The 58,063-nt window shown below is 46.6% G+C and overlaps 1 protein-coding gene across 3 annotated transcripts; it reads right to left on the reverse strand.

The window, feature by feature from the left end:
- Nucleotides 1-24,306: 24,306 nt before the first annotated feature.
- On the reverse strand, nt 24,307-51,430 carry mief1 (mitochondrial elongation factor 1). 3 transcript variants are annotated; one of them, XM_038783548.1, is made up of 7 exons: nt 51,268-51,430; nt 42,037-42,120; nt 40,862-41,181; nt 33,531-33,690; nt 31,894-32,077; nt 28,776-29,023; nt 24,307-25,514 (listed from the first exon to the last, which is right to left on the reverse strand). In XM_038783548.1, exons 4-7 carry the CDS (start codon nt 33,672-33,674, stop codon nt 24,708-24,710), a joined length of 1,383 nt encoding a protein of 460 aa, XP_038639476.1. In that variant the 5' UTR covers nt 33,675-33,690; nt 40,862-41,181; nt 42,037-42,120; nt 51,268-51,430; the 3' UTR covers nt 24,307-24,707. The 3 variants fall into 3 exon arrangements, with proteins under 3 accessions (XP_038639476.1, XP_038639477.1, XP_038639478.1); XM_038783549.1 differs by having other exon boundaries at nt 51,272-51,406; XM_038783550.1 differs by lacking the exons at nt 42,037-42,120; nt 51,268-51,430 and adding an exon at nt 41,897-42,026.
- Nucleotides 51,431-58,063: the final 6,633 nt, after the last annotated feature.

Genomic DNA, 58,063 nt, shown 5'->3' on the forward strand with positions numbered 1-58,063 from the left:
ACTGCACAAAAAGAAAGGTGTGATTGTACTAGAGATATATATTTTTAAATTTAGAGTGCACAATTAAATTTTTTCCCCAATTAAGGGGCAACTTAGCGTGGCCAATCCACCTACCCTGCATATCTTTGGGTTGTGGGGGCGAAACCCACGCAAACACGGAGAGAATGCGCAAACTCCACACGGACAGTGACCCAGACCCGGGATCGAATCTAGGACCTTGGCGCCGTGAGGCAGCAATGCTAACCACTGCACCACCGTGCTGCCCTGATTGTACTAGAGACATACAGAAGAGATTACCGAGGGCGATGTCTGAACTGGAGAATTTTCATTATGAGGAAAGATTGCACAGGCTGGGGTTGCTTGCCTTGGAACAGAGGACATTTGATTGAATTGCATAAAACATTTTGGGGGCTTGATAGATTGGATCGGAAGGATCCAGTCTAACCTTTGGTTGTGGGGTACAAATCCAGGGAGCAGAAGAGGTTGAGAGGGAATTTCTTTCACCGAGCTGGTGATAAGTATCTGGAATGCACTGCCTTAATTAAATGCCTTCTTTCAGGGGGTTGAGGGTCAAACCCCTCTGCAGAGCCCCTTAACTCATATCGGTGGCAAGGTCAATAACAGCGCCTGGGCTTTCTCAGGAAACTAAGGAAATTCGGCACAGTCACATTGTCTCTCACCGATTTTTACAGATGCATCACAGAAAGCATCCTATCTGGCTGCATCACAGCCTGGTATGGCACCTGCTTGGCCCAAGACTGTAAGAAACTACAAAGAGTCGTGAACACAGCCTAGTTACGCGAACCCGTCTCCCATCATTGATTGTCTGCACCTCCCGCTGCCTTGGGAAAAGCGAGCAGCATAATCAAAGACCCCTCCCATCTGGGTTATTCTCTCTTCCAACCTCTTCCATCAGGCAGGAGATACAAAAGACTGACAACGTGCACTAACAGGTTCAAAAACAGCTTCTTGTCCGCTGTTACCGGACTCCTGAATGACCCTCTTATGGACTGAACCGATCTCTCCACACATCTTCTCTACTAAGTAGTACTACACTCCGTATGCTTCACCCGATGCCTGTAAATTTACATTGTGTATCGATCGTGTGTCCTATGTTTTTTATGTATGGAACGATCTGCCTGGACTGTACACAGAACAATTCTTTTCACTGTACCTCCGGACACGTGACGATAAATCTAAATCCGAATCCAATTTGTTGCCCACCCCTAACTGCCCTTGAACTGTGTAGCTTGCTTGGCCATTTCAGATGGCTCTGGATTCTGGAGTCACATGTAGGCCAGACCAGTCAAGGGCGGCAGATTTCCTTTCCTGAAGGACACCAGTGACCTGATGGGTTTTTACAACAATCAATAAATGGTCAATCCCCAATCTATTAATTGGCTTTAAAATTCCAACATCCACCATGGTGGCATTTGAACCCATGTCCCCAGAGTCTGAGGCTCTGGGTTACTAGCCCAGTGACAGTACCCACTGTGGTGATATGCATCACTGTAAATACATAAGGGGTTAATGTAGGTACACTGCAACTAGGTAAACACTAGAGGGAGCACCAGAGACATCATGACACACAGACATTCAACCAAAAGTCAGTAAGATAGGACACGGCCAATGGGCAGTCAAGAAACACCCAGAGGTGACACTACCACAAGGGGGCTACCCATATAAAAGGACAGGGCACACATGCTCTTTCTCTTTCCACAGGCGACACTCAGAGAGACAGGGGCAGATCAGGAAGCATCACACCCACCACATGGATTAGAGCAGACTGGTTAGTTAGATTGCAAGAGAGATCAGCAAGAGAGTTGAACTCAAGTAGGAGAATTGGTAACTGTTCAATAAATGTATTAAACCAAGTCTGAACCTTCCTTTGTCAGAGTATACATCAAGGAAGCAGCTGATGCGACATGAAGAAGCATAACACAACACCCACTATGGCACCATCACTGGAACTGGGGGGACGAGTAGAAGTCCTCATAACATTCAACCTACAAGGCTACAGATCAATTCTGGAAAGTGGGATTGGGCAGAATGGCTACGTGTTTGCTGGCTTGGACAGTTGGAGTGACGATCCCTGCCCTAAATCTCTACGATCCTGTCCCGTTGCTCTGAGTTTATTCTTACAGCAAAGAAAAGAGTAAAATAAAGATGTGATCATCTGATCTGGCACAAGGCTTGTAGCCGCCTAGATGCGAGATCAAAGGGCAAAAGAGTTCTGATTTAAAAAAAAGTAAATTTAGATTACCCAATTATTTTTTCCAATTAAGGGGGCAATTTAGCGCGGCCAATCCACCTAACCTGCACATTTTTGGGTTGTGGGAGCGAAACCCATGCAGACACGGGGAGAATGTACAAACTCCACACAGACAGTGACCCAGAGCCGGGATCGAACCTGGGACCTCAGCGCCGTGAGGCATTTGTGCTAACCACTAGGCCACCGTGCTCCTGATTTTTTTTTAAAGGCTGTCGTGATCTTTGCCAATGTACACACAACAAATTATTTTCGCAGATTTAGCACTAGTTTCAGTCAGGGAGAAAGAAAAATTGCATTAAAAGGATCAAGGGAAAGTCAAATCCAATTTCTAGGCTTGGGTTGAAGGCTGCGATTGTTATTAAAATACATCAGAGAACTGTCGTTTTCATTCTGTCAGAGCTGGTGAAGCAGAAGGCCCAAGACAAAGGAACAAAAGAACACTAAAGATAATTGTTTTAAAAAAGAAAGAAATCCTGTCAGCTGAATGAGTGCCTGTCGTGTTGCTGCCCTTTGCTCTTTCAACCCATTCTAGTAGTCTGGGCAAGGGAGGGAGAAATTAGCTTGGGGCCATGGGCTGTTAAGTCTGGGTGTAAAGTTTTTTGGATGGTTGATTATGTGAGTGTTAATTGTGTGCCCATTGTTATTAACCATATGCAGGCAGAGGCAATTGATTAGGTTGTTCCTTGAGCGGGGCGGGAAGAGGACCTCCTTGTAAGCCTGCTCCTGGGCCTGCCTCAAAGTGGCCATCAATAATAATAATCTTTATTAGTGTCACAAGTAGGCTTACATTAACACTGCAGGGAAGTTACTGTGAAAAGCTCCTAGTCGCCACACTCCGGCGCCTGTTCGGGTACACTGAGGGAGAATTCAGAATGTCCAATTCACCTTCCGGACGCGTGGGAGGAAGCGGGAGCACCCGGAGGAAACCCACTCAGAAACGGGGAGAACGTGCAGACTCCGCACGGGCAGTGACCCAAGCCGGGAATCGAACCTGGGACCCTGGCGCTGTGAAGCAACAGTGCTAACCACTGTACTACCGTTCCGCCCATACCGTGTCTAGAGACATGGGGTGGGATTTTCCACTGTGTATTTCCGAGCAGGATCTTCTGGTCCTTCTAATGACTACGGGGATTTGCATGCTCCACACCCCTCCATCGCCGTGGAGCTGTGGGGCAGTGTCATCTTAACTGCCCTCTGAAATGGCCTGGCAAACCACTCAGTTCAAAGGTGATAAATGCCAGAGATTCGAACGCCGCGTTACATCCACGGCAACGCTTTATCTATGTGCTAGGGGTATGCCTCTCCTTAGGAAAGGTTTCTGAAAGCATTTAGCCTGATGCTGGGCAGAGGTAACTGATAACGGGCTTGGGATGGGACCAGGAATGTAAGATCATGAGCGTAAAAGCACAGAATTGAGCCATGCAAGAAGCATGATGTGATAACGGGAGACAACACCCTTCTCAGTGTTGAAGGCTGATGATATGTCAACCAAAGGGGTGTATTGAAGATACAGATAAAGGGTGGGCTGACTCCTCTTTTTATTATAAAATATCTTTATTGTTGTCACAAGTAGGCTTACATTAACACTGCAATGAAGTTACTGTAAAAATCCCCTAGTCGCCACACTCCAGCGCCTGTTCGGGTACACTGAGGGAGAATTCAGAATGTCCAGTTCACCTAACAAGCACGTCTTTCATGACTTGTGGGAGGAAACCGGAGCACCCGGAGGAAACCCACGCAGACACGAGGAGAATGTGCAGACTCTGCACAGACAGTGACCCAAGCGGGAATTGAACCCGGGTCCCTGGCACTGTGAAGCAATAGTGCTAACCATTGTGCTACCATGCCACCCAGCTGGCTCCTCTTAATTTGACTAGAAGACACTTGACTCCTCATTGGTCACCCCACTCTTTGGAGAGACGAGTTGAGTAAAAATATGGATCAAATCACCACTATATCTACCCTCAAATGTGGCATAAAAAAGACACAAGTTCATGGAATCCCTACAGTACGGTACGGGCCGCACGGTAGCATGGTGGTTAGCACAATTGCTTCACAACTACAGGGTCCCAGTTCGATTCCCGGCTTGGTTCACTGTGTGGAGTCTGCACGTTCTCCCCGTGTGTGCGTGGGTTTCCTCCGGGTGCTCCGGTTTCCTCCCACAGTCCAAAGATGTGCAGGTTAGATGGATTGGCCATGCTAAATTACCCTTAGTGTTCAAAATTGCCCTAAGTGTTGGGTGGGGTTACTGGGTTATGGGGATAGGGTGGAGATGTGGGCTTGGGTAGTGTGCTCTTTCAAAGAGCCGGTGCAGACTCGATGGGCCGAATGGCCCCCTTCTGCACTGTAAATTCTATGAAAAAAAAAGTACTGAAGGAGCTCATTCGGCCCATCAAGTCTGCACTGACACTCAGATTGAGCACCCTACCTAGGCCCACTCCCCCACCTTATCCATGTAACCCCACCCAACATTTAGACACGAAGGGGCAATTTAGCACGGCCAATCCACCTAACCCACACATCATTGGGCTGTGTCCACACAGACAGTCACCTGAGGTCGGAATTGAACCCGGGTCCCTGGCACTGTGATGCAGCAGTGCTAACCACTGTGCCACCGTTCTGCCCATAATGGCATTACACTGGACAGAGCAAGAGCTGACCCTTAAAGGAAGCAACCTAAGAGTTTCAATAGCCAAAAGAGGAAACCTCAGAAGGATAGAATGAGGAGCCAATGAATAGAGAGAGAGGGATCCCAGACAAAGTGGAATCTTCCTTACTCAAACCAGAACGGTACAGGTGATTTAATTCTCACTTTGTACAATAGCTCACTGCAAAGGTACACATCCATGCTGACCGTGTGCAAAACTTAATTCAAAAAAGAAAGGCTTGCATTTCGAAAGTGATTTTCACAACAAGCAGGTGTCTCAATGTATTTAGACGGCAGGGAAGCGAAACTGGATGCAAGAAGCAGAGGAATAGTAAGTGAAATTAGATGGTAGACAAAGTGAAGACTTGAAATGGGATCAGAATGCGGAATAATGTTAAATAGAGAGGGTTAAGGGTACTCATTTGAATGCACACAACCTTCACAAAGAAGGCTTTGTGGGCTCGAATAGAGGTAAAAGATCAAATTGCCATTACATCGATGTGGTTAAAGGGTGATCAAGACTGGGAACTGAATATTCAAGGCTTTTCGCCAGTTAGGAAGGACAGGCCCAAAAAGGGAAAAGGATATGGTTTGCGCTGTTAATCATAGCATCATAGAATCACTACTGTGCAGAAGGAGGCCATTCAGCCCATTGGGTCTGCACCGACCCTCTGAAAGAACACCCCACCTTGGCCCACAACCCACCCTATCCCTGTAACCCAATAACCCCACCTAACCTTTCTAAGGGGTAACTTTACCGTAGCCAATCCACCTAACCTGCACATCTTTGGACTGTGGGAGGAAACCGGAGCACCCGGAAGAAACCCACGCAGACACGGGGAGAACGTACAAACTCCACACAGTCAGGGAGAAGATCAGTACATCAGTGAGAGGGGATCTTCGATCTTAGATCAGGATGTAGAATCAGTTTGGGTGGAGCTGAGAGACAGCAAGGGGCAGCAAACATTGGTGAGAGTTATTTATAAGCCCCCAAACTGAAGTGGGTATTTTGGCCACGGTATAAATCAGGAATTTAGAACTGTATGTAACATGGGAAATACAGTAATCATGGGCGTCTCCAATTCACCCAATAGATCGTGTAAACCTAATTAACATTAATGCTTTGGAGGATGGATTCCTGGAGTGTGTACGGGATTCTGGAGCAGTACATTGAAGAACCAACTAGGGATCGGGCTGTTTTAGAGTTGATATTGTGAAATGGGAAAGGGCTAACTACTTGCTATAAAGGGGCCTTCAGGAAATAGTGACCATGATAGGATAGAATTTTACACTAAGCTTGAACAATAAAGTAAATTAGCGCGGGCAAGAAAAATGTAATGTGTATATACAACTGTTTATAAATATGAGAAATGGCAATAAAAAGATTTCAAGAATGTGATATAATTCATTCTGAAACTATGGTCTTAAATCTGAACGAGGGAACTAATGAAGGTGTGAGTGGCAATGGAAACAGAAAATGCTGGATAAACTCACAGGCAGCACCTGTGGAGCGAGAAACAGTTTTTAAAAATAAATTTTGAGTATTCAATTCCAATTAAAGGGCAATTTAGCATGGCCAGTCCACCTACCCTGCACATCTTTTGGTTTGTGGGGGTAAAACCCACCCACACACGGGGAGAATGTGTCGACTCCACACGGACAGTGACCCAGAGTCGGGATCAAACCTGGGATCTCGGCACCATGAGACAACCGTGCTAACCACTTGCGCCATCCAGCTGCCCCTAGCGAGAAACAGAGTTAACGTTTTGGATCTAGATTTTCCTTCTACAGGGCTGGTACAGAATAGTATGTGGAGCAGGTTGGCTATGGTGAAATTAGGAAAATGCGCTAAAATGTGACAGTAGACAGACAAAGGCTAATATTTAAAGAAGTTTGATTTGGAGTCATAGAGGTTTACAGCATGAAAGCAGGCCCTTCGGCCCAACAGTTTTTACCACTAAGTTAGTGCCAATTGCCCCCATTTGGCCCATAATCCTCTATACCCATCTTACACATATAACTGTCTAAATGCTTTTTAAAAGACAAAATCTACTACTGCCTCTGGCAGCTCATTCCAGACACTCACCACCCTCCGTGTGAAAAAAGTGCCGCCCTGGACCCTTTTGTAACTCTCCCCTCTCACTTTAAACCTATGCCCTCTAATTTTAGACTCCCCTACCTTTGGGAAAAGATGCTTACTATCTATGGTCTACTCTACAACAAATATACATTCCTCTTAGACACATAGACGAAACAGGAAAGGTCAATCAGTGCCTATCAAAAGAAGTGAATTGAAGATTGCATTAGATCAAAGGGAGTGGATTATAAAGTTGCCTGGTGAGCCCCAGAATTGGGGGCAATTTAGAATCCAGCAAAGGAGGACCGAGAAATTGATAAAAGGAAGGGAAAATAGAATACGGATGCAAGCCAGCAAGGAACATAAAGGCGGATTGTAAAAGTTTCTTTAGGTTTGTTAATAGGAAAAGATTAGCAAGGAGGAATGTGGGTCCATTGCAAGTGGAGAGAGGGGAATTTATAATGCAGCCTAGGGAAATTGCGGAGAAACTAAACAATGACTTTGTGTCTGTCTTCGCAGAAGACGGCAGCACGATAGCATGGTGGTTAGCATAAATGCTTCACAGCTCCAGGGTCCCAGGTTCGATTCCCGGCTGGGTCACTGTCTGTGCTGAGTCTGCATGTCCTCCCCGTGTGTGCGTGGGTTTCCTCCGGGTGCTCCGGTTTCCTCCCACAGTCCAAAGATGTGGGGGGTAGGTGGATTGGCCATGCTAAATTGCCCGTAGTGTCCTAAAAAGTAAGGTTAAGGGGGGGTTGTTGGGTTACGGGTATAGGGTGGATACGTGGGTTTGAGTAGGGTGCTCGGCACAACATCGAGGGCCGAAGGGCCTGTTCTGTGCTGTACTGTTCTATGTATGTTCTATGTAAGAAGTTACAAAAAAATCTCCCAGAAATACGAAGCTACCCAGGGGCTTTGTGAAAGTAAGGGACTGGGCTGGTTTGGTGTTACATCTGAGAGAAACCTCAGACCGTGTCGCAACTCTCTCGGTGTTGCACAGAACTGTCGGCCTGAAGAGAATCTCATTGAGACACACACACAGTTCTTACAGGACTTGGCAAGGCCGATGCAGGGAGGATGTTTCCCCTGGCTTGGAGGGGGGCAAAAACTAGGGAACACAGGCAGGCCGTTTAAGACCAAGATGAGGAGGAATTTCTTCATTCAGAGGGTGGTCAATCTTTGGAATTCTTTGCCCCAGAGGGCTCAGGAGGATCAGTCATTGCGTATGCTCAAGATTTCCAACTATTTAAGATATCAAAGGATGTGGGGATAGTGCGGGAGAATGGCTTGGAGGTGAAAGGTCAGTCATGATCTAGTCGAACGACAGAGTAGCCTCGAGGGGCTGAATGGCCAACCCTTGCTCCTCTTTCCTCAGGGTTCAGTCTCTGGAGTTGGGATTTGAACCCACGACCTCGGGCTCTGATGAGTGGAATGTCAGCCATGTTATGTGTTTACTCATTTGGCCTGATGATCCTCTATGTGAACTGTCTCTCCTGCCCCATTAGTGACTGTTTCCAACTATTGCTCATTTAGAAAAACATGGTTTCTTTTTGTTTCTCTTCCGCCAGCACTGACATTTCTTGGGTATGCGGGTGGTAAGGAGCCAGAAGCTGAACATGAGGGCGCTGGAGGAGAAGTTCGGGCTGGCGAGGGGGGAATGACTTTCGGAACTTGCAGGTGCAGGATTTCATACGCAGACAGGTCCCGTCCTTTCCACGCCTTCCACCAAGGGGGATCCAGGACAGAGTAATTTCCAGGGGTGAGGTAGGAGAGGGGAGAGTCTCAGATATTTATAAGGAGCTTATGGGAGTGGAGGACATAGGGACCGAGGAACTGAAACTTAAGTGGGAGGAGGAGCTTGGTGGGGAGTTGGAGGGAGGCGTATGGGCAGACGCTCTGAGGAGGGTAAACGGAACCGCAACATGTGCCAGGCTCGGTCTGATTCAGTTCAAGGTGGTTCACCGGGCCCACATGACGGTGGCCCGGATGAGCAAATTCTTTGGGCTGGAGGACAAGTGTGCTAGATGTGGGGGAGGACCAGCGAACTATGTCCACATGTTCTGGGCGTGTCCAAAACTCTGGGGATACTGGCAGGGATTTGCGGACGTCATTTCCCGGGTACTGAGAACAAGGGTGGCGATGAGTCCAGAGGTGGCGATTTTTGGGGTGTCGGAAGACCCGGGAGTACAGGAGGGGATAGAGGACGACGTTGTGGCGACGGATACTGTTGGCCTGGAGGGACTCAATGACTCCAAAGACCGAAGTATGGCTGTCGGACATGGCAAGCTTTCTCGGCTTGGAAAAAAAATCAAGTTCGCCTTCCGAGGATCACTATCGGGGATCGCCCGGGGGTCGCAACCATTCATCGACTTCTTCGCAGGGAACTAATCGTCAGCAGGGGGTGGGGAGGGTAGAATAGTGTAGAGTAGGGGGGAAGAATAGGTGGGTCTATCTGTAAGAGTGGTACTGTTATTTGCACTATGTTTTCTGTAATTGGTGCACACTAATGCATATTGTTACTGTTTACAATGCCAAAAATACCTCAATAAAATTGTCTGCTCGGGCAGCACGGTGGCCTAGTGGTTAGCACAACCGCCTCACGGCGCTGAGGTCCCAGGTTCGATCCCGGCTCTGGGTCACTGTCCGTGTGGAGTTTGCACATTCTCCCCGTGTCTGCGTGGGTTTCGCCCCCACAACCCAAAGGTGTGCAGAGTAGGTGGATTGGCCATGCTAAATTGCCCCTTAATTGGAAAAAATAATTGGGTAATCTAAATTTATGAGAAAAAAACCTCAGTTCACTCTACGTACCATCACTCTTTGCCAAGGCTTTTTAATGCACCTCAGCAAGCTAATTTTAACCATGAGTCTTTGTAGTTTCATCATAATTTCCATTCCTATTCCTGTCAGCCCTGCAGAGCCACAACACAGGAAGTATTTTATTAATAGACTTCATCTGGAGAGTTGCTCACACATTATGCTGTGTTTCTATTGCCACCTGTTGGTTTATTCACCACAACACCAGGTTAAAGTCCAACAGGTTTATTTGGAATCACAAGCTTTTGGAGCGGAGCTCCTTCATCAGGCGAATTAGGAGAGAATTATTTTAAAATGATGCATCAATCTAATGCGATATTACTCACAAATATTTTCCTTTTAAATTTAAGATTTTTAATAATAATAATCTCTATTGTCACAAGTAGGCTTACATTAACACTGCAATAAAGTTACTGTGAAAATCCCCTAGTCGCCACATTCCGGCGCCTGTTTGGGTACACAGAGGGAGAATTCAGAATGTCCAATTCGCCTAACCTTTGGACTGTTATTTCACAGCGCCAAGGTCCCAGGTTCAATTCCCGGCTTGGGTCACTGTCTGTGCGGAGTGTGCACGTAGCACCCGGAGGAAACCCACACAGACACGGGGAGAACGTGCCCACTCCGCATAGACAGTGACCCAAGCCGGGAATCGAACCTGGGACCTTGGCGCTGTGAAATAACAGTGCTAACCACTGTGTTACTGTGCCGCCCAATTTGATTTTCTATTTGAACCCCTCATTCTTTGTCTTCCATTCTTTCTCTCTCTGCTGGCTTCTCAGTCGGTCACTGCCTTGATTTTACAATTCTCATCTTCATTTTTCAAATCCCTCCGTGGCCTCTTTCTGCTCACTCTCCATAAGCTCTTTCAGCCCTATAATCCCAAAAGAATATTATGGCATTGCTCCAATTCTGGGCTTGTTCACACCCTCGATATTCATTGCTTCATCATTCGAGGCTGTGTTTCAACTGACTAGGCCACAAGCTCTGGAAGTCCCCCTCTAAATCTCTTTGCTTCTCGATCCTCTCATAAGACTCTCCTCCTAACCTACCCTAACCCATTAGAACCATAGAATTGCTAAGGTGCAGAAGGAGGCCATTCAGCCCATCGAATCTGGACCGACCCTCTGAAAGAGCACCGGCAGGCCCACTCCCCCCCCCCCCGCCCTATCCCTGTAACCTCACCTAGCGTGCACACCTTTGGACACTAAGGGGCAATTTGGCATGGCCAAGCCACCTAACCTGCATATCTTTGGACTGTGGGAATAAACCCACACAGACATGGGTAGAATCCACAGTCACTCAAGGCCAGAATTGAACCCGGGTCCCTGCGCAGTCAGGCAGCAGTGCTAACCACTGTGTCACTGGCCAGGTTTTCCTGATATCTCCTAATGTGTCTTGGTGTCAAGATGTACACTCTTGTGATGCACTTTGGGATGACCTACCATGTTAAAGATCCTATAGAAGCACAGTCCTTGACCTTCTAGGTGGTTAGAGGTTGCAGGTTGGAAGGTGTTATCAAAGGGGCCTTGGTGAGTTACTGCAGGCAATTTGTAGATGGTACACATGGCCACTGCATCAATGGTGGAGAGAGTGAGTGTGAATATTATTGGGCTATAATTTCTCAAACTCCGTTCCCCTGACTTGGGTCCCAGTCTTTCTTTGATCCTTGCATCTTGTTGCAGGTTCCTGAACAATCCCTCCCTCCATGCATTGTCCCAGTCATTAGATAACGGTAAAATGGCCATAGTCCCAGAGGCTGCTTTCCCTTTTTTTTTTGGGTGGAGGGGAGGGAGGGGGGGGGGGGGGGAGGGGGGGGGGGCGGGGGGGGAAAGAGAGCTGACTGGTGGTGATTTAACCTGAGGATCACCACACCTCAGGCAAGGGGCAAGGTTGAGAAGGTGGAGCCTCCCAGGCATTACTCCTCTCCTAAAAGAGGCAATTGGGAAAAATGCTGCCTGTCAGCTGTCTCTCCTCCTGTAATCACTGACACTCCAAGGACCCTTTCTCGAACAATAGGAGAACCATGGCAGTTTCCAGCACGAAAGGAGGCCACTTGGCCCATTGCGTCTAATGGTCTCTTCCCAATCTATCAAAGCATTCCATGTGGCAACGATGGTGACCATGGCAACTGTCATCGAATTTTTGTAAAAGCCCACCTGGTTCACCAATGTCGTTTAGGGAAGGAAATCTTACCCGGTCTGGCCTACATGTGACTCCAGACCCACAGCAATGTGGTTGCCTCTTAACTGCCCCTCTGAAATGGTCTAGCAAATGGCGGGGTTTCTCAAGCTAGAGGTGAAATTTGCCCTAAGGGGATCAGTGCAGGGGTTTTTCAGGAGGTGGCAGCCATTCCTGGACTTCCAAGCAGAACGAGAGAAACAGGCCAGCAGCAGCAGCAGCAACCCGGGGGGAGGGGGATGTTTTGTTGTTTTATACTAAAGGGACGGGCATAGTTGTTCTGTACCATTGTCGGGCATTAATTCACTTCCTCTTCTGCGTATACGCGGGGGATGGGGGGGGGGTTTCTGTCCTGTCTATTGAAGGGACGGGCAGATGTTTTGGGGGAATGATGGGTGTCAGTTTATCTCTTCCGCTGTGTGCGCGCTGGGGGGGAGGGAGCGGGGGGGGGGGGGGGGAGACTATTTCTGTTCTTTGTAAAAAAAAATCTGTCTTTTTGTTGTTGATATTATGCAAAAATGTGAATTAAAATTATTTTTTTAAAAAATGAAATGGTCTAGCAAGCCACTCAGTTCAAGGGCAATTAGGGCTGGGCAATAAATGCAGGCCTTGCCAACAATGCCCACATCCCATGAAAGATTTTTTTAAAATGTTGGACAGTGTACCTACGTAGGTACTGGTCAAAGACCGTATTTTATTCATATGTACTACCTTCAGTGAAATGTGTTGTAGGAAGTTACTATTCAGGCTCACTGAAGAGGAATGGCTATTTAGGATTTCATCAGTCTTGTAGTAACTCCAGCTTGTATCAAGTTTCAAGTGGGGCTTCTTAATTATGTTGCTCCTCTTTGTTCCCCCATCTTGATAGAGTGATCTTGGCTCCCCATTGTTCCTCCTTTATGTTTAATGTGAAGTCCAGGAACTTGATTCTCCACCACTGAGACAATGTCACCACGCCGGCATCAAAACGGTGGAGTTTTACTCCTGAAATTCCTGCAAAAAAGTGAAACAAATTCATAGCCCTGCAGGGGCTCAGCAGGGACCCGGAGTGAATCTCGCAGCTTTTGCTGCAGATACGGGCCTCCGCGCGTCCGGGTCAGAGAACACGGAATCGCACGGCGGGGGCCTCCAATGGCTGCGCTGTGCTCCATGGCGGACTCGGACCGCGGAGGTAGACCCACAAAGGAGACCCCCCGATCGGCCGCAATCCCGATCTTCAAACCCCGCACATTAATTCCCCGTCCGCTTATGAGGTGCATATAAGGCCCCCCCTGGCCTCCGATCTGCCCGCCCCTGACCAACCTCAAAGCACCAGGGCCCCAGGTTTGATTCCCGCTTGGGCCACTGTCTGTGCGGAGTCTGCACGTTACCCCCCATGTCTGCGTGGGTTTCCTCCGGGTGCTCCGGTTTCCTCCCACAAGTCCCGAAAGGTGCTGTTAGGTGAATAGAACATTCTGAATTCCACCTCTGTGTATCCGAACAGACGCCAGAGTGTGGCGACTAGGGGCTTTTCACAGTAACTTCATTGCAGTGTTAATATAAGCCTACTTGTGACAATAATAAAAATTATTACGAATATTAGTGGGGTATTCCTGTGTGGTTCTATTATCGAGTGTGTTATTAATGTTTTAGGTGTTATGAGGGTTCAGTAGAAGGGCGGCACGGTGGCACATTGGTTAGCACTACTGCCTCATGGCACCGAAGACCCGGTTCGATCTCGGCCCCAGGTCACTGCCGCGTGGAGTTTGCACATTCCCCCCGTGTCTGCGTGTGTCTCACCCCCACAACCCAAAAAGATGTGCAGGGTAGGTGGATTAGCCACATTAAATTGTCCCTTAATTGGGAAAAAGAGAATTGGGCACTCAAAATTTATATTTTATTTTTTTTAAATGAGGGTTAAGTAGCACAGTAGTTGCGTTTACTTGACTAGTAATACAGAAATCTGGACTAATGATCCTGGGACATGGGTTCAAATCTTCAGATTCAATTAAATGAACCAAGAATCTGTAAGCATCTGCAAAGTTGACCATGAAGCCATCAGACTGTTGTAAAAATCCATCTGGTTCACTCATATCTAGTTATAGAGAAGGACCTATAGAATCCATAGAAATCTTACAGTGCAGAAGGAGGCCATTTGGCCCATCAAGTCTTCACTGACCCTGCAAAAGAGCACTCCACCTTGGCCCACTCCCCTGAGCCATCCTTGTAACCCCGTGCGTTGATCATGACTAAACCACCTAACCTTTACATCTTTGGACTGTGGGAGGAAACCAAAGTACCCGGAGGAAACCCACGCAGACAAGGGGAGATGGCACAGACTCCGCACTGTCACCCACAACCGGAATCGAACCTGGGTCCCTGGCCGCCCCTGCCAAGTCTGGTCTATATATGACTCCAGACCTACCTATTACTCATCTGCTCTCTAAAATAGCGTAGCAAGCCATTCAAAGAAGTGGCTCACCAGCGCCTTATCAAGGGACAGACAATAAATCCTTGCCAGTGAAACCCACATCCTGTGAATGAATAATAAAGCATTATCAGGCATTTCAGAGAAATAAGTGGGTGATCTGTAACAAGATGCAATATACAAAACCAACATTTATAAAAAGCTCAAATGTGCAGCACTCAAGGACAAAAGTTGCACCTTTATTCAAAGAAGCAATTTACAATGGTTTAAAATAAATGAAATGAAAATGAAAATCGCTTATTGTCAAAATTAACTCCTCATAAAACCACTAGTTTCGGTAGCTCGCGAACAGGGCTGTTGTGAACATGGATTTCAATAGCCCAAAATGTGACGCCGCGACAATGTTCTGAAGGATGCCAGCAACGTTTCTCCATCAAAACCATATCAGAAAAAAAAAATGGTATATTGTTTCTAATTGCACACACAAATGTAACTTTAATTAGATATGTCCAGGCATGGGTCACTGTCCGTGTGGAGTTTGCACATTCTCCCAGTGTCTGCGTGGGTTTCACCCCCACAAACCAAAGATGGGCAAGTTAGGTGGATTGGCCATGCTAAATTGCCCCTTAATTGGAAAAAAACAATTGGGTACTCTAAATTTAAAAAAAAAGATAAGTCCAGGCACAAAAGCGCACAGAATTTCAGTGTCCATTGGCATCTACCAATTTTGCGAGTTAAGGAAGTGTCCTCTGGTTTCTAAGATTCAGCATTAGAATTTTCTCAGAGAATTAAGCAAACAAATGTCAAAAGACAGAAAATGATCTCTGACTAGAATCAAGTTCGAGAAAGGTACTTTGTTGTAACGGAGACTTTAAACAGTTGGGTAACTTTCCAGTTCCCAGTAAAACTGTGATTAATATAAAGATTTGACAAACAAATTTATGATCGGTTAATTACATGTTAAACTTGTTTTCAGTCTGTCATCACTTTCCACCTGTCTCATTCCTGTCTGCTACATGGAACTACATTCCATTATATTTTAGTGTACAGCATCTGTTCCAGTCTGTGTAAATCACTTGTATGCTATTGCTGACCATAACTAGGGCACCTATAGAAAAAGACTTGCATTAATGTTGCACCTTTCGGCGCAGTGGTTAGCACTGCTGCCTCACAGCGCCGAGGTCCCAGGTTCAATCCCGGCTCTGGGCCACTGTCCGTGGAGTTTGCACATTCTCCCCGTTTGCATGGGTTTCTCCCCCACAACCCAAAAAGATGTAAAAGCTTTGACTCGAAACGTTAGCTCTTTTCTCTCCCTACAGATGCTGCCAGACTTGCTGAGATTTTCCAGCATTTTCTCTTTCGTTTCAGATTCCAGCATCTGCAGTAATTTGTTTTATATAGGATATTGAGGGAGCTCTGCTGGTCTTCTGTGAATGAGTGCCATGGGATCTGTTACATCCACATGAAGGGCACATCTTATTCCCTGTTTCTCCTCTCACCTCCACCCTTTCCATGACTCTGTATTTGCTTTTTAAAAATAAATTTAGAGTACCTAATTCATTTTTTCCAATTAAGGGGCAATTTAGCGTGGCCAATCCACCTAGCCTGCACATCTTTGGGTTGTGGGGGCGAAACCCACGCAAACACGGGGAGAATGTGCAAACTCCACACGGACAGTGACCCAGAGCCGGGATCAAACCTGAGACCTCGGCGCCGTGAGGCAACAGGGCTAACCCACTGCGCCACCGTGCTGCCCTCTCAACCAGAACATTAACCTGTCTTTCAGAGGCTGTGTAATTTATTGCATATGTCCCATGTCAAAACTGCCTTAGAAAATTAATTGCCCTTCAGAAGCTGAATGAATTTTAAATACATATAGAAAATAGAATTTTAAATAGATGCACAAAAATGTGTGCGTCATGTGCAAAATATTGTTAAGTATTTGTGTTATACAAACATAATATTCAATGGCAGGTACAGTTGGTCATTTTCCAAACCTTTTTTTAAAATTATAAATTTAGTGTACCCAATTCATTATTTCCAATAAGGGGCAATTTAACGTGTTCAATCCATCTACCTTGAACATCTTTGGGTTGTGGGGGCGAAACCCATGCAAACATGGGGAGAATGAGCAAACTCCACACGGACAGTGACTCAGAGCCGGGATCGAACCTGGGACCTCGGCGCCGTGAGACTGCAGTGCTAACCACTGTGCCACCGTGCTGCCTCCTTTCCAAACTTTACAGCTGCAACATAAATAAGTACAAATGCAAAACGAGTACCAAATCAGTGTTTGTAATCGGCGTTCTAAAGAGACTGTTTAAACAGAGAAGGAAAATCATTGGCTGAGTATCATTAATAAATACCAGCTCAACGTTGCCTTCACGTTTTCCTTCCCTCAGTTTTCCTTGGCCAGAGCTATCTGCACAGCTGTATGAGTTTTGTTTTTTGAACACACAAGTCTTTGGTTACAGAGATTAGTGTAAACTATCCTGGCAAAGAAATTATTAATTTTGACTAAGGGACAAAAATCTTTCTATGGTGTATATGTTACTCAACAAGACTTTTTTTTTTAAATTAAAATTTAGAGTACACAATTATTTTTTTCCAATTAAGGGGCAATTTAGCATGTCCAATCCACCTACCTGCACATTTTTGGGTTGTGGGGGCGAAACCCACGCAAACACGGGGAGAATGTGCAAACTCCACACAGACAGTGACCCAGAGCCGGGATCGAACCTGGCGCCGTGAGGCAGCAGGGCTATCCACTGTGCCACCATGCTGCCCTACTCAACAAGACTTATGAACAGAACGAAAAAAGCAGATTTTACATTAGCAATGTGCATATAATTGCAAATAATTATCATTGTGCAGAAGATTCTGATGCAAGGTTAATGTCATCTGAAGCAGTCCATGTCCAAATGCAGCAAGACCTGAACAATAACATTCATGCCACACAATTGCCAGGCAATGGCTATCTCCAATAAGAAAGATTCAAACCATTGCCCAATGATATTCAATGGCATTACCATCACTGGATTTCCCACTATCAACATCCTGGGGGTTACCATTTACTAGAAAGTGAATTGGACTAGTCATATAAATACTGTGGCTACAAGGGCAGGGCAGAGGCTGGGAACCTGTGGTGTGTAACTCACCTCCTGATTCCCCAAAGCCTGTCCACCACCTACAAGGCTGAAGTCAGGAGTGTGATGGAATATTCTCCACTTGCCATCCCTTCCACAAACATTCACTCCTTCTGCCACTGACTTGGCATCTACAAGATGTACTGCAGGAACTCACCAAGGCTCCTTAGGCAGCGCCTCCCAAACCCACGACCACTACCATCTCGAAGGACGAGCAGCAGATAACTGGGACGCCACCATTTGGAAGCACCCCTCCAAGTCACTCAATGATTGGAAATATGTTGGCTGTTCCTTCACTGTGGCTGGGTCAAAATCCTGGAACTCCCTCTCTAATAGCAGAGTGGGTGTATCTACACCACACGGACTGGGCGGTTCATAAAGGCAGCTCCCCACCATCTTCTCAAGGGACAACGAGAGATGGGCAATAAATACTGGCCTTATTGAGCCAAGCCCACATCCCTTAAAAATGTATAAAATGAAATGAAAATCACTTATTGTCATAAGTAAGCTTCAAATGAAGTTACTATGAAAAGCCCCTAGTCGCCACATTCTGGCGCCTGTTCGGGGAGGCTGGTATGGGAATTGAACCGCGCTGCTGGCCTGCCTTGGTCTGCTTTAAAATCCAGCTCTTTAGCCCTGTGCTAAATCAGCCCCTGGTAACATAACTAGAGACAAGCAATCCTCTTTAAGGTATCGATAGAGATGACAGATACCCTCACAAGAGGATTTTGTTGTACTACTTGGCAGCATCTTGCATATTTTAAACAAGATTTTAAAAAATATTTTCCAAGAACGTGTTTCCAACAATATTACAGTTTCATAATCTTGTGGTATGTTGTCATTCTTAATATGTACAACTGGGTAATAAGCACCAGTGGCATATTTGGCCACATCTGAAGGACAAATGACATTGAGCAGCTCTCAAGGACGAGAACCCTAGTGACCCTTCTCCCGCTCCTCAGGTACCCTCTCAGGCATTGTGGCACCCAGCGGAGTGCTCCCACTGGTGCCAATACTGTTCAGCTTAAGCTTGTACTGGTACTAACTTTATGATCAAGCATTAAAGGTTCAACTGACAAACATATAAAAGTTTCCTAAAAACAAAAGGCACATACCTGTTTTCCTACCCCCCCCCCCCCCCCCCCCCCCCCACCACTGCGGGCCAATTCCGCTCGAGCGTGGGCTGGTAAGCTTTTTCTTTCTTTAAAGAAAAAATAAATTTAGAGTACCCAATTCAATTTTTCCATTTAAGGGGCAATTTTGCATGTCCAATCCACCTACCCTGCATATTTTTGGGTTGTGGGGGTGAAACCCACACAAACACGGGGAGAATGTGCAAACTCCACAAGGACAGTGAGCCAGAGCCGGGATCGAACCTGGGACCTCGGTGTCGTGAGGCCGCAGTGCTAACCCACTGCGCCACCGTGCTGCCCCCTGGCAAGCTTTTTCAACCCCCCCCCCCAATGCTGATTAGTCTACAGATGTGCGATATGTGGCTTAATGGAGGCTCCCCATTTGGTTTCACACAGCATCTGTTCGGGAGCCTTTGGCAGTAGAGGTCCCGAGATCGGGGAGGAACAGGGAGGGGAGACAAGTTCAACCACACCACTTCAGTATGTCACACATCCATTGAGGTTTCTTAGATAATTCGAAATTTAAAATAGCGTTGGAAAAGAGATGCTCTTTACTGAGTGATAAAGTATAATTACACTGAATTTACAAACAGGTTACTCATCCCAACTGACTCCACCTGAGCCTCCTGCATCTCACCGTATCAGTATATCCTTCAATTCCTTGATACCATAAGACATAGGAGCAGAATTAGGCCACTCAGCTTATTGAATCATGGCTGATAATCTGCCATTCAATCATGGCTGATATTTTCTCATCCCCATTCTCCTGCCTTCTCCCCATAACCCCTGATTAATCATGAACCTATCTGTCTTACAGACACTCAGTGATTTGGTCTCCACAGCCTTCTGCAGCAAAGAGTTCCACAGATTACCACCCTCTGGCTGAAGAAATTCCTTCTCATCTCTGTTATAAAGGATCATCCCGTTCGTCTGAGATGGTGTCCTCTGGTTCTAACTTTTCCTACAAGTGGAAACATCCTCTCCACGTGCACTCTATCCAGGCCTCACAGTATCTTGTAAGTTTCAATAAGATGCCCTCTCATCCTTCTAAACTCCAACGAGTGCAGACCCAGAGTACTCAAACGTTCCTCATACCACAAGTTCTTCATTACAGGGATCATTCTTGTGAACATCCTCTAGATCCTTTCCACTTCAGATACCTCATCTAGTTTCCCCTTAAATGCATCTATGGTAGTTGCCTCAACAACTCCTTTGTCGTAGAGAGTTCCACATTCTACTTGCTCTCTGAGTTTTAAAAACGTTTCTCCTGAATTCTTTATTGGATTTATTAGCAACTGTCATCAGCATCGGCCTGATCTTAAACCTGGGTTGGGGGCGCACGCTAAGAGGCCCACAAAAAGGGGAGATCAAAAGAGACAAGAGGAAAGCACCAGAAAATAACCAAAGACTGTTACATTATACAGGAGTTTCACTGTGTCTTTGAAAGCGAACTTTTTAGTTTCGAGTAGGAACTCGTACTCAAGAAACCAGGAATGCCCTGATATAAATCATGAGAACAGCAAATTATAAAAAGGATGATTGCATTCAGTGACTGGGATTTGCCAGCACTCATTTAACCACATTTCTGTGTGGTAATGGTTGCATGGAAAGAGGTAATTTTCTGCAGAAAGCCACTCTGGCCCTGATATGATGGAAGGGTAGGAACTTGGCTCTTTGGAGAAAGCACTACTCTGTCCACGGTGTCACTAATGGATACCTTCCAGGGCAGCACTGAGTGTCTTTAAGGCAGATAGATAGGTTCATGATTAATAAGGGGATCAGGGGTTATGGGGAGAAGGCAGGAGAATGAGGATGAGAAAATATCTGCCATGATTGAATGGTGGAGCAGACTCGATGGACCAAATGGCCTAATTCTGCTCCTATGTCTTATGGTATCAAGGAATTGAAGGATATACTGATGGGGTGAGATGCAGAAGGCTCAAGTGGAGTCAGTTGGGATGAATAACCTGTAGTCAGTACTGCAGCCTAAGGCGCTGAGGACCCGGGTTCGAATCCCAGCCCTGGGTCACTGTCCGTGTGAAGTTTGCACATTCTCCCCATGTCTGCTCCAACGTGTCTCACCCCACAACCCAAAGATGTGTCGATTAGGTGGATTGGCCACACTGAATTGCCTCTTAATTGGGAAACAAATTGGGTACTCAAAATTTTTTAAAAAACTAATGGACACCTTCCTGGCTAGAAGATCTTCATATTAAAATGAGAAAAGGGTGGGAGGCCTCCATCAATTCTGGCAGCATCTGAACGAGAGAGATAGGTTTAGGTGGAGCTACACACCCAATTAAAGTATGCACAAATTTCTAGTTGAAGAGAATTGATGCAGCCGGCTGGACGCACAAGTCATTATGGGATGGGTTGAGAGAATAAACATGCCATAAGAGAAACTTTAACTGGGTATGAACTATAAAAGCAGAATGATAAATTACATCTTCTTTCGAGTTCAACAAAGAAAACTCAATTTGTTCCCTCAGGGGCAGCACGGTGGCCTAGTGGTTAGCACAACCGCCTCACGGCGCTGAGGTCCCAGGTTCGATCCCGGCTCTGGGTCACTGTCCGTGTGGAGTTTGCACATTCTCCCCGTGTCTGCATGGGTTTCGCCCCCACAACCCAAAAATGTGCAGAGTAGGTGGATTGGCCACGCTAAATTGCCCCTTAATAGAAAAAATAATTGGGTAATCTAAATTAAAAAAAAAATTTGTTCCTTCATGAATAATTTAATGTTATTTTAAATGGAGCTTACAGAAAAAGACGGGCCATTTATGCAAACTGGTCTGTTATAGTATTTATGCTCCACATCATTTGGAGCCCGCATTCATAGCAAATCTTCACCGTTGGATCTTATGCTGCGTGAACGGTTAATTTGGCAAGGAGATGCCAATGGCGTGCAGTCAAGGTTGGGAAACGCCAATCGCGCTCAGGGCAGCAAAAAATTGGAGGGGGATCCGAAGGGGAGGTAGAGAGCACAGAGACTCACTCTATGCGGACGATCTGCTCCTCTATATCTCAGACCCACAAAGCAGCATGGACGGAATCATTGCGCTCCTGAAAGAGTTTGGAGCCTTCTCGGGCTACAAACTCAACATGAGCAAAAGTGAGATCTTCCCAGTACACCCGCAAGGGGGGAGGGGGGGAGCAGCACTAAAGGGGCTGCCGTTCAAACAAGCCCGACACAAATTCCGCTACCTGGGGATCCAAATAGCCCATGACTGGAAAGGGATCCACAAATGGAACCTCACCAGCCTGACGGAGGAAGTTAAAAAGGACCTGCAAAGATGGAACACACTCCCGCTCTCCCTCGCGGGGAGAGTCCAGACGATCAAAATGAACGTACTGCCCAGGTTCCTCTTCCTGTTTAGATCCATTCCGATCTACATCCCCAAGGCCTTTTTCAAAGCGCTGGACAAACTTATCATGGCGTTCGTATGGGGGGGGCAAAAATGCTAGGATCCCAAAGAAGGTCCTACAGAAAACAAAATCCAGGGGGAGGCTAGCCCTCCCGAATCTACAATTCTACCACTGGGCGGCAACAGCCGAGCGAGTAAGGGGATGGATCCAGGAGCCAGAAGCTGAGTGGGTGCGTGCGGAGGAGGCCTCCTGCATGGGGACCTCCCTCCGGGCCCTCGCCACGGCAGCACTCCCATCCCCACCCAAAAAACACTCCAGCAGCCCAGTGGTGACAGCTACCCTCCAATCCTGGAACCAACTGCGGCAGCAATTTGGCCTGACCAAAATGTCGGACAAGGCTCCCATCTGCAACAACCATAGGTTCACACCAGCACTGACTGACGCCACCTTCAAAAGGTGGAGGCAGGACGGGGGGACACTGACAGTCAGGGACCTATACACGGACGACAGGATCGCAACACTGGACGAACTGACAGAGAAATTTCAGCTAGCTGGGGGGAACGAGCTACGGTACCTGCAGCTCAAAAACTTCCTAAGAAAGGAGACAAGGACGTACCCACAACCGCCACGACAGACTCTACTGGAAGTCCTACTGGACGCAAGTATCCTAGAGAAAGGGAACTGTAGCGACATTTTTGACCGACTGGTAGAAAGGGACGACACCGTACTGGACGCAACAAGGAGGAAATGGGAGGACGACCTGGGGATGGAGATAGGGTGGGGACTCTGGAGCGAAGCACTGCATAGGGTCAACTCCACCTCCACGTGCGCAAGGCTCAGCCTGACGCAACTAAAAGTGGTACATAGAGCCCACTTAACGAGAAACCGTATGAGCAGGTTCTTCCCGGAGGTGGAGGACAGATGTGAACGGTGCTAAAGAGGCCCGGCCAACCACGCCCACATGTTCTGGTCTTGCCCCAGACTTGTGGATTACTGGACAGCCTTCTTCGAGGTTATGTCCAAAGTGGTGGGAGTGAGGGTGGAGCTATGCCCGATAGTGGCGGTCTTCGGGGTTTCAGACCAGCCAGATCTATTCCTGGGGAGGAGGGCGGACGCCCTTGCCTCCCTGATCGCCCGCCATAGAATCCTGTTTGGCTGGCGGTCAGCAGCACCGCCCAGAGCTGCAGACTGGCTGTCCGACCTCTCGGAATCTCTCCAAATGGAGAAAATCAAATTCGCCATCCGAGGGTCAGACGACGGCTTCCATAGAACGTGGGAGCCATTCATGCAACTGTTCCGGGACCTGTTTGTGGCCAACGTACAAAAGGAAGAATAGCTGGGTGGCCAAGAATCGGGGGAAAATGGACGGGAATCGGGGGAAGGTAGCCGGGGGGGGGGGGGGGGGGGGGGGGTGTTACGGGTTCATTATGGGGGTTTGATGGCAAGCTAAAGCCCAAAACCAAAATATAAATAAATGCCTATAAACATGTGCCTCGGCCATATTGGGGAATGTAGAATATGTATGCTGGCTAAAGGGGGCGGCCACAATTGTTGTTATAAAGATGCTTACCTGTAAATATACATGTTAAATTTTTGTGTCTTTTTTGTTTCTCTCTCTAACAATTTGTAACTTGTCATATAAAACATGAAAACTCAATAAAAAACATTTATAAAAAAAGGTTGGTAAACGTCAATGACCTGATGACTCAAGGAAAAACTCACCTCCCTTAAGTGCCACACAGTACTTCTGAGAGAGATGGTGGACTGGGAGTGCTCCTCAAGTGGAAGGCAAAACTGCCACCACGAATATCTGTTTAGAACATAGAATATAGAACAGTACAGCACAGAACAGGCCCTTCGGCCCTCGATGTTGTGCCGAGCAATGATCACCCTACTCAAACCCACGTAGCCACCCTATACCATACAACCCCCCCTTAACCTTACTTTTCAGGACACTACGGGCAATTTAGCATGGCCAATCCACCTGACCCGCACATCTTTGGACTGTGGGAGGAAACCGGAGCACCCGGAGGAAACCCACGCACACACGGGGAGGACGTGCAGACGCCACACAGCAGTGACCCAGCCGGGAATCGAACCTGGGACCCTGGAGCTGTGAAGCATTTATGCTAACCACCATGCTACCGTGCTGCCCAGATTAGTTCTAAAGCTCTGAATTTACACTGCTAACATGCACCTCCTGTGGTGTTTTGCTTGTATCCTCCATTCTGGACATTTATTGATATCTGAAAAACAGAGCCAATAGCACGTATCACTGTACCTCAGTCAAATAGATTTTATTGAGAGCTGCAATTTTGAAAACTTTGTCCAAGTCTTAATTTATTTGACATCTTTACATTTTAAGTGGGATTGGGAAGCGTGAACATTTCTTCCTCGTTTGGTTCATTAAAAGGACAAAATACCATACCACCGAGCCTAACTGCCTTTTTGTTTTTAAATAGTAAACAACACTGGAAGTCCTTCCCACAAGATCATTATAGTTCCCCTTTCATGCAACTTCCGATTATGGGTACAAGTTCAGGAAATGCTGCATGCCGAGTAACCTGGCCAATAGGGTTATTATACGGTTAACAGCACTCTAATCTGGTCATTGTGTGAACCCTGATAAATATCGAATTACGAACCTCTTCACGTGCCTACTACAAAACAAATTCATGTATTTAACAAAGTCTCAGGTTCGGACAAGGAACAGTACAGCATGTATCCCAATTCATCAATTTCTTCATCGCTGAGTTCCAAAAACAGGTTGACTTTGGTATCTAAGCTGCACGTCAACAGACCTTGCTCCAAGTAGCTTATCAGCTCTTTCAGAATCAGCAGGAATTTATCGGCCAGCAAATCTGGTGACCAGTCCGATTCCTTTTCGCAACTGTGGAGGATCACATTGGTCAGCTGACTGGCAGTTAGCTTGTTGAGAACAGGGATGGACTTACAGATGGCTTTCAGTATCTTTAGGCAGCAACAGCGACAGCCTCCGTCCCTCTCGTCCAGGGCTCGGAGCTTGACGGTCTCTGCAGTTCGGAAGCTTTGCCGCCACATGTTTTCGTAGCGTCCATCCCGATGCGGTTTGGCAATTAACATGGTCTCCTCCATCACAATCAATGGCAAGAACTCAATAAATAATGTTTTACTCGTGTCGTACTGAACCTCTAACGTCAGGGTTTCAGAAGGGACCACCGGTCGAATGATAAGGTCCAAGACACTGCCTATAGCTGGCCAGTTGATGGTCCCTGACAAGGCCTTGTCAAACGTCTCGTTCACGACTTTAGGTGAGAGGTAGCCGCCCACGATGCAGCGGTCCCAGTAACTGCTGCCTCGGGGGAAATATTCCACGTTTTCCCTGCGGACCAGCCAGAACCCAGGGGCATTCATAATGGTCTCCTCCCCTGGGATTGCAGCCCAGAGGTTCTTTTCTAGGATCAATGGAACCATCAGTTGAACATGATCTGCAGTGACCACCTAAAGAATCAGACACAAGTAAACTCAATTGATGGTACTGTCAGAAGTGATTTTATCAAGACAAGCATATCACAACACGTGAATGTCATAAACATCACTAATCAAGATAATAAAATTCCAAGAGACCATAAGAGAAGTACTGAGGTACTGAAGAGCTGCTCTTCTCTTCCACCGCATTCAGGACCCTCATCTTCATGTTGCTTGCCATTTTAACACAAGACCCTGCTCCCATGCCCACATGTCTGTCCTTGGCCTGCTGCAATGTTCCAGTGAAGCTCAATGCAAACTGGAGGAACAACATCTCATCTTCCGGTTAGGCACGCTACAGCCTTCCGGCCTGAACATTGAATTCAACAACTTCAGATGATTAGCTCCACCCCACCTCGACCCATTTGTTTTCATCCCATTTCATTTTAACTGTCTTTTACCATTTCTTTCTTTATATACATTTACCCCCCCCCCCCCCCCCCCACCATCTCATCCACCTTTCCTTACCCTTTTTCCCCTTTGCTTCTCCCTTGCTCCCCCCCCTCCACCCCTCCACATCTGTCAGTTTACCCTCTGATGTTATTTGCCCTGCTGTTTGACCTTTCACATCTTTTGTTCTCTCTGGGGACTGCCATTAGTACTCGTTCCCCTTGGTTTCTGTGGCCATTAGCACCCGGTTTCCCTGGGTTTCTGTGGCTATGACTCGTCTTTCATTCTCACTCCACAGTATAAATATTTCCCACTTTCTGTCTGTTAGCTTTGACAAAGGGTCATCTGTACTCGAATCATCAGCTCTTTTCTCTCCCTACAGATGCTGCCAGACCTGCTGAGATTTTCCAGCATTTTCTCTTTGGTTTGAGACCATAAGAATGTATTCAGGGCAGATTCTTATAACAACATATTCTGGAACTGATCAGGGAACAGGTTATTTTAGACCTGGTAACAAATAATGACACACGATTAATTCATTACCTCACAGTAAAGGATCCTCTTGGCAAGTGATCATAATATGATTGAATTCCATATTCAGTTTGAGGGTTAGAAACTTTGATCTGATACTAGAGTTAGGATAAATGGATAAATTTCAGGTTGGCAAACTGGAATCCATGGAGTGCCATCGGGATCGATGTTGAGATTTCAACTATTTACAATGTATATTAATGACTCTGATAAAGAGACTGAAGAATAGATTGTTACTTAACTGGAGAGAGACTGCAGAATACAGAGGGATATGGATGTCCTCGTACGTGAATCACAAAAAGCTCATATGTAGGTAACAGCATGTAATTATGATGTGGAGATGCTGGCGTTGGACTGGGGTGAGCACAGTTAGAAGTCTTACAACAACAGGTTAAAGGCCAACAGGTTTGTTTCAAACACTAGCTTTCGGAGCACTGCTGATTCACCTGAGGAAGGAGCAGTGCTCCGAAAGCTAGTGTTTGAAACAAACATGTTGGACTTTAAACTGGTGTTGTAAGAGTTCTTACTGAGCATGTAATTAGGAAGACAAATGGAGTGTTGGCCTTTATTGCAAAGGGGATGGAGTATAAATGTAGGACGTTTTGCTGCAGCTACACAGGGCATCGGTGAGACTGCACGGTTTTGTGTACGGTTTTGATCTCCTTACACAAGGTGGACATAATTGCATTGGAAGCAGGTCAGAGATGGTTCACTAGACCAATTCCTGAGACGAAGAAGGTTGTCTTTATGAGGAAAGGTTGAGCTAGCTGTGTCTGTACTCATTTTAGAGGTGATCGTATTGAAAGATAGACAAGAACTTTCTCTCACAGAGGATCATTAGAATTTGGAACTCTTTTACACAGAGTGCAGTGTAGGCTGGGTGATTGAATATAGGAAGGCTTTTGTTAGCCTTTATCGTTAAGAGGATTTGAGTACAAGAGTAATGATGAAGTCCTGCTTCAATTGTTGGTTGGACCGCACCTGGAGCACTGTGTACAATTTTGGTCCCCTTACCATAAGAGAGGATATAATTGCCACAGAGGGAGTGTGACAAAAATTCAATAAACTTGCCCCAGGACGGCGGTACTGTCCTATAAAGAGGGATGAGGGTAACTAGGCCAGTATTCTCTAGTGTTTCGAAGAATGAGAGGTGATCTCACAAACTATTTAGAAGGGGTAGATGTGGGTGAGACGTTTCCCCTGGTTGGGGAGTTTAGAACAAGGGGACACCATTTCAAAATAAGGGGGAAGTCACTTGGGACCGAGATGAGAACTTTCTTTACTCAGATAATTGGGGATCTTTGGAATTCTCTACCCCAAAGGGTTGTGGAAGCTCAGTCATGTTTAAAACAGAGGTTAACAGATTTAAAAATACCAACGACACAAAGGGATGTGAGGATAGTGTGCAGAGAAAAAGGGATTGAAATGGATGATTAGCTGTGATCATATGGAATGGTGGAGCTGGCTTAATGAACTGAACGGCCTATTCCTGCTATATTCAACATTGAGTTAGACAGACTTTTGATCTACAAGTGAGTCTGACTGTGGACTGAGGAGATCGCGTGACCATGAATTTGAACAGCAGTAGAGCTCCTCCCAGTATCACAGCTAATATTTATCCTTCGATCAACATAAAAAAACAGACCAGCTCTTTGAAGCTTTAGGGAACCTGATGTGTGCAATTTGGCTGCCCTATATTAGATGACAATTCAAAACTACTTTATTTGCTATAAACTACTTTGTGACGGCCTGACGAAGTGAAAGGTGCTATATAAATGCAAGTTCTTTCTTTTACCATAAACATAATCGGAGTATGTGGGCAGCACGGTGGCATAGTGGTTAGCACTGCTGCCACACGGCGCCAAGATCCCAGGTTTGATTCTGGTCCCGGAATACTGTCCGTGCGGAGTTTGCACATTTTCCCTGTGTTTGCGTGGGTTTCGCCTGCACAACCCAAAGATGTGCAGGGTAGGTGGACTGGCCATAATAAATTGCCCTTTAATTTAGAAAATGAATTGGGTACTCTAAATTTGTAAAAAAGAACATATTAACAATCGGGAGAGCCTGCACTAGACTCGTCTAATGGCCCAAGCAATATCTAACAGCACATCCGACATTACCAAGACTTCCACTTGGGAGTCAGGAGATCAGTTCAACCTACACACTCCCACTTCCCCGTTACAAATTCACTGTCCTTACTCCTAATCCTGATGCTCTTTATACTACATGCCACTCCACAACAGAGAAAGAGTACAAGCGGTCTGCTTCCAGATCAGTGGGACGCCACGCAAGGGAATTAGATTAAACGCAAACCTGTAGATCGTCATACAGACTGCCGCTGAGATACATGTCCCGGAGGGGCATATCAGGAAGCTTGGTGTGGATGAAATTCCGCAGTTCTGTGCAAATGTCCATTGCCGCCTGCTTGGCCCGGCTTATTTCTGCACCTGGGATGACAACATGCTTACGGTAATACACATAGAGTTTATCCTGCAAGGACAAGCGGAGTCGAGCTTTCTTCAAATCCATCTGACTTTTCTTGGCAGAACCTTTGGAAGTACCTGTATCGAGACACAAAGTGCAGTAGAAGCAAAAAATTAATTTAACACCGAATATACAAGTCCAAATTGTACGTTATCAAAATCAAACTGGTCATAAAGGAAAATAGTTTAAACGACTCAGTCAACCTTGGAGCAGGCAGAGGACTTACATAGATAGTTTTAACATACAAATAAAAAATAAAGGTGGTTAGCACTGCTGTCTCACAGCGCCAGGGACCCCAGATCGATTCCGGCCTGGGGTGACTGTGCCGAGTCTGTGTGAGTGCTCCGGTTCTCTCCCAGTCCAAAGATGTGCAGGTTAGGTGGATTGGCCATGATAATTTGCCCCTTAGGTTAGGGTTACAGGGCGGGGGATTGGGCCTAGGTAGGTGGTCTTCCGAAGTGCCGGAGCAGACTCAATGGGCCGAATGGCCTCTTTGTGCACTGTAGGGATTCTATGAAGATGTTAAAATAATGGAGTGGATGCTTCAACTTACTACAATGCCACATAATTAACTTTGTTTTCTTGGTCTTAGTTAGGCATTCCAAAGAATTATAAATCCCATTAAGCTTCTGTTCATTGAATAACACTATCTGATAAAATTAGTATTCATTATAACAACTGGCACTTGACAGTGTCTGCAGTGTAAAACATCACCCCGAGGCATTTTACAAGGCAAGTTTAAGAGGGTCAGATACTAAAGCGTGTGAGGGTTAAGAGAGCTGACGAGAAATCTCGATCAAAAAGATGCGTTTGAAGATGCAACTGTAAAGAGGAGATTGAAAGGAAAAGAAGGAAGACCTGCATTTATGTAGCGTCCTTCATGGCCTCAGGACGTCCCAAAGCACAGCCAATGAAATATTTTTGAAGTAGTCACTGTTGTGTGGCCATATAAAATGGCCACCTACAAAGGATAATGGAAATTATGGTTAGGCTGGGACACAGACAGTACACAGCCCCCGTGTATTGTGCAGAGGGAAACCAGACCTAACTGAAACTCACACCTGCTAAAAGTCAATCACCAATTTCCCCAGGACAATGGGACACGGATCGAAACATAACAGCAGTAACAGACTTGGGGGCACCTATTTACCTTATTTGGGAGTGCATATGTGCCTTGGACAATAGCAGCTAGGACCCGCCCAGCCATCAAGGTCCCCACCTCCAATTGGTCAGAATCGATGAGGGTGATCGAAACCCTATCGATCCACTGGATCCCGAGTCGAGACCGCCCTAAAGAGCGCAAAAGATCGGGGGATAAGAAGAACTGCGCAACCAGTATTCGGCCTCTGCTTCGACCAACTGCAGCATATCGACCAGCCAAGTTCAAGGACCGCGATAGCTACCTGAAGGACGAGCCGCAGCCGAGATGAACCTGAAGACTTCCAACCGATCGACGAGAGGATCCAGATAAAGGCATTATCTAACCTGCACAGAGCCGGGCACTTGGAAGTTAAGTAAAGGTCATTTTAGTTGTTAGGTATAGTTTAATGTGTAGCCACGTGTAGAGATAAGCCTGTATTTAATAATAAACTATAAAGGAACTAACATACTGGTTGTGTGGTTATTTGTCCAATACAAGGGACGTATTTGGGTCTTGTGGTTCTGATAAAAGAGCAACAGTTGTAATGTAGGAAATGCAGCAGCAACACAGTAAACAGCCATGTTGACAAGATAGTCTTTTTTAAAAGAGGGATAGCGATTGCCCAGATGAAGGTTTAAGCAGCAGCAATGACAAGACAACTGGAGGCTTTGAAATCAGCTGTTATCAAGGTAGAGGTCAGAATTAGAGGGCAGTGGGCAGCACGGTGGCCTAGTGGTTAGCACAACCGCCTCACGGCGCTGAGGTCCCAGGTTCGATCCCGGCTCTGGGTCACTGTCCGTGTGGAGTTTGCGCATTCTCCCCGTGTCTGCATGGGTTTCGACACCACAACCCAAAAATGTGCAGAGTAGGTGGATTGGCCATGCTAAATTGCCCCTTAATTGGAAAAAATAATTGGGTAATCTAAATTAAAAACAAAAAAAGAATTAGAGGGCAGAAGGATGTGGTTCGGGAAACAAGGCTGGAGCAAAGGAGTGTGGCACTGGAGGCATTGATGGCACGACAGAATTTTAAATTGGATCTGTATTAGGACATTAGCCAGTATAGATTAAAACGATTTAGATCAACGAATAATCATTCTCACCTGGAAGGGCTTGCAGGTGATATTGATCATGGATCACTATAATTAACTTGTACCCTACCACTGCTTGTGATCGCACTCAACAAAATCATTTTTCCAAGTTGTGTATGAAGATGATTCAGCATTGTGAAAGGAATGATGTCCCACCGTTAGAAGTCAGATGCTACGATGAATGGAATATTTTGTCAGCCAGCAAGTGTCTACACTGAGGCTGAATCTGTTGGTGCAAAAATGACTCAACCTCCAGTTTCAAAATCATCCACTGCAGTCAGTACAGGTAACATAACCAATGGATCAGATTAGAGATCTGCTCTGCTGCCACATCTAGTGGTGGCGGAGGTTCCATAAACACCGTTCATCCTCAATGACAGCAGAGGCCAGCACATCAGTGTAAAAGTAATGAGCTTCAGCCAGAGGTGACAGGTGGAAGATCCATCCACCTCCTCCCGAGATCCTCACCAGCACAGATTCTGATCTTCAGCCGATTCACTGCATCCTGCGTGATACCCAGAAACTGCCAATTGCACCGAACATGGTGACTATAGGTCCCAAACACAAACCTGGCTCTACTGCTGTATTCCAAAGCTCCCTCCCCTACAACTGCACCCGTTGCTTCAGCGTCATTAAATGTAATTTTCTCCTTCTATAATTATGTAGTACACCATACGTGCTGTACAGTAAACCACTTATCATACCCGACAATTTACCTGCTTCAAAGCTCATGCTACCGGTTGGCAACGCTTGTAGTGATCTGCTAACATTCATTTTCATATCCCTGGTCAGTAAACGTGGCGACGACCCAATCCAGCTGGGCTCCTCCCAGCTTTGCTTCCCGGATCTCAAATCCATCTTGCTGGGGCTACTTGGGGCACTGATCGCACGGTCATACATCTGCAAGAAAAAGGTTAAAAAAGAAATAATATTGGTCACGAGCAACTTGCTACATACAGTATTTACTGTACTCCAGTAATTATTTTTCACTCTTTTATGGGATGTGGGCATCACTGGCATTAGTTGCCCACCCATTAAGGGCAGCACGGTAGCATTGTGGTTAGCATAATCACTTCACAGCTCCTGGGTCCCAGGTTCGATTTCGGCTTGGGTCACTGTCTGTACAGAGTCTGCACATCCTCCCCGTGTGTGCGTGGGTTTCCTCCGGGTGCTCCGGTTTCCTCCCAGTCCAAAGATGTGCAGGTTAGGTGGATTGGCCATGATAAATTGCCATTAGTGTCCCTTAGTGTTGGGTGGGGTTACTGGGTTATGGGGATAGGGTGGAGGTGTTAACCGTGGGTAGGGTGCTCTTTCCAGGAGCCAGTGCAGACTCGATGGGCCGAATGGCCTCCTTCTGCACTGTAAATTCTATGATCTATGATCCCTAATTGCCCTCGAAGTAAACATTTCAGAGGCAGTTAAAGGTCAACCCCATTGCTGTGGGTCTGGAGTCACATGTAGATCAGGCCGGGGAAGGATGGCAGATTTCCTTCCCGAAAGGATATTAGTGAACCAGATTTGTCTTTACAACAATTGATGATCGTGTCATGCTCACCACTACGGAGCTTTATTTTCCAGATTTATTAATTGAATTTAAATTTCATCAGCTGCCGTGGTGCGATTTGAACCCATGTCTCCACAGTACTAGCCTGGGCCACTGGATGACTAACTAGTGACATTACCACTGGGCCACTGTCTCATAAAGAAAGACACCACTGAGTGAGGAAAAACATTATAGTCAGTTAAGCAATTTCAAGATCTCCTGTCTGGACCAGCGCACTTAATGAATAGGCTGTGCACAACAGAAGAAATTAGAAGCAATGTTGGTCCCAAGGTTCTTAATCGGATTGCTATCAAACTAAATCTGACACTAAGCTGCTTTAGAACAATTGATCAAAAGCTTGGTCAAATAGGCTGTGTTTAAAGGGAGAGAGAGATGAGAGATTTTGGGAGGCAATTCCAGATCTGAGGAGTTAGGCAGCTGAAGGCACAACTTCCAATGGCGGAATGATGGAAGTCATGGATCCACTATTCAGAGCCTTATGAGCACAGAGATACTGGAGGGTTGTAGGACTGAGGGGTTACAGATATAGGGGGTGCCAAGGTCAGGGAGAGATTTAAAGAGAAGGAGAAGAACAATTGCATGACCAGGAACCGATATTGATCAGAGAAAGCTGCACGTAAACGTGGCTTGGTGCAAGTTAGCTTACAGGCAGCAGGCTCAAGTTTATTGAGGTTGCAAAATGGGAGGCCAGTCGCTCCATGGAACTGGAGAACCTGGTTTGAGGAGGAGGGTATGGAGTTGATGGAGGAAGCAAAACGGATAAATGCTGAAAGATAACGAGGACGCTACCCTCTTAACGGCCAATGTTGCAATGCCCAGCATAGCTGCTCCACCAACACCAAGCACCAGCCTGGCATTCGAGAGGACAAAGTCAATGGCATTCCCAATCCCATTGTCTCCTTTCTTGTTTTTCCCATCTCCTATGCCAGCCATCTTGAACAGAGTACACCTGGAATAAAAAATAATTTCAGTCATATTCAATTTTATTTTAAAACAAATGATTTTGAAAAACATTTTCCTTCAAATTTTTTGGGTGGTATTTATGGGGTTTGGGGGGGGGGGGGTAGCTTTGACCAAGATACCAGAATGACAGCCCACTTATCGTTTACCCTGTGTGTCTACCTGGACCACCAGAGCAGGCTTAGCTTAATGTGTCAGCCAACGAGCAACATGTGGAAACATAGACCTCTACTGGAATGTCAAAACTGGGCATTTTTAAAACATTATTCATTCACAAATGTGGGTGTCACTGGCAAGACCAGCATTTATTGATCACCCCTCTGCAACCATGTGGCTAGGCCATTTCAGAAGACAAGTGAATATCAGCCATATTGCTGTGGGTCTGCAGCCACATAGAATCCCTACAGTGCAGAAGGAGGCCATCGAATCTGCACCAGCCATCTGAAAGAGCACCCTACTAGGCCCACTGCCCGCCCTATCCCGGTAACCCCACCTAACCTGCTCATCCCTGGACATTAGGGGCAATTTTTTACCATGGCCAATCCACCTAACCTGCACGTCGGTCAGACCAGGTACCGATGGCAAATTTCGAGAAATTTAAAAGCTAGCGCAGTAATGGTGATGCCGAAACTACCACCCTTGCTGTAAAAAGCCATCTGGGTCACTCATCTCCTTTCAGCAAAGTAAATCTGTCGTCCTTACCCAGCGTGTCCTCAGACCAGCAGCAATGCAGTTAACTCTTACATTCCCTCTCAAGTGACCCAGCAAGCCACTCAGTTGTATTTAAGAAGGCAGCTCGACACTACTGGCAATAAATGTTGGCCTTGCCCACCTGCCGTGAATGAATTTTAAAAACACTCTCTGTAGCCTCAATGTAATCCTATAATGTAGCATCACTGCCGTGCAGAAAATTTTAATACATCTGTTGTTGCTATAAAACCCAAATGCTATGGTGTTTGTTTTTATGGCTTCCTCGGCCTGGAAGCACACTTTCAGGTAACCACGTCCCAGGTCCCTTTGTTAGTCACACCCTTCCAATGTCTCTCTCTCTTCATGTATGTCTATCAAAATTATCACTTTTGATTTCTCCACGTTAAATTCCATTCAATCCATCCCGCCCAACGTACATTCTTCTGAAATTTCTCACAACCCTCTTGCTGATTACCAAGCTCCCAGTGTGGTTTTAAATGTCTTTGTGACATTCTCAAAACTGCACGCAGTACTCTAAATTGTGTCCCAACAGTTGGGAACTGAAGAGTCATACGGACTTGAAACGTTAACTGCTTCTCCCTCCACAAGCTGCTGAGTTTTTCCAGTGTTTGCTGTTTTTTATTATACACCGTTGGCCTTTGCTTAGTGTTTATACTCGCCATTTCTGGTAATTCTATGTTGGAACAGGTCTCTCTAGTTCAGCCACATATTCTGCATCGTTTCCCTGTGTACTCCCATCGTTAGTTTACCTTCTCAAAACTATCTTGCACTCCCCCACATCGATCGCTACCTACCCAACCCGCTAACCTCTTCAACTTCTCCCAAAGCCTTTCTACAGTCCTCACAACACACAAAGGGCAACATAAAACAGCACTCACCAACTCGGTTCTTAACAATGTTTCATTCCTCCCTTGTGACTAAGTCCCTTCACCCTCTTTCCTTATCCATCTGAGGGAACTGGCGTCATTTACTCTCAAAAGTTTGTCGAGACTGGGTGTCAACTGAAATGTTCAAAACTTGAGTGGAATAGATTTTTGTTCGGCAAGGGCATTAGTGGATATGGAACCAAGTTCTTACAAGCAGCAACGAGGTGAGTGACCGGATAAACTGCTTTGGTGATGCTTGAGGGATAAATATTGGGCAGGACACCCCTCCCCCCCTCTTCAAAGTAGTGACACACTATCCTCAGCATCCAACTAAGAGGGTTTATGGAGCACAGAGGAGCCCATGATCTAACTATGGTGGAACAGGCTGGTGGGGCTGAATGATATTCTCCTGGTCTCATAAGCACCACGAGATGGGAAAGATTTAGGGCTCCTGTGCTTGTTAACTGCCCAGTAATCCCACTGGAGAGATGTGGAAGTTTTATACTGGAACAACATTGAGCTCATCTCTGCAGACGGCTGGAACATGTGGAATTCAGGGAACGTACGACAAGGCTGGAACTGTACCCCAACATAAAATCACCACTTTAGTCAGGAAAGCAGAAAGAGGAAAAAAAGGTACTCTGATTCCAAAAATAATACACAGCTAATAAACTATTGGCAGCCAGTCAAAAATATTGTCATACGGGCAGCACGGTGGCGCAGCGGGTTAGCACTGCGGCCTCACGGCACCGAGGTCCCAGGTTCGATCCCGGCTCTGGGTCATTGTCCGTGTGGAGTTTGCATATTCTCCCCGTGTTTGCATGGGTTTCGCCCCCACAACCCAAAGATGTGCAAGCTAGGTGGATTGGCCACATTAAAATTGCCCCTTAATTGAAAAAAAAAGAATTGGGTGCTCTAAATTTATAAAAAAATAAATACATGCATTTATTTTTGTTCTTTCATGGTCTGTGGTTGGCACTGGCTAGGCCAACATTTATTGCCAGTTCCTAATGCCCCCGAGGAAGTAGTGGTGAGCCCGCCGTCTTGAACCACTGGAGTCCGTGTGGTGTAGACACACCCATATTGCTGTTAGGAGGGGAGCCCCAGGATTTTGACCCAGAGTCATTGAAGGAACATGAAACTAGAATCACACGAATGTGCACCAAGTGTTTTACAAAGAACTATCAAATTATTTGTGGTCAAGAGATGTCAAGGCATCCCTAGGATGTATTAATTTGGAGGAATTATATGCTTATGGATCACAACATGTTGATCATAACTTACACGACAAAAATACGTAGAAAGAGACACAAACTAAGATAGATAGAGAAATACAGCACAGAACAGGCCCTTCGGCCCACGATGTTGCGCCGAACTTTTGTCCTAGGTTAATCATAGAATTTTGGACAATTTTTCATGGCCAATCCACCCAACCTGCACATCTTTGGACTGTGGGAGGAAACCGGAGTACCCGGAGGAAACCCACGCAGTCACGGGGAGGATGTGCAGACTCCACACAGGCAGTGACCATTGGGAACTTGGGACCCTGGAGCTGTGAAGCAATTGTGCTATCCACAATGCTATTGTGCTGCCCTTAAGAAGTTAACCTACACTCCATTATTCTACCCTAATCCATGTACCTATCCAATAGCCGCTTGAAGGTCCCTAACCTTTCCGACTCAACTACTTCCATGCCCCCACTACTCTCTGGGTAAAGAACCTACCTCTGACATCCCATCTATATCTTCCACCATTTATCTTAAATTTATGTCCCCTTGTAATGGTTTGTTCCACCCGGGGAAAAAGTCTCTGACTGTCTACTCTATCTATTCCCCTAATCATCTTATAAACCTCTATCAAGTCGCCCCTCATCCTTCGCCGTTCTAATGAGAAAAGGCCTAGCACCCTCAACCGTTCCTCGTATGACCTACTCTCCATTCCAGGCAACATCCTCGTAAATCTCCTTTGCACCTTTTCCAAAGCTTCCACATCCTTCCTAAAATGAGGCGACCAGAACTGCACACAGTACTCCAAATGTGGCCTGACCAAGGTTTTGTACAGCTGCATCCCCTCACGGCTCTTAAATTCAATCCCTCTGCTAATGAATGCTAGCACACCATAGGCCTTCTTCACAGCTCTATCCACTTGAGTGGCAACTTTCAAAGATCTATGAACATAGACCCCAAGATCTCTCTGCTCCTCCACATTGCCAAGAACCCTACTGTTAACCCTGTATTCCGCATTCATATTTGTCCTTCCAAAATGGACAACCTCACACTTGTCAGGGTTAAACTCCATCTGCCCAGATCTGCATTCTATCTATGTCTCTTTGAAGCCGACAACAGCCCTCCTCACTATCCACAACTCCACCAATTTTCGTATCATCTGCAAATTTATTGACCCACCCTTCAACTCCCTCATCCAAGTCGTTAATGAAAATCACAAACAGCAGAGGACCCAGAACTGATCCCTGCGGTACACCACTGATAACTGGGCTCCAGGCTGAATATTTGCCATCCACCACCACTCTCTGTCTTCTATCGGTTAGCCAGTTTGTTATCCAACTGGCCAAATTTCCCACTATTCCATGCCTTGTGCTTTCTGCACAAGCCTACAATGGGGAACCTTATCAAATGCCTTACTAAAATCCATGTACACTACATCCACTGCTTTACCTTCATCCACATGCTTGGTCACCTCATCAAAGAAGTCAATAAGACTTGTAAGGCAAGACCTACCCCTCACAAATCCGTGCTGACTATCCCTAATCAAGCAGTGCCTTTCCAGATACTCAGAAATCCTATCCCTCAGTACCCGTTCCATTACTTTGCCTACCACCGAAGTAAGACTAACTGGCCTGTAATTCCCAGGGTTATCCCTATTCCCTTTTTTGAACAGGGGCACGACATTCGCCACTCTCCACTCCTCTGGTACCACCCCTGTTGACAGCGAGGACGAAAAGATCATTGCCAACGGCTCTGCAATTTCATTTCTTGCTTCCCATAGAATCCTTGGATATAACCCGTCAGGCCCGGGGGACTTGTCTATCCTCAAGTTTTTCAAAACGCGCAACACATCTTCCTTCCTAACAAGTATCTCCTCAAGCTTATCAGTCTGTTTCACACTGTCCTCGCCAACAATATGGCCCCTCTCGTTTGTAAATACTGAAGAAAAATACTTGTTCAAGACCTCTCCTATCTCTTCAGACTCAATACACAATCTCCCGCTACTGTCCCTGATCGGACCTACCCTCGCTCTAGTCATTCTCATATTTCTCACATATGTGTAAAAGGCCTTGGGGTTTTCCTTGATCCTACCTGCCAAAGATTTTTCATGCCCTCTCTTAGCTCTCCTAATCCCTTTCTTCAGTTCCCTCCTGGCTATCTTGTATCCTCCAGCGCCCTGTTTCTTCAGCCTTACATAAGTCTCCTTCTTCCTCTTAAGAAGACATTCAACCTCTCTTGTGAACCATGGTTCCCTCACTCGACCATCTCTTCCCTGCCTGACAGGGACATACATATCAAAGACACGCAGTACCTGTTCCTTGAACACGTTCCACATTTCACTTGTGTCCTTTCCTGACAGCCTATGTTCCCAACTTCTGCACTTCAATTCTTGTCTGACAGCATTGTATTTACCCTTCCCCCAATTATAAACCTTGCCCTGTTGCACGCACCTATCCCTCTCCATAACTAAAGTGAAAGTCACAGAATTGTGGTCACTACCTCCAAAATGCTCCCCCACTAACAAATCTATCACCTGCCCTGGTTCATTACCAAGTACTAAATCCAATATGGCCTTCCCTCTGGCCGGACAATCTACATACTGTGTTAGAAAAGCTTCCTGGACACACTGCACAAACACTACCCCATCCAAACTATTTGATCTAAAGAGTTTCCACTCAATGTTTTGGAAGTTGAAGTCACCCATGACTACTACCCTGTGACTTCTGCACCTTTCCAAAATCTGTTTCCCAATCTGTTCCTCCACATCTCTGCTGCTATTGGGGGGCCTATTTTTTCCATGTCGGTGCAACATCGAGGGCCGAAGGGCCTGTACTGTGCTGTATCATTCTATGTTCTCTATAGAAAACTCCCAACAAGGTGACTGCTCCTTTCCTATTTCTGACTTCAACCCATATTACCTCAGTAGGCAGATCCCCCTCGAACTGCCTTTCTGTAGCTGTTATACTATCTCTAATTAACAATGCCACCCCCCCACCTCTTTTACCATCCTCCCTAATCTTGTTGACACATCTATAACCAGGGACCGCCAACAACCATTTCTGCCCCTCTTCTATCCAAGTTTCCGTGATGGCCACCACATCGTAGTCCAAGTACCGATCCATGCCTTAAGTTCACCCACCTTATTCCTGATGCTTCTTGCATTAAAGTATACACACTTCAACCCATCTCCTTGCCTGCAAGTACTCTCCTTTGTCAGTGTTACCTTCCCCACTGCATCACTACGTGCTTTGGCGTCCTGAATATCGGCTTCCTTAGTTGCTGGACTACAGATCCGGTTCCCATTCCCCAGCCAAATTAGTTTCATGCTGAAAGTTAGTTTTCCTCCCGAAGAGTACTAGAAAACCTACCCCCCAGGATATTGGTGCCCAGCACCAATAAGATAAGGAAAGGCATAGTTAAAACCCAACATGCAGGGAGATTATTTGTTCTGATTTTCAATCTTTTTAATGTTTCAATTTGTATTAACTCTGCTTCTCTCTCCTCAGATGCTTCTAGACCTGCTGAGTTTTTCCAGCATTTTCTGTTGTTATTTCAGATTTCCAGTATCTGCAATATTCTGCTTTAATTTTAGGGTCAAGTGTGACCCCGGTCTGAAATCTGCCTGACAACAACCCTAGGTGAGGGGGCTGTTAAAGATTAAAGAAAGACACAGACTGTTTTGCTGGGAAGAAGGTGCAAAGTATCTTCAGATAATTGCCCAGTTCCCTTCGAACGCCACGATTAAATCTGTCTCCTCTACACTCGCAGACAGTGCATTCCAGGTCCTATCCACTCGCTGTGTAAAAAGAAAAGTGTTATCTCATGTTCCCTTTGGGTCTTTTGCCAATCACTGTAAATCCTCTGGTTCTCGAGTCCAGCATGTATAGTTTAGCACAGCTCTCTCCTTAATAAAGTCACAGACTTTCTATCTGGAGTTCCTCAACAAAGATTAAGAAATAAATCCCTATCACAAAGTCTCAGTACCCAGGACTCTGTGACCAACCAAACAACTCTTATCGCCGCCTATAGACCCCTTCCCAACTAACTCGAAGTGTGAAAATTCCTGGTCTACAGTACTTATTCTCAGATTGGGAATTCATTTTCCACCGCAGCACGGTGGCGCAGTGAGTTAGCACTGCTGCCTCACGGCGCCAAGGTCCCAGGTTCGATCCCGGCTCTGGGTCACTGTCCTTGTGGAGTTTGCACATTCTCCCCGTGTCTGCGTGGGTTTCACCCCCACAACCCAAAGATGTGCAGGGTAATGGATTGGCCATGCTAAATTGCCCCTTAATTTGAAAAAAATAATTGTAACCCTAAATTTATTTTTTAAAAAGATAGATTTTTTAAAAAAGCATACCTAGAAGTTTTGGAGATAGATGTTTAATCTTGGCTCTGGATTAAACCAGGCCTCCAAGTTTGCTCTTCAGAAAGTAAATGCCTTTCTCCAATTGCTTAATCTTTTCTTCCTCCTCGGTGAGGTACTGATTCTTTCTGAACTCCCTCTTGATGAGTGTATAGTAGTAGTCTCGGTCTGTGTACTGGAGATTGCGGCCCTCGCGCAGGAGAGCTCGGTAAAGATTCAGCACAGCCACACGTGACCAGACCGCCATGACAAGAGACATCAACGAGGGAAATTGGGATGGCTCTCCAATCAGTATGAAGCTAGTTCTGCCATACCTGGAAAAAAATAAAGAAAAGTTGACAGAACAGTCACAGAAACAGGCATTCGGCCCAACTGGTGAATGCTGAAATTTATGTTCCGTTTGAGCCTCCTTTTAAAAAAATAATCTTTATTAGTGTCACAAGTATTATTGTAGTGTTTATTCTGTAACTTTATAGTGTGTTAATTTGCATTGTTGTTAAAATGCTGGGTTGTTCATGGGGATGGGGCGAATGTATATGATTGTTAATATTATTGTTATTTTTGGTATTTTATTAAGGTGCGTCAATGCTGTATAAAATCAAAATTTTTCAATAAAAATTATTTAAAAAAAAAAAAATTAGTGTCACAAGTAAGCTTACATTCACACTGCAAAGAAGTTACTGTGAAAATCCCCTAGTCACCACATTCCGGCACCTGTTCTGGTACACAGAGGGAGAATTCAGAATGTCCAATTCACCTAACAGCACGTTTTTCGGGACTTGTGGGAGGAAACTAGAGAACCCGGAGGAAACCCACACAGACTTGGGGAGAACGTGCAGACTCTGCACAGACAGTGACCCAAGCCGGGAATCGAACCTGGGACCCTGACGTGGTGAAGCGACAGTGCTAACCACTGTGCTACTGTCCCATCTCCCATCCCTACTGCATTTAACTCTATCAACATAACCCTCAATTCCTCTCTCCCTCGTGTTTCTCTAATTTCCCCTTAGAATTATCAATTTTATTCACTTCAACTATTCCTTGTGGGAGGAAGTTCCACCACTCTCTAGGTAAAGACGTTTTTCCTGAATTCCTTGTTAGAAGTGTGTCTACTTCAACGCCAGGAGCATCCGGAATAAGGTGGGTCAGCTTGCAGCATGGGTTGGTACCTGGGATCTCGATGTGGCGATTTCGGAGACGTGGGTAGAGCAGGGACAGGAATGGTTGTTGCAGGCTCCAGGATTTAGATGTTTCTGTAAGAACAGAGAAGATGGTAAAAGAGGGGGGGTGTGGCACTGTCAATCAAGGAAAGTATTACGGCGGCAGAAAGGACGTTTGAGGACTTGTCTACTGAGGTAGTATGGGCCGAGGTTAGGAACAGGAGAGGAGAGGTCACCCTGTTGGGAGTTGTCTATAGACCTCCGAATAGTTCCAGAGATGTAGAGGAAAGATAGCAAAGATGATTCTCGACAGGAGCGAGAGTAACAGGGTAGTTGTTATGGGGGACTTTAACTTTCCAAATATTGACTGGAAATACTTTGTTCGAGTACTATAGATGGAACAATTTTTGTGCAGTGTGTGCAGGAGGGTTTTCTGACACAGTATGTAGACAGGCCAACAAGGAGCGAGGCCACATTGGATTTGGGACTGGGTAATGAACCCGGCCAGGTGTTAGATTTAGATGTAGGTGAGCACTTTGGTGATAGTGATCACAATTCGGTTATGTTTACTTTAGCGATGGACAGGAATAGGTATATACCGCAAGGCAAGAATTATAGCTGGGGGAAAGGCAATTATGATGATATTCGGCAAGATTTAGGTTGTCTAGGATGGGGAAGGAAACTGCATGGGATGGGTACAATCGAAATGTGGAGCTTTTTCAAGGAACAGCTACTGCGTGTCCTTGATAAGTATGTACCTGTCAGGCAGGGAGGAAGTTGTCGAGCAAGGGAACCGTGGTTTACTAAGGAAGTTGAAGCACTTGTCAAGAGGAAGAAGGAGGCTTATGTTAGGATGAGACATGAAGGCTCAGTTAGGGCACTTGAGAGTTACAAGTTAGCCAGGAAGGACCTAAAGGGAGAGTTAAGAAGAGCGAGGAGAGGACACGAAAAGTCGTTGGCGGATAGGATCAAGGAAAATCCTAAGGCTTTCTATAGGTATATCAGGAACAAAAAAATGACTAGAGTAAGATTAGGGCCAATCAAGGATAGTAGTGGAAAGTTGTGTGTGGAACCAGAGGAGATAGGTGAAGCATTAAATGGATATTGTTCGTCAGTGTTTACACTGGAGAAAGATAATGTTGTCGAGGAGAATACTCAGGTACAGTTGACCAGGCTAGATGGGATTGAGGTTCACAAGGAGGAGGTGTTAGCAATTTTGGAAAGTGTAAAAATAGATAAGTCCCCTGGGCCAGATGGAATTTATCCTCGGATTCTCTGGGAAGCCAGGGAGGAGATTGCAGAGCCTTTGTCCTTGATCTTTATGTCGTCTTTGTCGACAGGAATAGTGCCGGAAGACTGGAGGATAGCAAATGTTGTCCCCTTGTTCAAGAAGGGGAGTAGAGACAACCCTGGTAATTATAGACCTGTGAGCCTTACTTCGGTTGTGGGTAAAATGTTGGAAAAGGTTATAAGAGATAGGGTTTATAATCATCTTGAAAAGAACAAGTTGATTAGCGATACTCAACACGGTTTTGTGACGGGTAGGTAATGCCTCACAAACCTTATTGAGTTTTTTGAGAAGGTGACCAAACAGGTGGATGAGGGTAAAGTGGTTGATGTGGTGTATATGGATTTCAGTAAGGCGTTTGATAAGGTTCCCCACGGTAGGCTATTGCAGTAAATACGGAAGTATGGGATTGAAGGTGATTTAGCGGTTTGGATCAGTAATTGGCTAGCTGAAAGAAGACAGAGGGTGGTGGTTGATGGCAAATGTTCATCCTGGAGTTCAGCTACTAGTGGTGTACCGCAAGGATCTGTTTTGGGCCACTGCTGTTTGTCATTTTTCTAAATGACCTGGAAGAGGGTGTGGAAGGATGGGTTAGTAAATTTGCAGATGACACGAAGGTCGGTGGAGTTGTGGATAGCGTTCAAGGATGTTATAGGTTACAGAGGGACATAGATAAGCTGCAGAGCTGGGCTGAGAGGTGGCAGATGGAGTTTAATGCGTAAAAGTGTGAGGTGGTTCACTTTGGAAGGAGTAACAGGAATGCAGAGTACTGGGCTAATGGCAAGATTCTTGGTTGTGTAGATGAACAGAGAGATCTCGGCATCCAGGTACATAAATCCCTGAAAGTTGCCACCCAGGTTAATAGGGCTGTTAAGAAGGCATATAGTGTGCTAGCCTTTATCAGTAGGGGGATTGAGTTTCGGAGCCACGAGGTCATGCTGCAGCTGTACAAAACTCTGGTGCGGCCGCACCTGGAGTACTGCGTGCAGTTCTGGTCACCACATTATAGGAAGGATGTGGAAGCTTTGGAAAGGGTTCAGAGGAGATTTACTAGGATGTTGCCTGGTATGGAGGGAAGGTCTTACGAGGAAAGGCTCAGGGACTTGAGGTTGTTTTCGTTAGAGAGGAGAAGGCTGAGAGGTGACTTAATAGAGACATATAAGATAGTCAGAGGGTTAGATAGGGTGGACAGTGAGAGTCTTTTTCCTCGGATGGTGATGACCAACACGAGGGGACATAGCTTTAAATTGAGGGGTGGTAGATATAGGACAGATGTCAGAGGCAGTTTCTTTACTCAGAGAGTAGTAGGGGTGTGGAACGCCCTGCCTGCAACAGTAGTAGACTCGCCAAATTTAAGGGCATTTAAGTGGTCACTGGATAGACATATGGATGAAAATGGAATAGTGTAGGTCAGATAGACTTCAGATGGTTTCACAGGTCGGCGCAACATCGAGGGCCGAAGGGCCCGTACTGCGCTGTAATGTTCTATGTTCTAGATACGGACAAGGAGCAGGCCATTCGCCCCCTCTGGCCTCCTCTGCCATTTTATAAGATCATGGCTGATCTGATAGTAACCTCAAATATGCATCCCACTTATATTTTTACGGAGCATTTAGACAGGGAGTTGTGAGGGGGAAGTTGCAGTATTGATAACCTATCACCACCTTTTACCAAGAATCTATCCAGCTCTGCCTTAAAACTATTCAAAGACTCTGCTTACATCATCTTTGCAGGAAGAGAATTCCAAAGACACTCAACCCTCAGAGAAGAAAATTCTCCTCACCTCTGTTTTCAATGGGGGACCCCCATGTTTTTAAAACAGTGACCCCCCCCGCTCAAGCTGTAGATGCGCCCACAGAAGGAAGCATCCTCTCCGCACCCACCCTGTCAACACCCCTCAGGATCTTAGCAGTGGCCATCATATATTTATATCCTCTAGTCTTGGGACTGCCCCAACTAGTGAGAACATCTTCACCACATCTACACTAACAAATCTCGCAAAACTTTAAAGATCTCGAGCAGGTCACAGTTCAGAAATCTCTTTTCTAGGGGCAGCATGGTGGCACTGTGATTAGCACTGCTGCCTCATGGCGCCGAGGTCCCAGATTCAATCCCGGCTCTGGATCATTATTAGTTCTCCAGGTATTTCGCAATAAGGCATAGCTTGTATGCCACGTAACCAGGCAAAAGATCCAATTTTACTTATTTATTTAGTGAATGTGAATCTCCAAAGCCAGGTGAAAGCCTCCTCACTTGATGAGTTTAAGGGGATTAGATAGAAGATTTTTGGTACTTTTCCCTGTTAGGTGACAGGAGTAGTTCAGACAGAGAGCTTTCCCACACCTTACAATGTCTCTGCATCCACATTACTGTTCTCTCAACCAAAACTTTCCCCTTCCTCTTGCCTACATGGCTGCAGATAAAGAGCTGGAAGATGGGATTAGACTCGAAAGCTCAGCACGGACATAAGCCGCCAAATGCGCTCCTTTTGTGGGTTAAACATTTCTGTGGCCTGGTCTCCCTTTTATTTCAGGTGTTAATAACCCTGTTGAGTATTAATACTTTTAATATTCTTAATTTTAAGATGATCGCATTTGTAGTTTTCTTTCTCCATCATTCCCTTCATATTTTTGCACCTTTCATTTGCTTGCACTTCAGAGGCCTGTGTCTCTTTTGAGATTGTTTTTGTACACACACCACACACTTTCCAAAAAAACTCAGTTTGCCGGCAATTCAACCTATTAATCGTCTCTCTAACAGCACTTGGTATTCATATCTAGTTCTCTCTCACGCACCCCCCCCCCCCCCCCCCCCCCCATTCTGTTTCAGTCCTATTGGAGAGCTTACTTATTTTCAGGGTCTGCAAAAGCCTTTTTCTCCACACTGACACTCGTGTTGTGTACCGCCAACATTTTCAGCTCCAGCGAAAGGTGGAAGACAGGTAAATATACCTAAACACGAGAGCTGTAAAACTCCTCTCTCATTCCTCACGACTCGCCATTTCTACCTGTTCTTGCCTTCACTATCTCTCATTTTGTGCAGCGGTACAACATCCTTACCCTTCCTGAAATTTCAGTAATAAATGGAGATATTTTAGTTTATTAACAATCCCCGGGTATAAAACAGACACAGCTCAGTTTTAAATGGAAGTTTAGAGCCTAAGCAGCTGAAGGTGTGACTATCAATGGTGTAGTGAATATAACTGGAATTGACAAGAAACCAAAATCAAGAGGCAGAAATAACCGAGGGTTAGGAATGGATGGGGCTACAGAGATACTGAGAGAAAAGGCCATTGAAGGATTTAAAAACAAGAATGAGTTTTAAAATTGTTGCCAAACCTAGAGCCACTGTTGCTTAGCAATTGGAAGTTGCCATAGTCACAGAGGGTGGGCAGCACGGTGGCCTAGTGGTTAGCACAACCGCCTCACGGCGCTGAGGTCCCAGGTTCGATCCCGGCTCTGGGTCACTGTCCGTGTGGAGTTTGCACATTCTCCCCGTGTCTGCGTGGGTTTCGCCCCCACAACCCAAAAATGTGCAGAGTAGGTGGATTGGCCACGCTAAATTGCCCCTTAATTGGAAAAAATAATTGGCTAATCTAAATTTTTTTAAAAAATAGTCACAGAGGGTCACCACACCTCAGACGAGAGACAAGGTTGAAAAGGCGGGTGACAAGGTCGAGAAAGCGGGGTCTTCATGGATAATCTCAGCCGGTACAGGGATTGAACTCGCACTGTCGCTGTCGCTCCGCATCATAAACCAACCGATTGGCCAACTGAACTAAATGGGTTTCTGTGGCTATGACTCATCTTTCATTCTCACTCCTCAGTATAAATATTTCCCACTCTCTCTGTCTGTTAGCTTTGACAAAGAGTAATCGGACTCGAAACGTTAGCTCTTTTCTCTCCCTACAGATGCTGACAGACTTGCTGAGATTTTCTAGCATTTTCCCTTTCGTGAACTAACTGACCCCCATGATCAACAAACACAGGGGCAATGGATGAACAGGACTTACCATAGGTTAAGACTCAGACAGCAAGGTTTCGGATTAGCGCAAGTTTACAGAGCGCGCAAGGCGAGAGGTTAGCCAGAAGAGCGTTGGAATAGTTAAGTCTGGAGATGACAAAGGCATAGATGAGGGTTTCAGCAGCAAATAAGCTAGGGCAAGGCCAAAGAAGGGCGATGTTATGCAGTCAGACGAAGGCAGTCTTGGTGATGGAGCACAGAAACTCATCTTGGCATCATTTAGATTGCCACGGGTTGCAAGCAGTCGGGTTCAGCCTAAAACAGGGAGAGGGATGGATGCAGTCTGTAAGGAACAGGGAATGAAGACTATAGCTCTCCTTTTTTCGTAAAGGATCAGCTGTTGCTCCCTTTGAAATTTGGTATTCTTGCATCTCTCCTGATGAGTGCAAGGCAAAAAGCTTCAACAACATGTCCCTTTTCCAAATCAGCTGTTTTGGAAGAGGAGAGCAGGGCCCTATAGTGCTTTACATGGTCCAACAAGCTCTGACAATGAAAGGCCATCTTAGTACCATCTTCAAGAGGGAAACACGCTCACAGCATCATCCAATTTTATCACCGCCAATGATTCAGTCCCAATGGCCTCTCCCCTTCCAGCCCGCGTAACAAACAGGATAAAATACTGCAATGTACATGTTAAATCCAAATTTACAGAGGCGGCCTTTACTTTTAATGCAACTGTCCATATTCTGCAAGGTGCTCATAATATCAGGCACAGGGCAGCACGGTGACGCAGTAGGTTAGCCCTGCTGCCTCAAGGCACCGAGGTCCCAGGTTCGATCCCGACTCTGGGTCACTGTCCGTGTGGAGTTTACACATTCTCCCCGTATTTGCGTGGGTTTCACCCCCACAGCCCAAAGATGTGCAGCGTAGGTGGATTGGCCACGCTGAATTGCCCCTTAATTGGAAAAAATGAATTGGGTACATTAGAACATAGAACATTACAGCGCAGTACAGGCCCTTCGGCCCACGATGTTGCGCCATCCTGTAAAACCCCTCTAAAGTCCCCCTACACTATTGCCTTATCGTCCATATGCCTATCCAATGACCATTTGAATGCGTTTAGTGTTGGCGAGTCCACTACTGTTGCAGGCAGGGCATTCCACGCCCTTACTACTCTCTGAGTAAAGAACCTACCTCTGACATCTGTCCTATATCTATCTCCCCTCAATTTAAAGCTATGTCCCCTCGTGCTGGACATCACCATCCGAGGAAAAAGGCTCTCACTGTCCACCCTATCTAATCCTCTGATCATCTTGTATGCCTCAATTAAGTCACCTCTTAACCTTCTTCTCTCTAACGAAAACAGCCTCAAGTCCTTCAACCTTTCCTCATATGATCTTCCCTCCATACCAGGCAACATTCTTGTAAATCTCCTCTGTACCCTTTCCAATGCTTCCACATCTTTCCTATAATGTGGCGACCAGAACTGCACACAATACTCCAAATGCGGCGGCACCAGAGTTTTGTACAACTGCAACATGATCTCATGGCTCCGAAACTCAATTCCTCTACCAATAAAAGCTAACACACCGTACGTCTTCTTAACAACCCTCTCAACCTGGGTGGCAACTTTCAGGGATCTATGGACACGGACACCGAGATCTCTCTGCTCATCCACACTACCTAGAATCTTACCATTAGCACAGTACTCTGCCTTTCTGTTATTCCTTCCAAAATTAATCACCTCACACTTTTCTGCATTAAACTCCATTTGCCACCTGTCAGCCCAGCTCTGCAGCTTATCTATGTCCCTCTGTAACTTGTAACATCCTTCTGCACTGTCCACAACTCCACCGACTTTAGTGTCATCTGCAAATTTACTCACCCATACTTCTACGCCCTCCTCCAGGTCATTTATAAAAATGACAAACAGCAACGGCCCCAAAACAGATCCTTGTGGCACACCACTAGTAACTGGACACCAGTCAGAGCATTTCCCATCAACCACCACTCTTTGTCTTCTATCAGCTAGCCAATTTCTGATCCAAACTGCTAAATCACCCTGAATCCCATGCCCCCGTATTTTCTGCAATAGCCTACCGTGGGGAACCTTATCAAACGCTTTACTAAAATCCATATACATCACATCTGCTTTACAAACTGCTTTACCCTCATCCACCTGTTTGGTCACCTTCTCGAAGAACTCAATGAGGTTTGTGAGGCACGGCCTACCCTTCACAAAACCATGTTGACTATCTCTAATCAAATTATTCCTTTGCAGATGATTATACATCCTATCTCTTATAAACCATTCCAAGACTTTTCCCACAACAGAAGTAAGGCTCACTGGCCTATAGTTACCGGGGTTATCTCTACTCCCCTTCTTGTACAAGGGGACAACGTTTGCTATCCTCCAGTCCTCTGGCACTATTCCTGTAGACAAAGATGACTTAAAGATCAAAGCCAAAGGCTCAGCAATCTCCTCCCTAGCTTCCCAGAGAATCCTAGGATAAATCCCATCCGACCCAGGGGACTTATCTATTTTCACACTTTCCAGAATCGCTAACACCTCCTCCTTATGAACCTCAAGCCCTTCTAGTCTAGTAGCCTGTATCTCAGTATTCTCCTCGACAACTTTGTCTTTTTCCTGTGTGAATACTGACGAAAAATTAGCACCTCTCCTATCTCCTCGGACTCTACGCACAACTTCCCACTACTGTCCTTGAGTGGCCCTACCTTAGTCATTATTTTATTCCTGACATACCTATAGAAAGCTTTAGGGTTATCCTTGATCCTACCTGCCAAAGACTTCTCATGTCCTCGCTTGGCTCTTCTTAGCTCTCTCGTTAAGAGCCTTCCTAGCTAACTTGTAACTCTCAAGCAACCCAACTGAACCATCACGTCTCATCTTCACATAAGCCTCCTTCTTCCTCTTGACAAGTGATTCAACTGCTTTAGTAACCCATGGTTCCCTCACTCGACCACTTCCTCCCTGCCTAACAGGTACATACTTATCAAGGACACGCAGTAGCTGTTCCTTGAACATGCTCCACATTTCCATTGTGTCCATCCCCTGCACTTTTCCTCTCCAGGCGATGCATCCCAAGTCTTGCCTCATCGCATCATAATTGCCTTTCCCCCAGCAATAACTCTTGCCCTGCGGTTTATACCTATCCCTTTCCATCGCTAAAGTAAACGTAATCGAATTGTGGTCACTATCACCAAAATGCTCACCTACCTCCAAATCTTACACCTGTCCTGGTTCATTACCCAGTACCAAATCCAATATGGCCTCGCTTCACCTCTAAAAACATAATATCAGGCACGAATGGATATCAGAAAGTCCTGATCTTTTGGCAATAGCAAAAACTTCTGATGGAGCACAGAAGCCAGTCAGCAAATAGACAGCAGCTTAACATCGAGCAAAGCACTTGTGACTCTTTTTAACTTTTGATCCTGCCCACGCAGCAAATAGCTGGAACAGGGGTCAGTCTGTCTGCACCCAAAAATTCTGACCTGCCTTTTTACTCGACCGGTTGATTCACTATGGAGTATTCCAGCATTTTCAGACTATAATTTCAAACATGTGATGCTATTTAAATCAAAATCTGGGTATTAGGCCTTTATTGCACCACCACCCATGAATTTTAATGTTTATCATTAGGAGGCCAATTAAAACAGTTCATGACAAGGGTTATGGGAATCATAATTGAAAAATGAATGCCAGACCTTGTAAAAATAGTTTAAATGGATTTAATTTAATTCAAGCCCCTGTTTAAAAAGAGGTGACAAATTGACCAGAATTTGGTTCACAGGCGCCGGATGTTCCCGCCTACCGGCCTCTGATTGGTTCACCCCTCCGCGGGGCGCTTCTTCCATTGGCCCCGTCGCCTGTCAATCACAGCTGCCCTGCCAGGCCTGGCTGACGGCGCGGAGGCCGAATCCTTCGCATTTCCCCCCGCCCCGCCTAAAAAACAAAAAAACCTTACCAACCCGGCAATAAGCGACCCGCCGCGATTTGGGCCAGCCCAGAAGCCAGGCCGCGCGGCTGAACCTTCCGCCTCTTCACCTCTCGCGCCCGCTCCGACCTCCGTGGGAGGATGAACAAGATGGTGGCCACGCCCCAACAATCACTCCCGGGTCACGTCCTGCGTCATGACGTCGACGGACGCCGGGAAGGGGCGGGGTCAGACGCGGCTGTCCATCAATCAAATGGAGGCCCCCTAGAGGAGGGGAGGAGGAAGAGGGCCTGGTTCAACTGGGAAGGGGCCTGGTGCAGCCCATCCATCTCCCCATGGAGGTGGTGTGGGGAATGGGGGAGAGCGGCTGTCCAAGGGTCGGGTCATGGGGATATAGAACATAGAACAGTACAGCACAGAACAGGCCCTTCGGCCCTCGATGTTGTGCCGAGCAATGATCACCCTACTTAAACCCACGTACCCACCCTATACCTGTAACCCAACAACCCCCCCCACCACTTAATCTTACTTTTTAGGACACTATGGGCAATTTAGCATGGCCAATCCACCTAACCCGCACATCTTTGGACTGTGGGAGGAAACCGGAGCACCCGGAGGAAACCCATGCACACACGGGGAGGACGTGCAGACTCCACACAGACAGTGACCCAGCCGGGAATCGAACCTGGGACCCTGGAGCTATGAAGCATTTATGCTAACCACTATGCTACCGTGCTGCCCCATATATATATATATATGTCGGGCGAGTTGGCCTAGGTAGGGTGATCTTTCAGAAGGTCGGTGCAAACTCGATGGGCCGAATGGACACTTTCTGCAGGGATTCTATGAAACCCAGATCAGATGGGGTGGCATGGTAGCACAGTGGCTAGCACAGTTACTTCACAGCTCCAGGTTCGATTCCCGGCTTGGGTCACTGTGCGGAGTCTGCACGTTCTCCCCGCGTCTGCGTGGATTTCCTCCGGGTGCTCCGGTTTCCTCCCACAGTCCAAAGATGTGCAGGTTAGGATAGATTGGCCGTGCTAAATTGCCCTTAGTGTCCAAAAAAGGTGAGGTGGGGTTCCGGGGATAGGTAGAGGTGTGGGTATAGTGTGGAGGAATGGGCTTAGGTAGGGTGCTCTTTCTAAGGGCTGATGCAGACTTGATGGGCTGAATGGCCTCCTTCTGCACTGTAAATTCTATGATTTAAAAGAAGATATTTGTAAGTCGAACCTGAGAACACCTATTGAAAAACTGTGGGAGGCTAGGCCTCCATGATGATTGATATGTTGGGCGTCCATGGCCATAACCCTAATGGAAGGGAAGTGGAAGAGGTGGGGGGGACTTTGGGTTGCCGACCCTCCAGCATTGGCCTGGAGTCTCCAGAAATTGAAGATCAATCTCCAGGACACTGCAGTGTGTGCGGCCCTGGAGAGAAGCCATCAGGATAGCAGGGTAGCGGGTAGCAGGGTAGCATGGTGGTTAGAATAAATGCTTCACAGCTCCAGGGTCCCAGGTTCGATTCCCGGCTGGGTCACTGTCTGTGTGGAGTCTGCACGTCCTCCCCCTGTGTGCGTGGGTTTCCTCCGGGTGCTCCGGTTTCCTCCCACAGTCCAAAGATGTGCGCGTTAGGTGGATTGGCCATGCTAAATTGCCCGTAGTGTCCTAATAAAAGTAAGGGGGGGGGGGGGGTTGTTGGGTTACGGGTATAGGGTGGATACATGGGTTTGAGTAGGGTGATCATGGCTCAGCACAACATTGAGGGCCGAAGGGCCTGTTCTGTGCTGTACTGTTCTATGTTCTATGATATTAAGATGGATTTTCTTTTTGTTCATTTTCTTTTGACATTTCCTCTTATCAGATATAAAGATACTGAAAATTGCAGTACAAATGCTGTTTGGTTGACAGTCGATCATCATCCAATTGGGTAATGAGTTTTGCTTTGCAGTTGGCATAGGAAGTCCATGGGTCACAAGGATGGATGTGTCGGCCGACTATTGGCTGGAGCGTGGGGGGGGGGGGGGGGGGGGCAAGTCATGTGGCAACTTTAGGCTGCAGCCATCCCATGGGGACCCATTGTGGCTTTACCTGCCTGTCCCTCTTCCACAGCCCTGCTATCGCCCTGGAGAGGCACAGTTTTGCCCTGACACCTCACCCTCAGCCTGCCCCAGACCCGATATGTGACAAAAAAAGAAAAGGTGAAAATCAGGATATTTGAACTATTTTTAGGAGATTGTCAAGACAATTGGATACTTTTTTTGAAATTTAGAGTACCCAATTTTATATGTACACATATATATATATTTATTCCAATTAAGGGGCAATTTAGCGTGGCCAATCCACCTAACCTGCACATAGAACAGTACAGCACAGAACAGGCCCTTCGGCCCTCGATGTTGTGCCGAGCAATGATCACCCTACTCAAACCCAAGTATCCACCCTACACCCGTAACCCAACAACCCCCCCTTAACCTTACATTTTAGGACACTACGGGCAATTTAGCATGGCCAATCCACCTAACCCGCACATCTTTGGACTGTGGGAGGAAACCGGAGCACCCGGAGGAAACCCAGGCACACACGGGGAGGACGTGCAGACTCCGCACAGACAGTGACCCAGCCGGGAATCGAACCTGGGACCCTGGAGCCAACCTTTGGGTTGTGGGGGTGAAACCCATGCAAACACTGGGAGAATGTGCAAACTCCACACGGACAGTGACCCAGAGCCGGGATTCAAACCCGGGTCCTCAGCGCCTCAGTCCCAGTGCTAACCACTGCGCCACCGGACAACGGGATGCTTAATGAAAAAAAAAACAGGAATGCCCCGGAGAAACCAAGGATGTCTGGTCACCCCATTGTGGGTTCCAGCCCACTCCAGAGAGGGGTAACGGGCTCTGTGGAAATAAATCCAGGGATTCTTTGATTGTGAGGCTGGGGTGAGTTCCTTAATTACAATCCTCTCACTGAAAGAAGTTCAATTTCTTATTCAGAGGGAGCTATGTTCTGAAAAGATGCATCGGGGTGGCACACTTATAGCCATCAGGTGGCGAGTCACAATGTCCCTGTCTACCAGCTGTGTGGAGAGAACTATAAGAAATGCATCCAATGGAGCTCCGGCGGAAAGTGTGATTGTTTCGAAATGTGGGAACCAGAAGATGTACCAAAAATGGTTACCCGGGGAAAGCAGCACTGAAACCGAGCAGCGTCATGCTAACGGCACGCGGGCATGGCGGGTGGGTCGGACGGGGTGGGGGGGGGGGGGGGGCTGAGATTCAGCAGTTGTGACTTCCTCAAATCCGAGAAACACAGAAAGGTTTTGTTACAATTGCGCAAGGATTTATGGAGACCATTATTTTTAAGGCAGGGCTAGATAGATCCCTTAAGGGGCAGCATGGTAGCATGGTGGTTAGCATAAATGCTTCACAGCTCCAGGGTCCCAGGTTCGATTCCCGGCTGGGTCACTGTCTGTGCGGAGTCTGCACGTCCTCCCCGTGTGTGCGTGGGTTTCCTCCGGGTGCTCCGGTTTCCTCCCACAGTCCAAAGATGTGCGGGTTAGGTGGATTGGCCATGCTAAATTGCCCGTAGTGTCCTAAAAAGTATGGGGGGGGGGGGGTGTTGTTGGGTTACGGGTATAGGGTGGATACGTGGGTTTGAGTAGGGTGATCATGGCTCGGCACAACATTGAGGGCCGAAGGGCCTGTTCTGTGCTGTACTGTTCTATGTACTAACAGGAATGAAAGACTATCGGGGGGAGGACAGGAATGTGGGGTTGTGGTCGTAATAACCCGCACGGCACCTACGGGGTGGGAAAGCCTGTCTTCCTCATGCTCCTTGCAGAGTTTGGGCTCCCCTGGTAGAGGCAGTGTATCGCAATTACCCAGTGTATATAAGGTCAGCCTGTAAGGCACTGACCAATGAGGAACCCAGTAGGGATCTATCGGGTACTGTATATATCGTTCGTATAAATAAAACTTTATTCTTACTTTACTCGGTGTGGACTCCCCATGTCCTTTTTCAACTGGTGACGAGGGTGGGATTGATGGGCTTTCTCCAAATTGTCGGAGCTGACCATGGAGGACAGTATCCCCCTGTAGGGCACTAGGGTTGTTGTCCCGGCAAAGGGACAGACTGACGTGTCGATGGAGCTTCGCAACAGAGCGTCCAAAATGAAGATGCTGGTGGCCGGGTTTGGTCAGGGATATAGAGGCATTGGCCTAGCAGTGCTCCATCTGTAAGAGCACCAGATGCTCCCCGCGGAGACACCCCTACACCCTTGAGAGTGGCTGGGGCGTCCTGGGGCGCGTGTACATGCCGGTTTCACCTATCCATTCTTGGGATCGATGTTTCTCGTCCTGGTGGATGCCCGCTCGAAGTGGCTGGAGGTCCACAAGATAGCATTGATCACTTTAGGGTGCCCATCGAGCGACTGTGCATTTCTTTTGCCACCCACGGAATCCCTGAGATGCTCATGACCAACAACGGGGCCTCTTTCACGGGTGAAGAGTTTGCCGCTTTTGTGACGAACAAGAGGACTCGCCATGATGGACACAAGACTGACATGATTCTAATTCTTGTACAGGACCACACCACGCGCACTAACCTTGCTGAGATTTTAATGGGTCGTAGACTTCGTACATGACTGAGTTTGATTCTACGGGACATTGGCGTGAAGATGCACCGTAACCAAGATTTGCAAGGGTGTTGCCCAGTTTGATGTCAACCTAGTTGATACTTCACACCTGACGGCGCAATGATCGTTCATAACTTCATCAGCGGTGCTCACTGGCTCTCTGGGACTGTCGTCCGAGAAACGGGACCGGTCTCTTACCAAGTTCCCCGCTAGGGGCGGGATACCTTTTTTTTTTGTAAATTTAGCGAACCCAATTCATTTTTTCCAATTAAGGGGCAATATAACGTGGCCAATCCACCCGCCCTGCACATCTTTGGGTTGTGGGGGTGAAACCCACGCAAACACGGGGAGAATGTGCAAACTCCACACAGACAGAGCCGGGATCGAACCTGGGACCTCGGCGCCGTGAGGCAGCAATGCTAACCACTGCGCCACCGTGCTGCCCTAGGGGCGGGATAACTCAATTAACCGCTGAAAATAAGGTCGGCCAGTAAGGCAAGGATCTACCGGGGAGTGTATGTACTGTTTTTGTAAATAAAACTTTGTTCTTGTTTTAACCTCCGTGGACTCCCCGTCTTTATTAAAGAAATGACAATGAGATCAGCCACCATCTTTTGAGTGGCGGAACAGTCTCGAGAGGCCGAGTCCGTCTGACCGCATCTGGACTACTGTGCGTGGTTTTGGTCCCTTCAAAATGGAACTCCAAAATTACTGTTTTTTTTAAATCAATTTAGAGTACCCAATTCTTTCATTTCCAATTAAGGGACAATTTATTGAGGCCAATCCACCAATGCTGCACATCTTTGGGTTGTGGGGGTGAAACCCATGCAGGCACAGGGAGAATGTGCAAATTCCACATGGACAGTGACTTGGGGCCGGCATTGAACCCGGGTCCTTGGCACCGTGAGGCAGCAGTGCTAACCACTACACCACAGTGCCGCCCAAACATTACTGGGTTTTTACTGGTATTTTTGATCATCCTGAACTTGAGCAAGATCATTTTCACTTAGTCAGTGGTTGGGGTCAGGAACGCACTGCCTGCCAATGTGGGGGAGGCAGGTTCAATCAAGGCATTCGAGAGGGCATTGGATGAATACTTGAATAGAAATAACGTGCAGGGCAGTACGATGGCACAGTGGTTAGCATTTGCCTAGCATTGGCCCATCGAGTCTGCACCGACACACAAGCCCTCACTTCCACACTATCCCCATAACCCCTCCTAACCTTTATGGACACTAAGGGGCAATTTATCATGGCCAATCCACCTAACCTGCACGTCTTTGGACTCTGGGAGGAAACCGGAGCACCCGGAGGAAACCCACACGGGGAGAACGTGCAGACTCCACACAGACAATGACCCAGTGGGGAATCAAACCTGGACCCTGGCGCTGCGAAGCCACAGTATTAGCCATTTGTGCTACCATGCTGCCCTTAGCCATTGCTGCCTCACGGCGCCAAGGTCCCAGGTTCGATCCCGGCTCTGGGTCAATGTCCGTGTGGAGTTTGCACATTCTCCCCGTGTTTGCGTGGGTTTCACCCCCACAACCCAAAAGATGTGCAGGCTAGGTGGGTTGGCCACGCTAAATTGCCCCTTAATTGGAAAAAATAATTGGGTACTTAAAAATGTTGAAAGGGCGTGTGAGGCACCTTGTTTCCCTTGGCTGTAGAATCTAGGGGGTTGGGGAAAGATTTTCAGGATAAGGGGCCAATCATTGAGACCCGAGATGAGGAAGAATTTCTACCCTCACAGGATTGTGAATCTTTACCCCAAAGACTGGTGGACGAGACATTGAATATATTTAAGGCTGAGGGGGACAGATTTTCTGTTCCGTCAGTGAATCAAAGAACATGAGGACGGATGGGAAAGTGGAGTGAAAGGCCAGGATCAGCCATGATCATATTGAAAACAGGAATCAGCTATTCGACTCCTCGAGCCTGCTCCGCCATTCAATAAAATGGCCGATGGGATTGTGGCCTCAACGCCACTTCCTGTCTACCCCTCCAACTTTCCCCCATTCCTAGACTCCCTTATCGAGCAAGTAAAATCTAGCAGCTTTGAATATATTCATAAAATTTAGTGCAAAAGGTCATTCGGCCCATCGAGTCTGCACCGGCCCTTGGAAAGGGCACCCTACCCAGGCCCACTCTCCCACCCAATAACCCCACCTAACCATTTTGGACATTAAGGGCAATTTAGCG

The sequence above is a fragment of the Scyliorhinus canicula genome, chromosome 23 (genome assembly GCF_902713615.1).
Source record: "Scyliorhinus canicula chromosome 23, sScyCan1.1, whole genome shotgun sequence".
Taxonomy (NCBI): domain Eukaryota; kingdom Metazoa; phylum Chordata; class Chondrichthyes; order Carcharhiniformes; family Scyliorhinidae; genus Scyliorhinus; species Scyliorhinus canicula.

Bases quoted from the DNA above. Each gene is read 5' to 3' on its own strand.
- mief1 (XM_038783548.1), bottom strand. From the start codon at position 33,674: ATGGCTGGCATAGGAGATGGGAAAAACAAGAAAGGAGACAATGGGATT. The intron at 32,078-33,530 runs GTAGCGTCCTCG...TTTTTCTTGCAG, and splicing joins CAACATTGGCCGTTAAGAGG to ATGTATGACCGTGCGATCAG. The intron at 29,024-31,893 runs GTAAATTGTCGG...GTCTCGATACAG, and splicing joins TAGCATGAGCTTTGAAGCAG to GTACTTCCAAAGGTTCTGCC.